The sequence below is a fragment of the Jaculus jaculus genome, chromosome 2, assembly GCF_020740685.1.
Source record: "Jaculus jaculus isolate mJacJac1 chromosome 2, mJacJac1.mat.Y.cur, whole genome shotgun sequence".
In the NCBI taxonomy this organism is placed as follows: Eukaryota; Metazoa; Chordata; class Mammalia; order Rodentia; family Dipodidae; genus Jaculus; species Jaculus jaculus.
The window spans coordinates 5,331,389-5,402,189 of record NC_059103.1 but is presented as its reverse complement, the minus strand read 5'-3'; the positions used below and the strand labels follow the sequence as shown (position 1 = coordinate 5,402,189).

Genomic DNA, 70,801 nt, shown 5'->3' with positions numbered 1-70,801 from the left:
CTAGCCCCAAGATGTAGCTACAGGAGACTTAACCCAGTACGTATAGTAAAATGTGAAACTGAACTAGATAGCCAATAATAGAGAACTGTTGACATTAATTGTAGTCACCCTTTCATACAAGAGAATTAAACCTAGTGATTAATATTGTATAATTGACTATGTATGTGGAAACAGTATTATACTACATAATTATATATAATAGATTTATACTTACTCTCAGGGAAATGTTAACAACATGCTACTTTTAAAAAATCAAGCTATTGGGCCGGGCATGGTGGTGCACACCTTTAATCCCAGCACTTGGGAGGCAGAGGTAGGAGGATCGCCATGAGTTTGAGGCCACCCTGAGACAACAAAGCGAATTCCAGGTCAACCTGGGCGAGACCCTACCTCAAAAATAAATAAATAAATAAATAAATAAAGCTAATAAGATTATGATCCCTTGAGGCTAGAGAGCTAGCTCAGCAGTTGAAGGTGCCTGCTTGCAAAGTTTGAAAGCCTGATAGCCTGCTACCCATGTAAAGTCAGATGCACAAAGTGGTGCATGTGTCTGGAGTTTGCTTGCAATGGCAGAAAGCCCTGATGCACCTATACTCACTCTCTGCATCTTTCTTTCTTTCTCTAATAAAATTTTGTTGGGCTGGAGAGATGGCTTAGCGGTTCTTGCCTATAAAGCCTAAGGACCCCAATTCAAGGCTTGATTCCCCAGGACCCATGTAAGCCAGATGCACAAGGTGGCTCATACATCTGGAGTTCATTTGCAGTGGCCAGAGGCCCTGGCGTGTCCATTCTCTCCTTCTGCCTCTTTCTTTCTCTGTCTGTTGCTTTCAAATAAATAAGTAAAAATAAACAAAAAAAATTTTTGTTGTTGTTTTTGTTTTTTGAGGTAGAGTCTCACTCTAGTCCTGGCTGATGTGGAATTCACTATGGAGTCTCAGGGTGGCCTCAAACTCATGGCGATCCTCCTACCTCTGCCTCCCAAATGCTGGAATTAAAGGTGCATGCCACCACGCCTAGCTAAAATGTATTTTTAAAAATATTTTTTAAGGCTGGCCATAGTGACACACATCTTTAATTTCAGCATTCAGGAGTCTGAAAAATTTATTATTTTCTTTCTTTTGGTTTTTCAAGGTAAGGTCTCATTCTAGCCTAGGCTGACCTAGAATTCACACTGTAGTCTTAGGGTGGCCTCGAACTCACAGTGATCCTCCTACCTCTGCCTCCCAAGTGCTGGGATTAAAGGCGTGTGCCACCACACCCAGCAAATAATAACATTTTTAAAACAAAAGATTATGACCCCACCTCAGTGTTAAACATGGTTTTGTAAAATGAATGTATCTAAAGAGACAGATGCCCAAAATTTAGCCTCACATCAGCCATTCATCATGTATGTTCATTTGATTCTTTTTTCCTGTTTCTGTTTTCTGTCTCCTGTCTCTTGTCTCTTCCTGTCTTAACTTTTTTTCCTTTCTCCTGTTTCTCTTCTGTTTTGTTGGAGACAGGATGAGGATGACCTTCAGCACTTGATCTTCTTACATCCACTTCCCAGGGCTCAGATGGTAGACCAAAGTACAATTGTACAATTACACTTATACCAATGAGTTTACTGGGGAGTCACTTACATAGCATACAGGAACACGGGACCCCCAAAGCAGCCATTTTGATGAAGATTGCTGAGTCAAAATTACTTCTTGGGTGCTCCTCCCTGAGCCTGGGGCGAGGGCCAACTTACAGAGAGCCAGAGACACCACCTCAGTGGAACTCATTCTTCCTAGATCTTTTCCTCAATCTATACACTGTACCTCCCCGCCACACACACCCAGGTCACTAGATCTTGTGCATTACTGTATACAGCAGTCACAGGGGTACCTAAATCTCAGGTGGGGGGGGTCTGATGACTCTCTCCGTGCTTTCTCCTATGAGTTAACACAGCTGCTTTTTTTTTTTTTTTTTTTTTTAAGGTAGGGTCTCACTCTAGCCCAGGCTGACCTGGAATCCACCATGCAGTCTCAGGGTGGCCTCGAACTCACGGTGACCCTCCTACCTCTGCCTCCCAAGTGCTGGGATTAAAGGCGTGCGCCACCACGCCCGGCCGTTTCCAGCTTCTTTCCTCCCCTTCCTCCTCTTCCTCCTGTCAGTATTTTATTTTATTTTATTTTTTTTTTTTTAAATGGATGTCACCATTTCTTTTTTTTTTTTTTTTTAATTTATTTATTTATTTGAGAGCAACAGACAGAGAGAGAAAGACAGACAGATGGAGAGAGAGAGAATGGGAGCGCCAGGGCTTCCAGCCTCTGCAAACGAACTCCAGACGCGTGCGCCCCCTTGTGCATCTGGCTAACGTGGGAACTGGAGAACCGAGCCTCGAACCGGGGTCCTTAGGCTTCACTGGCAAGCGCTTAACCTCTAAGCCATCTCTCCAGCCCTCCTGTCAGTATTTTAAACAATGGCCAGGCACTAACCTTTTGGCAATGCATTCAAAACTATTTGAGAGAGAGAGAGAGTGCACGAGAGAGATATTTTGACTGTGAGTTCCCCACTAGTCCACATGTTGCAGCCCGGTCACCATCCCGGGGTGCTATTGGAAAGTGGTTGAAACCTTAGGTCAGGCCTCGCGGGCGAAGCTAGGTCACTGGAGGTTGTGCCCTTGAAGGAAATATTGGGACCTTTCCTATTCCTATTTCTCTCTCTCCTTCCCATCTACCACAGATTTCCTCCACCAAGCATTCCTGCCCAAAGCAACAGGGGCAAGTGACCAGGGGTTGAAACCTCTGAAACCGTGAGGCAAGCAAACCTTTCTTCCTTAAAAGTTGAATACCTCAGGTACTTTGTAACAGTATCAGAAAGCTCTCTCACTCTCTCTCACAGACACACGCACACACACACACACACACACACACACACACACACACACTGGGTTTGTGTCTTATTTATTCACTTATTGCATCTGCTCTCTCCTGAGCCAGTGTCTTCTCAGAGCAGTCTAGACACATGTTATGCTCACATCCAGCTATCCTATGATTGTCTGTCTTATCATTAACTATGGTGTCCTGTCTCACTCCTAGACATTCTTCCTAAGAGGGCTGGAGAGATGGCTTAGTGGTTAACGTGCTTGCCTGCAAAGCCTAACAACCCTAGTTGCAGTCCCCGGTGCCCACATAAATCCAGATGTGCAAAGTGGCACATGCATGGAGTTCGTTTGCAGTGGCTTGAGGCCCTAGTGTGCTCATTCTCTCTGTATCTCTCTCGCTCTCTGTATATCTCCCTCTCTGCTTGTAAATGAAGAAATGAATAAATAGACAAATATTTTTTAAAATTTTATTTATTTGAGAGCGACAGAGAAAGAGATGGAGGCAGAGAGAGAGAGAATGGGCGCGCCAGGGCCTCCAGTCACTGCAAACGAACTCCAGACACATGTGCTCCCTTGTGCATCTGGCTAACATGGGTCCTGGGGAATTGAGCCTTGAACTGGGGTCCTTAGGCTTCACAGGCAAGCACCTGACCACTAAGCCATCTTTCCAGCCAGATAAATGTTTTTTTAAAAAGAAATTCTTCCTAAGAAAACAAGTCCAGGGCTGGGGAGATGGCTCACTTGGTAAAGGGGTTGCATTGTGAGGACCTGAGTTCAGCTCCCCAGTATCATGTAAATACCTGGCGTGATGGCACATGCCTATATTAGGTCATGAGAAGTGAATCCTTTCCCACAGGTCACAAAAACTTTAAACCCGGGGCTGACGAGCATAAGTTTGATTCCCAGCACCTAGGTAAAAAGGCTAGGAGGGCCATGCATGCCATCCCAGTACCGAAGGTGGGAGGACACAGGAGGATGAGTGGGCATCCCTATTAGCCAGTCCAGTCAAAAACAGGAGCTAGCTGGGTGTGGTGGCGCACGCCTTTAATCCCAGCACTTGGGAGGGAGAGGTAGGCAGACTGCTGTGAGGTCAAGGAATTGCTCTGAGTTCAAGTCTATCCTGAGATTACATAGTGAATTCCAGGTCAGCCTGGGCTACAGTGAAATCCTACCTTGAAAAACAAAACAAAACAAAACAGAAAAAAAACAAAAGCCACAAAACACATAAACAGGAGCTCAGGCTGGGAGATGGTTCGGCAATTAAAGGCACTTGCTTGCAAAGCCTGCTGGCTGAGGTTCAATTCCCTAGTCCCCACATAAAGTGGCGCATGAATCTTGAGTTGTTTGCAGCAGCAAGAGGCCCTGGCACACCCATACATACCCTTTCTCTGTCTTTCTCTCTCCTCTGTTTACTTGCAAATAAATAAAAATATTTTAGCTAGGGGCTGGAGATATTTCTCAGCAGTTATAGCACTTGTCTGTAGAGCTTAAGGACCCGAGTTCAATTCCCCAGTACTCACGTAAAGCCAGATGTACAAGGTGGCACATGTGTCTGGAGTTCCTTCTCAGTGGCTGGAGACTGGTATGCCATTCTCTCTCTCTATATATATATATATCTACCTCTCTCTCTCTCTCTCAAATAAATAATACAAATAAATAAATAAAAATATTTTAGCTGGGCTTGGTGGTACACACTTTTAATCCTAGCACTCTGGAGGCTGAGGAAGGAGTATTTCTGTGAGTGCAAGACCAGTTTGAGACTACATAGTGAATTCCAGGTCAGCTTGGGTAAGAGTGAGACCCTACCTTGAAATTAAAAAACAAAACACAGCCTGAAAAACCGGGTGTGGTGGCACACACCTTTAATCCCAGCACTTGGGTAGCAGAAGTAGGAGGATCGCCATGAGTTTGAGGCCACCCTGAGACTACATAGCGAATTTCACATCAACCTGAGCTAGAGTGAGACCCTACCTCAAAAAACAAACAAACAAACAAAAGCCTGGGCCAAGTCTTTTGCTGGACAAGGTGTTGCTTGTCTATCATCCCAGCATCAATCTGCAGCTACATTGTGAGTTAGAGGCCAGTCCAGTATAAGATCCTGAGATCCTGGCTAAGAAAGAAAAAGAGAAAGAGAGGGAGAGAGAGAGAAAGAAAGAGAGAAAAGAAAATCCAAAATGTCTTGTATAACCCATATGCTATTTTCTTTGAGGGTTTTTGTGCTATTTTCATTTAAATGGGCAGATTGTAAAAATGAATCAACAATTGTAAACACTTCAGTGGAAATTTTTCAGCTGTTTCTATGGCAACAATGCTAGCAAACTAATTCAAAGCTTGCTTTTTTTTTTTGAGACAGGGTCTTGATATTTAGCCCCAGGCTGGCTTCAAACTCAAAGCAATCCTCCTGCTGCAGCCTCCTACAGAGCTGGGATTATAGGCATGAGCCACCACACTCAGTTCTAGTTCAAAGCCCTTGACACTTATTTTCAACTTTTTTGTGGGATTTGGCAAGCTGATGAGAGTTGATAATATGGTTTTAAAGTTCTTCATGCTATTCATACTTCATCAAGTGACTACTGAATGCCACATTGAGGTCACTGTGGCTGGAGAACAAAATATAGGCAAGATGGATGTGGTGCTGGTGTGAGGTTTGGTAGTCTAAGACTGTAGGTGTCCCTAAGACACTGGTGACAGCGAGACACATACAGCGCCTTGGAGTAGGTAGGGAATATATACTTGGGAGAACAGAGTATGGCTGTATTACCCATGGAAGAGTCCGAAGGAATCCCTCTAGATTTATTAAATTATCTTTTTTTAAAAAGATTTTATTTATATTTATTTATTAGAGACAGAGAAAGAGGGAGGGAGAGGGAGTGGGCATGCCAGGGCCTCCAGCCACTGCAAACGAACTCTAGATGCATGTGCCACCTTGTGCATCTGGCTTTCGTGGAACCTGGAGAATTAAACCTGGGTTCTTTGGCTTTGCAGGCAAGTGCCTTAGCCTCTAAGCCATCTCTCCAGCCCTTAAATTATCTTCTTAAAAAAATATATTTTTCAGAGCCAGGCGTGGCGGCGCACACCTTTAATCCCAGCACTTGGGAGGCAGAAGTAGGAGGATTGCTGTGAGTTTGAAGTTACCCTGAGACTACGTAGCAAATTCCAGGTCAGCCTGGACTAGAGAGAAACCCTACCTCAAAAAAAATATTTTTTTTCCCCCAGGGCTGGAGAGATGGCTTAGTGATTAAGACACTTGCCGACAAAGCTTAACAAGCAGAGTGCGGTTCCCCAGTGCCCACATAAAGCTAGATACACATAGTGGCACATGCACCCGGGGTTCGTTTGCAGTGGCTGGAGGTCCTGGTGTGCCTATTCTCCATCTCTGCTTTCAAATAAATAAATAAATAAATATATTTTCAGCGGGTATAGTAGTGCACGCCTTTCATCCCAGCACTTGGGAGGCAGAGGTAAGAGGATCCCCACAAGTTTGAGGCCACCCTAAGACTACTAAATGAATTCCAGATCAGTCTGGGCTAGAGTGAGGTGTCCTACCTCAAAAAAAAATAAAATAAAATTATTATTTCATTTGTGATGAGAGAGGGAGAGAGAGAAAGTATGGGTATGCCAGAGCCTCTTATCACTGCAGGTGAATTCCAGGCTCATGCGTGCTCCACTTTGTGTGGGTAACTGGCGAATCGGACCCGGGCTAGACAGTTGTACGAAACAAAGCCCTGTAACCACTGAGCCATCCTCCCTGTCCCTTCATTGTCTTCTTTTTACAAAACATTTTTATTCATTTATTTGCAAGCAGAGAGAGAAGAAAGATAAACAGAGAGAATGGGCATGCCAGGGCCTCCAGCCACTGCAATCAAACCCCAGATGCAAGCACGTCTTTTGTGCATCTGGCTTTACTTGGGTACTGGGGAACTGAACCCAGGTTGTTAGGCTTTGCAGGCAAGCACCTTAAGTGCTGAACCATCTCTCCAGCTCTTCTTTTTTTAAAAAAATATATATTCTTAAATTTTATTTATTTATTTATTTGCAAGCAGAGGAAGAAGAAAGAGACAATGATGTCAGGGCCTCCAACCACTGTGAGAGTACTCCAGATGCATGCACCAATTTGTGCATCTGGCTTTATGTGGGTACTGGAGAACTGAACCCAGGTCATTAGGCTTTGGATGCAAGTGCCTTATCTGCTGAGTCATTTCTCCATCCCTATTTTTTTAATATTTTATTTTTATTTATTTATTTATTTGACAGAGAAAGAAGGAGAGAGAGCGCGAGTGAGAGAATGGGTGCGCCAGGGCCTCCAGCCACTGCAGACGAACTCCAGACATGTGTACCCCCTTGTGCATCTGGCTAACATGGGCCCTGGGGTATCAAACTTGGGTCCTTTGGTTTTGCAGGCAAATGCCTTAACTGCTAAGCCATCCCTCCAGCTCCCTTCTTCTTTTTTTTTGTTTTTTTGTTTTTTTGTTTTTTTGAGGTAGGGTCTCACTCTGGCTCAGGCTGACCTGGAATTCACTATGTAGTCTCAGGGTGGCCCCGAACTCTTGGCAATCCTACCTCTGCCTCCCGAGTGCTGCGATTAAAGGCATGCACCACCATGCCCAGCTTCTTTTTTTTAAAAACACAAGTATTTAGAGGGCATTATATATCCATGTAGCCAAATAAGAGAAGTAATTCCTGGCTCAGAGCTTAAGACCTCCCCAGCAATAGGCTTTTATTGACTAGGTTTTCAATCTCAGGCATGAATCTCCCTCCCATGGAGTGGGCTTCAAATCCAATTAGCAAGTAGTTGGTTACCCCCATAACAGACATGTCCTTGGTGCATCTTGCCTAGGTGGCCAGTTGTATGGCTTGCAGCGTCCACTGCTGGTTAAGGCTGCCATGGCTTTTCTCCTCCAGCAGGTGGCGTAGCACTGGGCGGCACTATGACTGCTGGTCAACAGGAAGGAGGCTGCCAGCTCAATCCACTGTGAGTCAGGCGTCCTACAACAGATGCATGGGATATCTTCAGCAATAGCTAAGTGATCTTCTTGTAAGGCCACTAGATTTTTCTGATTGCAACAGGGGTTCTATTTTTTGCATTAAAAAATAAAATCAGGAGGCTGGGGAAATGGCTTAGCAGTTAAGGAGTTTGCCTGCGAAGCCTAAGGACCCCAGTTCAAGTCCTCAGGACTCACATAAGTCAGATGCACAAGGGGCACATGTGTCTGGAGTTTGTTTGCAGTAGCTGGAGGACTTGGCGTCCCCATTCTCTCTCTCTCTCTTTCTGCCTCTTTCTCTCTCTCTCAAATAAATAAATTAAATTAAAAATAAATAAATAGAGCTGGAGAGATGGCTTAGCGGTTAAGCTCTTGCCTGTGAAGCCTAAGGACCCCAGATTGAGGCTCAATTCCCCAGGACCCACATTAGCCAGATGCACAAGGGGGCCCACATGTCTGGAGTTTGTTTGTAGTGGCTGGAGGCCCTGGTGCGCCCATTTTATCTCTCTCTTCCTCTCTATCTATGTATATATCTGCCTCTTTCTCTCTGTGTCACTCTCAAATAAATAAGATTGGGCTACCATGAGACCCTACCTTGGAAAAAGACAAAAAATAAATAACTAAAGTTGGGGTCTTATATGGTAGCTCACCTATAATCCTAACACTTGAGAGGTTGAGACAGGAGGATCTTGAGCTTGAGGCCATCCCCTTACACATGAAGCCCTGGGTACCATCCCCAGCACCAGGCTACACTGAGACCCTCCCTCAAAAAAAAAACATGTTTTTACCTACATAAAGCTAAATACAAAGTGGTACTTGTGTCTGGAATTTGTTTGCAGTGGCAAGAGACCCTGGTGTGCCCATACTCTCTCTCCTCCCTCTGCTCATAAATAATTAAATAAATAAATAAATAATAGGGCTGGAGAGATTGCTTGGAGGTTAAGGAACTTGCCTGCAAAGCCAAAGGACCCAGGTTCAATTCCCCAGGACCCACTTAAGTCAGATGTACAAAGTGGCACCTGTGTCTGGAGCTCGTTTGCAGTGGCTGGATGTCCCAGTGCACCCATTCTCTCTGTCTCTCTCTGCCTCTTCCCTCCCTAAAGAAAGAGAATTAAAAAGTAAAACGACAAAAAAAAAAAACAAACCACAGTATTAGACAAAAATAAACTTGGGACTGGGGATATAGCTCAGTTGGTAAAATGCTTGCCTCGTGTTCAAACCTGGGTTCCATCGCCAACACTGTGGAAATATAAAGGTGCATGCTTGTCATTCGAAGCACTTGGGGATGTGGAAGAAAGTGGATCAGGAGTTCAAGGTTGTCTTTGGCTATTTAACAAGTTTGCTGTCAGCCTGGGCTACATAAACCTTCTGTCGAAAGAAAATAGCTGGGTGTGGTGGCCTACGTCTTTAATCCTAGCACTCAGAAGACTGAGGTAGGAGGATCCCTGTGAGTTTAAGGCCATTGTTGCAGTCAGGTTTGCATTGCTGGTGGAAATCACCCAACCAAGAGCAGCTTGTGGGAAAAAGAGGTTTATTTTGGCTTAGAGGCTCAAGGGAATGATGAGAGAGATGATGATGGCAGGGGAAAACAACGTCATGAGCAGGGAGTGAACATCACCCCCTGACCCACATAAGGTAGACAAATTGCAACAGGAGAGTGTGCCAAACACTGGCAAGGGGACACTGGTTATAACACCTATAAGCCCGCCCTCAACAATAGACTGCCTCCAGGAGGATTCAATTCCCAAATCTCCATTAGCTGGGAACCTAGCATTCAGAACACCTAAGTTTATGGGGTCACCTGAATCAAACCACCACAGTCACCCTGAGACTACATAGTGAATTCCAGGTCAGCCTGAGCTGATGTGAGAGACCCTACCTCGGAAAACAAAATCAAAACAAAACAAACAAAAAACAAAAGAGGACTGGAGGGATTGCTTGGTGGTTAAGGCAAAGCCAAAGGACCCAGGTTCAATTTCCTAGGACCCATGTAAGCCAGGTGCACAAGGTGGCACATATGTCTGGAGTTCATTTGCAATGGCTGGAGACCCTGGCGTGCCCATTCTCTCTCTCTCCCCTTTCTCTAAAATAAATGAAAGCTTTAAAAATTAGAAGAAATACATAGTTAACATTGGCACGTCTGTGTCATGTGCCAATTTAAGATTTATCGAGGAAAAAAATCATGTACGCAGTGCTATCTTTGCTAAGACCAGTACTATGTGACAAGTCCACTTGGTGACACTGTCTTTGAGCTTATCAACCCTGGATTAAGGTCAGCCTTGTTCACAGGACGACAGCTTCAAAAGCTGAAAACAGACCTGCTCAGACGGCAGCTGCTAACATCTGGGGAGCGGTTGCAGGTTACAGAGCACCCTTTCAGGTAAGTGTGCCTGACTCATTCCAGCCACCGTCCTCCTCCTCGCGTTGTGGCCCATTTGCGTAACTGAAACCTTAGTTAACGTTTGTTGAGTGTTGTTTTTTTTTAAAGTGGCTATTCCTACTTACATTCCCTTGCGATATAAATAGAGAAAAAGAGGTTTCATTAGTAAGGTGAGACATTTGAGCTATGTCCACTTGATCCAGGAAATCTAAGAGGCCACGGCTATCTCTTTTTCAATCCTATATAAGGCAGGTGAGTAAGATAATCAAAGCCCATCTGGGTTTGTTATTTGCGCCTACCACTCTGTGTCCGTTTGTCTCCCCCAGTTCTTCTTGAGGCAAAAATCTAAAAGGGTAAGTGGCTGGTGGGCCAACCAGACCGCAGGCTCTTCTTCCCTGCATGCATTATGTCGGGCTTGTGCGTGGCTCTGCCCAGATTTCTCCCGCTCTGACAACTGCAAAGGTCTCGTCTCTGCTGGATGGGGTTCTCATGCACCCTTGGGGACATATAGCACATCTTCTACAGAGGGTCTGTGCGCAGCCCAGGCTGGCTTCTTTCCCATGCAGAATTTGTGATATGCCATTCTCTGACTGATGTTCGAGAACGTTACTATATGCGTAACATAGTTTTTAGTAGCGCGCGGTTACCCATTTAAGTGATTGATTAGTTAAGTGTACCTGATAAGAAGATTGGTCCAATGATGCTGATGATGGTTAGATAGGGTCTCAGGTACCCAGATTAATCTTGAACTTGCCCATGTGCAGCCAAGGATGACCCTGCTCTCCTAATCCTCCAGCCTTCACTTCCCAAGCGCTGGGGTCACAGGTGCCACCACATCTGGTTTGGTCTTTTTTTTTTTTTTTTTTTTTTTCTAGGTAGGGTTTCATTCTAGTTCAGGCTGACCTGGAATTCACTATAGAGTCTCAGGGTGGCCTCGAACTCATGGCAATCCTCCTACCTCTGCCTCCCGAGTGCTGGGATTAAAGGCGTGCGTCACCACGCCCGGCTCCTATTTTTTTAAACTTAATCTTCATAGTGTTTTCAAGAGAAGGCATTGTGGGCTGGAGAGATGGCTCAGTGGTTAAGGCACTTGCCTGCCAAGTCTAAGGACCCAGGTTCGATTCTCCAGGTCCTACATGAGCCAGATGCACATGGTGGCATGTGCAGCCGGGGTTCGTTTGCTGTGGCTGGTCTCTTGGGCTCTCTTTCGCCCTCTCTCTCTCTCTCTCTCTCTCTGTCTGTCTCTAATAAATAAATAAATTCAAATAAATATTTTTAAAAAGAGAAGACATTGAGACCAAAGGAGACTAGGTTCTTTTCCGTGTCCAGCTTTTGTTAGATAGTCTGTTTTATCACTTAACAGGTATTTATTACTGTCTTAAAATTCTAGGCAAATAAACAGTTTTGGTGAGCCCGGCGGGGGGGGGGGGCGCTGTGCTCTGCCTGGCTCTGCATGTTCTGGGGTGCCATGTCTCACATCTCATTTATCGTGGTAGGTGGAGAATGAGCATCACAGACGTGCTCAGTGCTGATGACATCGCGGCTGCCCTTCAGGAATGCCAGGGTAAGGGGGACCTGAGTGACCAGCCTGGGCTACATGGTGATTTCAAGGCCAGCCTGGGCTACACAGAGAGCGTCTCAAAATTAAAAAAGAATTAAGTTAAAGGGAAACAGAAGCAACGCACTCACACATACACATGCACACTCTCACACCACATACCACACACACACCACAAAAGAACAGGAGGCAGGCATGGCTGTTTATTTCATATTCCCACCTCCAGTGAAGCTGCAAAAACTAAAATGCTGGGGCAGGGAAAATGGCTCAGCTGTTGAAGGTGCTTTCTTTCTTTCCTTTTTGAAAATGAGACTTATTTTCATTTGTTCATTTCTTGCAATTGAAATACTCTCCAATGACACACTTGGCCTGAGATTCCTTGCCATAGCCTGTAACGACAATTTATTTTAATTTATTATTATTATTTTTTTTTTTTACTCAGGTCCTCATTCTTTTTTATTTATTTATTTATTTGAGAGCGACAGACACAGAGAGAAAGACAGATAGAGGGAGAGAGAGAATGGGCGCGCCAGGGCTTCCAGCCTCTGCAAATGAACTCCAAGACGCGTGCGCCCCCTTGTGCATCTGGCTAACGTGGGACCTGGGGAACCGAGCCTCGAACCGGGGTCCTTAGGCTTCACAGGCAAGCGCTTAACCGCTAAGCCATCTCTCCAGCCCTTAATTTATTATTTTATTAATTAGTTTCGTACTCAATGAATACAGTCAAGTTGGTACCGTTGTTAGGCTCATCCATGTCCTACCCCCTTCCCCGGTAACAATTTTGCAGAGGCCTACCCATTCCCCAGTTTCTTTTCTTTTCTCTTCTCTTCTTTCTTTCATTTTATTTTATTTATTATTAATTTTTTTGGTTTTTCAAGGTAGGGTCTCACTCTGGTCCAGGCTGACCTGGAATTCACTATGTAGTCTCAGGGTGGCCTCGAACTCATGGCGATCCTCCTACCTCTGCCTCCCGAGTGCTGGGATTAAAGGCGTGCGCCACCACACCCGGCTTCCCTAGTTTCTTGTTGTCGCCAACCTGAATTAGGTTGATTTGGTGCCCAGCGCAAAGGCCCTCCATCGACCTGGCATACACGGGCTCATCACAACTGGATGCAGGCACACACGGAGGTGGGCTTCGTGGATTCCACGTGCCAGGCCATGGTGGATGAGGGCACTCCTCAGCACCCCGTGTCCACTACACCTCCAGCAGGCGGCAGGTTACAGGTGAAGAGTGTCTGCCTCTGCCACCCGCCAGCAGCAGGGAAAGAGTGAATGCTTTCTTGCAGAACCTGCTGGCCCAGGGTTCAGTTCCCAAGCCATCCATGTACACTGTATACCAAAAAGATGGTGTAAGTGTCTGGTGTTTGTTTACAGTGGCAAGAGGCCCTGGTACACCCATGCTCACCCACACTCACTCACTCGCTCTCTCTCTCTCTCTCACACACACACACATACACACACGTGCACACGCACACGTGCGCGCACAGCCAAATAAATTAATTAAATTTTAAAATATTAAAATGTAGCCAGGTGTGGTGGCGCACACCTTTAATCCCAGCATTCGGAAGGCAAAGGTAGGAGGATCGCTGTGAGTTCAAGACCACCTGAGACTCCATAGTGAATTCCAGGTCCGCCTGAGCTAGAGTGAAACCCTACCCTGAAAAACGAAATAAATAAATCAAGTCACAGCATCCAGGGCTGGCCTGTATCTCAATTGGTAAAGTGTTTGTCTAGCGTGCACCAAGTCCTGGGTATTATCCCCAGCACTGCATAAGCTCGGCATGGTGACACACATCTGTAATCCCAGCCCTGGGTCTGTGGATGCAGGAGAATTAGAAGTTCAAGGCCATCCTTGGCTTCATCGTGAGTTTCAGGCCAGCATAAGCTACTTGAGACCCTGTCTCAGAAATAAATAAATAAATAGTTTCATGGAGCTGGTGAAAGTACTGTAAGTTATGTCACTAAAATGACAGGATTTATGGGATCTGAATAGGTGATCGTAATTGTGTAATAAAAGAAACTTTCTAAAAATGGTAGAAAAAAAGAACATCAGTGGAAGGGCTGGGGCTACAGTTCAGTGGCCGAGTGCTGGCCTAGCTTATGCAAGGCCCTGGATTCCATCCCCAGGATTGTTTAAAACAAAAAATAGCCAGGCATGGTGGCACACTCCTTTAATCCCAGCACTCGGGAGGCAGGGATAGGAAGATCACCATGGGTTCAAGGCCACCCTGAGACTACATAGTTAATTACAGGTCAGCCTGGGCTAGAGTGAGACCCTACCTCGAAAAACCAAAATAAATAAATAAAAATTTTTTTTTTAAAGTATCAGCTGGGTGTGGCGGCTCACATCTGAAACCCTAGCGCTTGCTGAGGTAGGAGAATTGTTGCAAGTTTGAGGCCAGCCTGGGCTACACAGAAAGTTCCAAGCCAGTCAGGGGTACAGATAGGTGAAACCCTGTAAAACAAAACAAAACAAAAACTGTGGGGCATACACCTTTAACCCCAGCACTCAGAAGACAGAGGTAGGAGGATCATCTTGAGCTTGAGGCCACCCTGACAGTGTATAATGAATTCCATGTCAGCCTGGACTAGAGTGAGACCCTACCTTGAAAAAACAAAACAAAACAAAAAAAGCCATAAAAACAAACAAACAAACAAAGTCTATTTGAATCCAATGATTATCTTCCCCCACCAAGCAGGCCTATGGTGGTGGGAACGTGACTATAGCCTGCCCATGGGGAGAGTTAGGGAAGACATAGAACAGAGGCGGCAGGAGAGACTGGCGAAATCAGAGGACAAGAGGGTGAAGTCAGACAGCCACCTAGCAATCTTGGCTTTCTCAAAGCCTTGGAATAGTCAAGCATCCACGTAGCTCAAGGGATGCTAGGAAAGTATTTTAATAACCTCTGTTTTGGGCACCTACACACAGGTACAGAGCGTGATCCAGCGGGCATCGGAATAACCCGTTCTCTGTTCTTTAGACCCAGATACTTTCGAACCCCAGAAATTCTTCCAGACATCAGGCCTTGCCAAGATGTCGGCCAGTCAGGTGAAGGACGTCTTCCGGTTCTTAGACAATGACCAGAGTGGATACCTCGATGAAGAAGAGCTTAAGTAATCTTTGTCCTGGACACCCCAACATACTGGGTGGGGCTGGGGTGCAGGGGACCAGCGGAGCTACATGAAGGCTGAGGATGTAAATTGGTCGTGTCCCTACCTACACTGAGCACACAGCATGGCGCTGAAGGGAAGATTGTAGAGACAGAGTCATTAGTTTGAGGGATTTCCTTTGGCTAATGAACCTAACAAAACTCTTTTTCTTTTTTTTCCCCAACAGACTGGCCTTTATTTTATTTATTTATTTACTTATTTATTTAAGAGCAACAGACAGAGAAAGAGGCAGAGAGAGAAAGGAGAGAGAATGGGCGCGCCAGGGCCTCCAGCCTCTGCAGACGAACTCCAGACGCGTGCGCCCCCTTGTGCATCTGGCTAACGTGGGACCTGGGGAACCGAGCCTCGAACCGGGGTCCTTAGGCTTCACAGGCAAGCGCTTAACCGCCAAGCCATCTCTCCAGCCCCTTAACAAAACTCTAATCTTTAAGATAAGTTTCCCACCTTGGAGACAAGTGATGGTTGTGATGACTGAATGCAGATGGTGGCTTAAAGGGAGGGAGGGAGGGAGGGAGGGAGGCAAAGGTAGGGATTAAGACAGGAAGGAAGGGAGGGCTGGAGAGATGGCTCAGTGGTTAAGGCACTTGCCTGCAGAACCTAACAAGCCAAGATCGATACCCCAGTACCTATGTAAAATCAAACGTACAAAGTGGTGCATGCATCTGGAGTCTGTTTGCAGCAGCTGGAGGCCCTAGTGCGCCCATTCTCTGTATCTCTCTTCTCTCTCTCTGCTTGCAAATAAACAAAATTATTATTATTATTATTATTGGTTTTTCAAAGTAGGGTCTTGCCTTGTCATACCTGGCAATAAAATTATTTAAAAAAAAAAAAGGAAGGGAGAACCGGGCGTGGCGGCACACGCCTTTAATCCTGGCACTCACAAGGCAGAGGTAGAAGGATCACCATGAGTTCATGGCCACCCTGAGACTCCATAGTGAATTGCAGGTCAGCCTGGGCTAGAGTGAAAGCCAAAAAAAGAAAGGGAAAAGAGAGTGGGAAAGAGACAGAAAGACAGAGACAAGAAGAGAGGGGGAGGAAGGGAAAGAAGGAGAAAGAAGGAAAGAGAAGGAGAGGTAGGGAAAGAGGGAGAAACAAAGAAAACAGGGAGGGAAGGATAAAGGAAGGAAGGAGGGAGGGAGGGAAAGAAGAGGAAAGGAGAGGGAGGGGAAGGAAGACAGACAGGAAGGGATGGAGAAGGGAAGAGAGGGAGAGAGAAGGCGGGCGAGCAGGGGGAGAGGGAGAGAGGAAGGAAAGGGAAGGAGGGAAGCCAGGAAGAGATGAGATGAAGACAGGAAGGTAGGAAAGAGACACATTGTCTTTCGGGAAATTCCCTTCATTCTTTTTTTAAGGATTTTTGTTTTGTTTTGTTTTTGCTTTTGTTTTTCGAGGTAGGATTTCACTCTAGTTCAGGCTGACCTGGAATTCACTCTGTAGTCTCAGGGTGGCCTTGAACTCACGGCGATCCTCCTACCTCTGCCTCCCCAGCGCTGGAATTAAAGGTGTGCGCCACCATGGCCAGCTTTTTAAAGGATTTTTAAAAATTTATTTATTTGCCTGTGTGCATGAGAGAGAGAGAGAGAGAGAGAGAGAGAGAGAGAGCGAGCACCAGGATCTCTTGCTACTGCAAATGAATATCCATCCTGCCTGTCTGGTTTTACACGCGTGTCTGGGGAAATTGAACCCAGGCCAGAAGGCTTTGCAAGCAAGCACCTTTAACCACTGAGCCATCTCTGCAGCCCTGTCCCCTCACTCTTAACTCTGCTATAGGTTCTTCCTCCAGAAGTTTGAGAGTGGTGCACGAGAATTGACCGAATCAGAAACCAAGTCCTTGATGGCCGCGGCCGACAGTGATGGAGACGGGAAGATCGGCGCTGATGGTACGTCCGCTCCTGTTCACAGTGTAAGACGGGCCAGCCCTGCAGAAGCTCTGGGGCTAAAACCCTGCTTGTTGACCTTGCTGAATTCAGCCTGCTCATGTATCAGATAGAACACATGAGGGTGCCGGTGATACCTGAAGGTTCAGGCACCCTGGGGATACAACTGTGTGTGTTTAGTATCTATGAGGCTCTGGGTATGGCTCTCAGAATCTCTCTCTCTCTCTCTCTCTCTTTCTCTCTCTCTCTCACACACACATACACACATGTATTTTAGGACAAAACCAGATGTTTCCTATCAGTAACCTCAGCTCTTGAAAGGCTGAGGCAAGAGGGTCAGTAAAATTTGAGGCTATGTTGTAAGCCCTAGGCCAGCCAGAGCTACAGAGACTGTGGCTTGGGGGGGGGGGGAAGAAGAACAGAGCAATAGCTAGGGAGATGGCTTAGTGGATAAGGGGCTTGCCATGCAACTCTGAATACCCAAGTTCGAATCTCCAGACCCCACGTGAAATGGGCTGGAAGCTGTAATTCCAGGGAGCCTGTGGTGAGAAGGGAGGTGGAGACGGGAGAATTTCCTGGAACTCAGAACTCAGCTGTGAACAATGAGAAACTCTATCTCAAAACAAGGTGGAAAATGAGGACCAAACTGGAAGTTGATCTCTGACCCCCCCCCCACATATATGCCATGCTATACATGCACACACACACACACACACACACACACACATGAATATTCCATGGCAGCTGGCTCCTCTGGTCATTGTCTATAAACTAGAAAACAAACCTCATCTGTGAGGGGCCAGCGGGCCACTTAGCCAACCACTTGCAAAACTCCAGATGCATGCACCACCTTTGTGTATCTGGCTTACATGGGTCCTGGGGAATCAAACCTGGGTCCTTTGGCTTTGCAGGCAAACACCTTAACTGCTAAGCCATCTCTCTGCCCAACTTAATAACTTAATTTTTTTTTTTTTATGTTTTCTGAGATAGGGTCTCACTCTAGTCCAGGCTGACCTGGAAGTCACTATGTAGTCTCAGGATGGCCTCAAACTCAGGGTGATCCTCCTACCTCTGCCTCCAGAATGTTGGGATTAAAGACATGTGCCACCACGCCCAGCTTCCAAGTTTAATTTTTTTAAGAGCATAACAATGGAAGATATCTAAACAGACAAAAGCATACCTTTTGCAAATATAATGCAAATCTCAGTGTTCAATGTTATGATCACACCTTATTATCCACAGCTTATTATTATCAATGTATCTCTTTCAGTAATACAAGCTTTGAGGGAATGGTAAGATGAGAGTTTCATAGAGGAAAGTTTGTTCAAAGCTGTACTCTATGTTTCCTAACTATGCCATACTGATAAATAAGAGAAAGAAAACTTCCTCTTTTTTTTTTTTTTTGTTTTGTTTTGTTTTTTCGAGGTAGGGTTTCACTCCAACTCAGGCTGTCCTGAAATACACTCTGTAGTCTCAGGGTGGCCTCAAACTCACGGCGATTCTCCTACCTCTGCCTCCTGAGTGCTGGGATTAAAGCCGTACACCACCACACTGGCAAAACTTTCCTTTTTTTAAAACACTTTATTATTTTATTTTTATTTATTTATTTGAGAGTGACAGACAGAGAAAGAGGCAGAGAGAGAGAGAGATAGAATGGGTGCATCAGGGCCTCCAGCCACTGCAAACCAACTCCATGTGCCCTCTTGTGCACCTGGCTTACGTGGGTACTGGGGAATTGAGCCTCTCACCAGGATCCTTAGGCTTCACAGGCAAGCGCTTAACCACTACTCTGAGACTCCATAGTGGATTCCAAGTCAGCCTGAGCTACAGTGAGACCCTGCCTTGAAAAATCAAAAGACAAACGACAACAAAAAAAGAGGTGGTTGGCATACAGAGGATGACACCTGAGATTGTCCTTAGCCTATACACACACACACGTGCATCCACACACGTGTGCCTGTACACGTATGAACGTGCACACGCGCGCACACAGTGCTGAAGAGGTGGGGTGCCGCAGACTCTCCATCCACGCCCCTCCAGGGAGCCCTGTGTGTCATCTGAGAACGTTCTTCGTCCTTTCCTTCCCTCCTCAGAACTTTCCGGGGGAAAATAAACCTGCCAAGTACTGATCCACCTCCACTGAGCCTGTTCTTGCCTCTTCTGTTCTAGAATTCCAGGAAATGGTGCATTCTTAAAGCCTAAGTCTGTGGAGAAAAGAGAGGAAAGGCCATTCAGCCGGAAGGTCTTCAAAGCCCTGGGAATGGGAAGCCTCCCTCCCCCCCAAAAAAAACTAATTTATTAACCCCCCTTGAAATGCTTCTGCAAGTGCTCCTTGTTCAAGTGAGAAAAAAAGACAGTTTGTGACTTTTTTTTTTCTTTCTGCCGGTGGGTGCATGCCCTGATGATTTCTGTAAGGCCCCTGGCAGATATGCCCTTAACAGTGAATAAAGATAGTTTCTCATCATTGGCTGATATATGGGAGTTTTTGGGTTGTCTTTTTTTGTTGTTGTTGTTTGGTCTTTTGTTTTGTTTTTTCATGACAAGATAGAGGGACCAAAGCAAGTGCAAGGGGGACCAAGGGCCTGTCCAAAGCTCTCAGGTTTCATGAAGCAAGTAAATCATATTGGACTTGTGCATGAGGCAACAGGGGGATTTGGTTTAAGAAATATGTTGGAGCCAGGCGTGGTGGCGCACACCTTAATCCCAGCACTCAGGAGGCAGAGGTGGGAGGATCACTGTGAGTTTGAGGGCACCCTGAGACTACATAGTGAATTCCAGGTTAGCCTGGGCTAGAGCAGACCCTTCCTCGAAAAACCATAAATAAATAAATAAAATATGTTGGGGCTGGAGAGATGGCTTAGCAGTTAAGGTGTTTGCCTGCAAAGCCAAAGGACCATGGTTCAATTCCCCGGGACCCACGTAAGCCAGGTGCACAATGTGGCACATGTGTCTGGAGTTTGTTTGCATGGTGCACCCCTTCTCCCTCACTGTGCTTCTCTCTCTCAAATAAATAAATAAATAAATAAAAACATTTAAAGCTGGGTGTGGTGGTGGTACACACTTTTAATCCCTGCGCTTGGGAGGCAGAGGTAGGAGGATCGCCGTGAGTTTGAGGCTACCCTGAGACTACATAGTGAATTCCAGGTCAGGCTGAGCTAGAGTGAAATCCTACCTTGATTGGAAATAAAGAGAATTTTAAAATATGTTATAGGGCTGGAGGGATAGGTTAGCAGTTGGGGCGTTTGCCTGAAAAGCTAAAAGGACCCAGGTTTGACTCCTCAGGATCCACGTTAGCCAGATGCACAAGATGACACACGCGTCTGGAGTTCGTTTGCAGTGGCTGGAGGCCCTGGCACACCCATTCCCTCTGTCTGTCTACCTTTCTCTCTCTTTCTCAAATAAGTAAATAAAACTTTAAAAAAATATGTCATAGGAGCTGGAGAGATGTCTTAGTGGTTAAGGTGCTTGCCTGCGAAGCCTAAGGTCCCATGTTCAATCGCTCTCCAGATCACACGTAAGCCAGATGCACAAAGGTGACGTAAGCACAAGGCTGCATATGCCCACCAGGTGGTACAAGCGTCTGGACTTCAATTTCAGTGGCTGAGGCCCTAGTGTGCCAATTCTCTCTCACATGCTTTCTGTTAAAATACATACATACATACATATACATGTAAATAAATGGCATTTTATTTTTTTTTTATTTTTTTTTTTGGGTTTTTCGAGGTAGTGTCTCACTCTGGTCCAGGCTGACCTGGAATTAACTCTGTAGTCTCAGGGTGGCCTTGAACTCACGGTGATCCTCCTACCTCTGCCTCCCGAGTGCTGGGATTAAAGACGTGCGCCACCACGCCCAGCTATAAATGGCATTTTCAAGTAAGGCTTTTTCTCTCAGCCATTCATCTTACTCTGAAATTACATTAAAATTACGGATTTTAGCCAGCATAAAGCACTCACACATGAGTTACAGTGGTGCACACCTGTAATCCTGGAGGTCCAGGCAGGAGGATCAGGAGTTCAAGGTTATCCTAAGCTTCATGGTGAGTTTGAGTCCAGCTTGTAGAAGATCTGGTCTCAAAAAGAAATACAATAAATTACTCTTACGTGTTTGTTTTCTGCCCTGAGTATTAGATTGTTATAAGAGAAATTTAAGTAAAAGCAAACAGAGTCAGGCGGAAGTCAGGTTTGAAGCTAAGAGACCCTCACTATTCCTGCTCAGTGCAGACACTCATTCTGAATGTCTAAAGCTAAGGGACCCTCTCTATTCCTGCTCAGTACAGACACTCATTCTGAATGTCTAAGCTAAGGGACCCTCTCTATTCCTGCTCAGTGCAGACACTCATTCTGAATGTCTAAAGCTAAGGGATCCTCTCTATTCCTGCTCAGTACAGACACTCATTCTGAATCTAAAGCTAAGGGACCCTCACCATTCCTGCTCAGCGCAGACACTCATTCTGAATGTCTAAAGCTAAGGGACCCTCACCATTCCTGCTCAGTGCAGACACTCATTCTGAATGTCTAAAGCTAAGGGACCCTCTCTATTCCTGCTCAGTGCAGACACTCATTCTGAATGTCTAAAGCTAAGGGACCCTCTCTATTCCTGCTCAGTGCAGACACTCATTCTGAATGTCTAAAGCTAAGGGACCCTCACCATTCCTGTTCAGTGCAGACACTCATTCTGAATGTCTAAAGCTAAGGGACCCTCACTATTCCTGCTCAGTGCAGACACTCATTCTGAATGTCTAAAGCTAAGGGACCCTCTCTATTCCTGCTCAGTGCAGACACTCATTCTGAATGTCTAAAGCTAAGGGACCCTCTCTATTCCTGCTCAGTGCAGACACTCATTCTGAATGTCTAAAGCTAAGGGACCCTCACCATTCCTGTTCAGTGCAGACACTCATTCTGAATGTCTAAAGCTAAGGGACCCTCTCTATTCCTGTTCAGTGCAGACACTCATTCTGAATGTCTAAAGCTAAGGGACCCTCTCTATTCCTGCTCAGTGCAGACACTCATTCTGAATGTCTAAAGCTAAGGGACCCTCTCTATTCCTGCTCAGTGCAGACACTCATTCTGAATGTCTAAAGCTAAGGGACCTCTAGTGCAGACACTCATTCTGAATGTCTAAAGCTAAGGGACCCTCACCATTCCTGTTCAGTGCAGACACTCATTCTGAATGTCTAAAGCTAAGGGACCCTCTCTATTCCTGTTCAGTGCAGACACTCATTCTGAATGTCTAAAGCTAAGGGACCCTCACTATTCCTGCTCAGTGCAGACACTCATTCTGAATGTCTAAAGCTAAGGGACCCTCACCATTCCTGCTCAGCGCAGACACTCATTCTGAATGTCTAAAGCTAAGGGACCCTCTCTATTCCTGCTCAGCGCAGACACTCATTCTGAATGTCTAAAGCTAAGGGACCCTCTCTATTCCTGCTCAGCGCAGACACTCATTCTGAATGTCTAAAGCTAAGGGACCCTCACCATTCCTGCTCAGTGCAGACACTCATTCTGAATGTCTAAAGCTAAGGGACCCTCACCATTCCTGCTCAGTGCAGACACTCACTTTGAATGTCTAAAGCTAAGGGACCCTCACCATTCCTGCTCAGCGCAGACACTCATTCTGAATGTCTAAAGCTAAGGGACCCTCTCTATTCCTGCTCAGTGCAGACACTCATTCTGAATGTCTAAAGCTAAGGGACCCTCTCTATTCCTGCTCAGCGCAGACACTCATTCTGAATGTCTAAAGCTAAGGGACCCTCACCATTCCTGCTCAGCGCAGACACTCATTCTGAATGTCTAAAGCTAAGGGACCCTCACCATTCCTGCTCAGCGCAGACACTCATTCTGAATGTCTAAAGCTAAGGGACCCTCACCATTCCTGCTCAGCGCAGACACTCATTCTGAATGTCTTCCATTTCTTAGCAAAACAAGTTCTCAGATTTGCCTGCCCCTGTGCCACCTGCTGCCACCTCCCCCTTCTCTGCAGCCACCATTTTCCTGGCTCATAGGTGACATCACTTGAGCTGATTACACTTCTACTTGAGCTAGCTTCAAAGGTCTTGTTACAGGGTTAGTCTCAAGCCAGGAAGTTCTCATTAGGCTTCCAAGTGGCACCTAAAGCAATTCTTTGGCTGACCTTGAGAGCTAAGGACACCCAAGAGTCCTCAAAGTGTTTCCTGGGAGCTTGTTTAAAAACTGACACTCTTGGGCTGGAGAGATGGCTTAGCAGTTAAGTGCTTGCCTGTGAAGCCTAAGAACCCGGGTCCGAGGCTTGATTCCCCAACCCGCTGTGGATGGGCTTACTTCTTACCCTACCTTCTCCCTCTGCTTGGGCCCCTTCTTCTCCTCCTCCTCCTCCTCACTGTCGGGCCTTGTGTAATTAACAAAATTACACAATTCATTCACCAGCGGCTAGAGGCAATAAAACTCCATCAGGTTGAGATACATTACCACAGGCTGGCAACTCAGGGATTAAGTTCCTCAGATGACCCACTGCCACCTCCTCTGCCCTCCATGTGACCGAGGACGGGTAAGACCTCAGACTGACTGAGACAACCTAAGACAGGCCATGGAGTGGGTTCTCAGCGAGCTAAACACATGGTACCTAGTGACGGGTAAGATCCCCAGAGGGGGACAACCTAAAACAGAGGCCATGGTGACTAATGCTCTTACAAAAACAAAAGGGAGAGATGTTGGGCCTTGAGAGGCCCGGGCGTGTGGTCTAGTGGAACTTCCTGGGTCTAGCTAAAGTTTGGTGATCTGCCTCGGGCTAGCTAAGCCTAATGGCTTCTGGCCTGCTGCTTCCCCATAGGAGTTGGAATTCCCACACGCGCTTGCGACCAATCAGCTCAAAGGTCGCGGTTTACTATTGGCCCTTACCTCTCCCCCGTCCTAGAATCCCCGCCTTCGTTCTCAACATTATATAGGCAACTGCTTGTAACAATAAAGCGAGTTCCTGCTTCAATAAGACTCCCGACTCAGTGTGGTTTTTCTCCGGTGACTGGGAGAGGTTCTGAGTGGTCCGATGTTCATCCTTCTTCCTCAACCCCTTGGGAGGAACCAGCGGGCCTGGTCCCTCCTCAGCACTACCTGCCCACCGGGGAGAAGCCTAGCAGTGGAGTATAAGTATGAATGCAGGCAAGAGAGGGTCATTGAGTTTGCAACATGGCCTTGTGTTTTGGAAATGGCCATGGGCAGTGTGAAACAGGTTTGCTGGATGCCTGCATAGAGACCCCATGGGGCCATGAGGATGAACCATGGGTTGCAGTGGAGACCCAGAGGAGATGCTGGGACCATGAGATGGCTGCTAAGGAAAGCTTCTGGCCCAGATGAAATTTTCCAGGTCTGTGAGTAGCCTAGCTGGGGAAGCCGAATTGGAATGCCAGAGACTTATTGCTGGTTAGAATTATCGGACATGGAAATTTGTCACTGGTTGAGTTGTTGGACTTGAAGCCACAGAGTTTGATGCTTGCCCTGGTTGTTTTAAATGTTGTACTGGTTGAATATTTCTTTACTATGCCCAATGCCATCTTTTGCAGTGTGAATGTTTATTCTGTGCCATTATGTTGCTGTTGTTTTTTTCATTTTTGTTTTTGTTTTTTCAAGGTAGGATCTCACCCTAGCTCAGGCTGACCTGGAACTCACTATGTAGTCTCAGGGTGGCCTCAAACTCATGACGATCCTCCTACCTCTGTTTCCCGAGTGCTGGGATTAAAGGCGTGCGCCACTACACCCGGCACATTATGGTTTTTTTTTTTTGGGGGGGGGGTGGTGTTATGGCTCAGTTTAAAGACCTTGGACTATGAGGATGTATGAACATCATTGGAATTGATAAAAACTATGGGCTTTTAAAGTTGGATGAATGCATTGCATTTTACATCATGTGTGGTTATTAGTTTATGGGGGCCAGGGGCAGAATGTGGTGGTTTGATTCAGGTGTCCTCCATAAACTTAGGTGTTTTGAATGCTAGGTTCCCTGCTGACAGAGATTTGGGAATTAATGTCTCCTGAAGGGAGTGTATTATTGGGAGCAGGCTTATGGGTGTTATAGCCAGTTGCCCCAAGCCAGTGTTTGGCGCACTCTCCTGTTGCTATTGTCCACCTTATGTTGCCAGGGGGTGATGTCCACCCTCTGCTCATGTCGTCATTTTCCCTGCTATCATGGAGCCTTGAGCCTGTAAGCCAAAATAAACCTCTTTTTCCCACAAGCTGTTCTTGGTTGGGTGATTTCTACCAACAATGCAAACCTGACTGAAACACTAACATACATGATTTTAACATCACTGCTTAGAATGAGCCTAAAGGGGCTTCCAGTTTTCAGTGTGTGTACATGTGTGGTGTGCATGAGTCTGTGTGTGTTTGTATGTGTATGAGTGCACACGTGGGCAAGTGGATGTGAAGGCCAGAGGTCAATGTCAGGTGTCTCACGTGACTGCTCTCCACCCTGTCATCTGAGACAGGGTGTCTCACTGAAGCCCTGGAGATCCTCCTGTCTCTACCTCCCCACTACAGGCACATGCTGCCAAAGCCAGAATTTCAAATTATTTATTTATTTATTTAAGAGAGAGAGACAGAATGGGCACGCCAGGGCTCCAGCCAGTGCAAATAAACTCCAGATGCGTGCGCCCCCTTGTGCATCTGACTAACGTGGGTCCTGGGGATTCAAGACTTGAACCAGGGTCCTTAGGCTTCACAGGCAAGTGCTCAACTGCTAAGCCATCTCTCCAGCACTGTTTTTTTGTTTGCTTTGTTTTTTTTGAGGTAGGGTTTCACTCTAGCCCAGGCTGATCTGGAATTCACTATGTAGTCTCAGGGTGGCCTTGAACATAACAGTGATCCTCCTACCTCTGCCTCCTGAGTGCTAGGACTAAAGGCATGCGCCACCATGCCTGGAAGTTTCATGGGTTTTTGTTTATTTGTTTGTTTAAATTATTTATTTACTTGAGAGAGAGAGAAGGAGGCAGATAGAGACAAAGAAAGAATGGGTGTGCCATGGCCTCTAGCCACTGCAAATGAACCCCAGATGCATGTGCCCCTTGTGCATCAGGTCCTGGGGAATTGAACCAGGGTTCTTAGGCTTTACAGGCAAACCCCTTCAACACTAAGCCATTTCCCCAGCCCATTTTATGGTTTTTTAACTGACCAAACATACCTCCATCTCCCATCAGAACAGACTCAACCACTGCACATTATAAAATATTCATAAAACTAGAGCCGGGTGTGATGACACATGCCTTTAATTCTAGCACTCAGGAGGCAGAGGTAGGAGGATCACTGTGAGCTCAAGGCCACCCTAAGACTACATACTAAATTCTAGGTCAGCCTGTGCTAGGGTGAGATCCTACCTATAAAAAAAGAAAGAAAAAAAGAAAAAATTCATGGGCTGAAGGAATGGCTTAGTGGTTAAAGTGTTTGCCTGCAAAGCCAAAGGACAAACGTTATCCAGATACATTAGGGGGCACACGTGTCTGGAGTTCGTTTGCAGTGGCTGAAGGCCCTGGTGCACCCATTCTCTCTCTCTCTCTCCCCCTCTTTCTCTGTGAAATAAATAATTTTTAAAAATATATAAAGCTTTAAAAAACATATAGAATCAAATTTTTTAAAATCTTTTTTTTCTCAATTTTTATTAACATTTTCCATGATTATAAAAAGTATCCCATGGTAATACCCTCCCCCCACACACACTTTCCCCTTTGAAATTCCATTCTCCATCATATCCCCTCCCCATCTCAATCAGTCTCTCTTTTATTTTGATGTCATGATCTTTTCCTTCTCTTATGATGATCTTGTGTAGGTAGTGTCAGGCACTATGAGGTCATGGCTATCCAGGCCATTTTATGTCTGGATGGAGCACGTTGTACGGAGTCCTACCCTTCCTTTGGCTCTTACATTCTTTCCGCCACCTCTTCCACATTAGACCCCGTGCCTTGGAAGATGTGATCGAGATGTTAGTCAGTACTCCAGTCACTTATTTCCAGCACTATGATACCTTCTGAGTTATCCCAAAGTCACTGCCATCTGAAAAGAGAAGATTCTCTACCCAAAGTGAGAGTAGCATTAATATAAGGGTATAAATATTAAGAGAAGTGCTTACTGGGCAGTTTGATAAGCATAGTATATACATTTAGCCAGACATCAGCAAATGTTACACCCCTAGGGCTCATGACTACCCCTGTTTTAAGATTTCAGTATCAGGGATGTGTTTCCCCCCATGGAGCGGGCCTCCAGTCCAATTGGAGAGCAGTTGGTTCCCACCATAACAGACGTACCACTATTGCACCCGTTGGCTCATTTGGCCTGGCTGGCCAATTATAAGGCTTGTACTGTCCACTGTTGAGTATCTTCACTGGCTATTTCTCTTTCTCCCATTGAACTGCATGCAGAATGGCTTCTTCCGGCTCTCTGTCAGCTGGTCTACATGGAGGAGGTTATCAGCTCAGTTCCAGCAAGATTTCTCAGTGGCCTTGCAGCCCAAGTATGTGAACTCTTCAGCAATAGGGTCTTACCATCTATTCCTGGTGGGAAACCAAGGGCCTCGGCAATGGCCTATAATGTTTTGGGGACATCAGGGACCTCCTTTTTTAAATCTTTTGAGACAGGACCTTACTATCCAGCCTAGGCTGTCCTGGAACTCATGATCTTGTTGATTCCATCTCCCAAGTTCTGGGACAACAGATGTGACTATAAAAACACATCCAGATAACCTTAAAAAAATAATTTTGGCTGGGTGTGGTGGCACATGCATTTAATCACAGCACTCAGGAGGCAGAGATAGGAGGATTATGGTGAGTTGAGGCCACCCTGAGACTCCATAGTAAATTCCAGGTCAGCCTAAGCTAAAGTGAGACCCTACCTCGAAAAACCAAAATAATAATAATAATGATAATAATTTTGGTGGGCTGGCGGGAGGTCTTAGGAGCTAAGGTGTTTGCCTGCAAAGCTAAAGGACCCGGGTTCAATTCCCCAGGACCCACATAAGCCAGATGCACAAGGGGGAGCATGCATCTGGAGTTTGTCTGCAGTGGCTGGAGGCCCTGGTGTACCCATTCTCTCTCTCTCTCTCTGTCAAATAAATAAATAAATAAAAATATTTTTAAAATAATAATTTTGGGGTGGGGAAGTTGGTCCAGCCATTAAAGGCACTCACTCGCAAAGCCTGCTGGCTTCAGCTGGCCTGAGGTTCGATTCCCAGTGGCACATGCATCTGGAGTTCATTTGTGGTGATAACAGGACCTGGCTGTCTCCCTCCCCCCTTGCAAATAAGTAATTTTGTTCTGGTTTTTTGAGGCAGGGTCTCCCTCTAGCTCACAGGGATCTAACTCACAGGGATCCTCCTACCTCTGCCTCCCGAGTGCTGGGATTAAAGGCAAGTGCCACCACACTCAGCTTGCAGATAAATATTTTTAAAAATTAAATAAATAAATAAATAAAAATCACATGTGCATGTGTGTATGTGTGTGAGCACATGGGTGTGTGCAATGACCAGAGGTCAATATTGGGGTTTTTCTTAGTAAGTCTCCACCGTGTCCTTTAACACAGGCTCTTCCGCTGAACCTACCACGTTCGACTCAGCTAGTCCAGCTAGCTACAGAGAGCCCTGTGGATTCCACTTTCACATGCGCAGTGTTCAAATTATAGGTGCATGCTGCAACGTCTGGCATTTTATATGGGCCGCACCTCAGGTCCTCAGGTTTGTACAGCAAGCATTTTACCCACTGAGCCATCTTCCCAGCCCTATCTGTAGATTTTCAGAAACAAAATGTAGCGAGGATGGGAAATACTCGTCCATTTGCTCTGGTTTACAAGATAACATAGTTCTGTGTGCCGACTGCAGTTTAACTTCACCAAACTAAGGAACTCTCAGGAATCCAATGTCAAGCAAAAAAAAAAAAAAAGAAAAGAAAAGAAACCTATCTTGTATCTCTTCTGCTAATGTTAAGGTGTGGTGTTACTTTGCAACACTTAAGAAGACAGATGAAATTGGAATCACCGGGATAGCTTCCACCTGGCCTGCTAATTTATTTACTGGAAAGATTACATATTTACATGATGTTTCTGAAAGTTAACTCTTTGAAAGGAGAGGGTTGGTGATGAAGTCGATTTTGTTATGTTGCTTTTTTATATTATATATATATATTTACATATTGTATTTTTTATATTTGTTTATATTGCTTACAAAGCATACAGATGGGGCTGGAGAGATGGCTCAACAGTGAAAGCTCTTGCCTGCAAAGACAAATGACCCAGCTTTTTGTGTTTTGCTTTGTTTTTCGAGGTAGGGTCTCACCCTATTCACGATGTAGTCTCAGGGTGGCCTTGAACTCATGGCAATCTTCCTACCTCTGCCTCCCAAGTGGTGGGATTAAAGGCGTGCACTACCATGCCTGGCCTCCAACTTTTTCTTTTGTTTGTTTGTTTTTGGAGGCAGGGTCTCACGACAGCCCAGGCTAACCTGGAATTCATTGTAGTCTCAGGCTGTCCTCGAACTCACAGCAAACCTCCTACCTCTGCCTCCCAAATGCTGGGGTTAAAGACATGTGCCACCACACCCAGCTGGCTGCATGACCTGGTTTAGAAACCCCAGTACCCACGTAAAGCCAGATGTACAAACTGGCGCAGGCATTTGGAGTTTATCTGCAGCAGTAGGTGCCCTTGGTGCACCCATCCTCTGTCTCTCTTCTCTAAATCTCTCTGCTTGCAAATAAAGAAAAAAATTAAACAAAAATGAATGTAAGGGCTGGAGAGATGGCTTAGCAGTAAAGGCGCTTGCCTGCAAAGCCAAAGGACCCAGGTTCGATTCCCCAGTACTCACATAAGCCAGATGCACAAAGTGGCACATGCATCTGGAGTTCATTTGCAGTGGTTAGCAGCCCTGGCATGCCCATTCTCTCTCTCTCTCTCAAATAAATGTAATATTTAAGAAAAAAGAATATAAACTGGGTGTGGTGGTACATGCCTTTAATCCCAGCACTCAGGAGGCAGAGGTAGGAGGTTTGCTGTGAGTTCGAGGACAGCCTGAGACTACATAGTGAATTCCAGGTCAGCCTGGGCTATACTGAGATACTACCTTGAAAAACAAAACAAAACAAAACAAAAATAAATAAAAACAATGTAAATGCTCTTGCTACATAGGCAAGGATGACCTTGATCTCCTGATCTTCCTGCCTCCATCTCCTACAGGCTGGGATTAGAGGTTCATACCACTATGCCTTATCCTCAATATTAGGAAGACAAAAAAACAAAACAAAACAAAAAAAGTAAAGACTAAGAGCCGGGCATGGTGGTGCATACCTTTAATCCCAGCACTTGGGAGGCAGAGGTAGGAGGATTGCCATAAGTTCAAAGCCACCCTGAGACTACACAGTGAAGTCCAGAGACTCTATTTCAAAAAACAAACAACAACCAAAAAAACCCAAACCAAACCAAACAACAACAACAACAAAAACTAATGACAAAGTAGCCTGGACTACACACCACACATATGGCCCATTTCTAATTTTTGTTTGTTTGTTTGAGATGGGCGCGCCAGGGCCTCCAGTCACTGCAAACAAACTCCAGAGGTGTGCGCCCCCTTGTGTGCATGTGCAACACTGCACACTTGCATCAGTGCATCTGGCTTACGTGGACCTAAAGATTCAAACAGGAGGTTTTAGGCTTCGCAGGCAAGTGCCTTAACCACTAAGCCATCTCTCCAGCCCTTGAATCACATGTTTTAAAAAGCCTTTCCAGAAGCGGGGGGAGTGAGGGTATTACCATGGGAAATATTTTATAATCATGGAAAATGTTAATAAAAATTGAGAAGAAAAAAAAAGCCTTTCCAGGTGATCACAGGAAGAGATAGAGTCAAAAGACATTTTTTATTTATAATATTTTATTTATTTTTGAGTAGAGAGTGTGTACATATGGAAGCACCAAGCCTCTAGCTGTGGAAAAGTCCAAATACACGCACCACATTGTGCATCTGGCTTTATATAAGCATTAGGGAACTGAACCCCAGGCCAACAGGCTTTGTAAACAAGTGCTTTTAACAGCTAGGCCATCTCTCCAGCCCAAAGGACAGCTTTTTAATTTTTTTTTTTTTTTATGGGAGAGAGAGAACTGGCAGGCCAGGGCCCCTAGCCACTGCAAATAAACTCCAGCTGCATGCATCACCTAGTACACATGTGTTACCTTGTGCATCTAGCTTACATGGGTTCTCGGGAGCCAAACCTGGATCCTTAAGACTTTGCAGGCAACCACCATAACTGCTAAACCATCTCTCCAGCCCCCAAGCACAGATTTTTCTGATAGAAGTGTGTGTGTGTTCTGAGATCAAAACAGTGATTCTTCAGTCTGGAGTTGTCAAACTGTTCTCTGGAGTCTCAAGTTCAGTATTTGTGCGTTAGGGTCTCTAAGAGAGATGGAGGTAGATGGTGAACAGCTCTTGGAGAAGGCCAGAGGAAGGTACTCTAGGGCTTTAATCTACAGTCTTCCACCAGGCCCCTCATTCCACCCTGGCATCTATTTTATATATCAGACATCCCCACAAAGCCAGGTGTCCTGGCACAGGCCTGCAACCTCAGCACGTAGGAAGCTGAGGCAGGAGGATTATAAGTATAGACCAATGTGAATTGCATAACAAGACCGACTCAGAAAGCAGAATTATATATAGTCTCAGGGGGCCCTTGAACTCATGGCAATCCTCCTACCTCTGTCTCCCAAGCGCTGGGATTAAAGGTGTGCGCCCACCTGGCCCCCATTTAATTATTTTATTTTATTTTTTTATTTTAGAGAGAGTGAGAGAAAGAAAAAGAGAGAATTGGTGCACCAGGGCCTCAGCCAAGCACCAGGCTGTGTGCACATCTTCCTTAAAAGCTTCTTTTACACTTAAAAAAAAAAAAGCCAGGCATTGCTATGTCCACGGCGACCTTGCCTGTGTAGCAAAGATGCCTCTACACTGGAAGAGAGCTGAGGACAGAGGGCCAGCACTCCTTGGAGGGATGCCCCCGGTGACCCCTTGGCAGTCAGTTACTGTAATGGTTCCTGCTGCCCATAAGAAGTCACGAAGACCCGATTGCTGGCGCCAATGTGCTGTTTTCTGCGCTCTGTTTCTTTCCTGCTTCCTTCTAGCTGTTTGTCTAAGAACAGCTAATTCAACACTTATTAGTAATCATACACGCAATCAGAGTACAAGAAACAATCTAAGCATTGAATGTGCCCCTCCTATGATTAGGGCAATGGAGGGAATGTATAACTCTACTAAGAATAAAAAATTAACTTTAGGACAATTCTTTGATGGTGTAGAGCAAAAACAGCTTATGATGTTTGAGAACGATACTGAGCCTGAGAATATGAAAGTAGAAATGTTGATCGGTAGTGTTCATAAGAAGCATGACAGTTCTGCAGAAAAGGAGTTACAAAACTTAGGCATTCCCACCAGGAAACTTCCTGGGGGATATGTTCAGTACTTGATCAAGGGCAGGTGGTGGACTCCTAGAGCTGGGATCTACTTAGTTCCACTCCCCTATGAGGGAGGATATGATGAATTCGGTAATAGATGGGTGAATTATGAAGGAAAAAGGAGGCTATGGCATTCTCTTCCATTTATGGGAACACTTAGCAAGGAAGTGTAAGCCTTGGTGTTTATACAATAAACAAGTAAGAAGGGAATTTCTGAAAAGTATTACACCAGCCTTAAAATATTGGTGGTCTTTTGGATGGAAACACTTTTATAATGAATATGAGGATTATATAAATGATTTAATAAGTGGAAAAAAGATGGTTTGGGGCATGACAGTCCTTGGGGCATGACAGTCCTTGGGGTATAAGAAATAAGTATCCTGTTATTCACCTTACACCTTTTGCCCTAGTTTCTGTTCGTATAATGTTGTGGTCAATGGTGCCAGACGTGCTTCTCAAAAAATGGGTACATTTCCTGCCTGATAAACACTACATGTATAGAATAGAACAATACTTAAGATTGTTTAGATTAATAATTCTTGAGATCACTTGTTCAATCTGTATAAAACCTTGATGAAAACTTCAGTAAATCGCAGCAGCATATTCAACTTAGAGTGTGTCTGTCTGTCATTTCCTCGCCGAGTTCTCCTTGAGCCTTCGCCCTTGTTCTCCCTCGGTCCTGATCTCCCCGAGAGTCAGTCCGCGGCAAGGCATGGTGGTGCACATCTTTAATCCCAGTCCTTGGGAGGCCGAGGTGCAAGGATCGCTGTGAGTTCAAGGCTAGCCTGGGACTTCAGAGTGAGTTCCAGGTCAGCCTGGGCTATCTTGAGACCCTACTTTGAAAAAACAAAGAAAACAGGGTTGGGAGAGATGTGTCAGCAGTTAAAGGCACTTGCTTTCAAGGCCTGCCGGCTTGGGTTCAATTTCCCAGTGCTGGAAACAGAATATTTCCTTTTTTCTTTATCTTTCTTCAAGGTAGGGTCTCACTGTAGCCCAGGCTGACCTGGAATTCACTCTGTATTCTCAGGGTGGCCTCGAACTCACGATTATCATCCTATTGCTGCCTCTCAGAGTGATGGGATTAAAGGTGTGCGCCACCAGCCCGTCTCTTTTTCTAAACAATATTTATTTATTTATTTATTTTGAGGGGGGGTTGAAACAGGAACAGAGAGAAAGGGGGAGAGAGAGAGCTTGAGATTGAGGGCGCGCCAGGACCTCCAGCGGCTGCAGAGGAGCTCTAAATTCATGCACCACCTTGCGCATCTGGCTTACGTGGGTCCTGGGGAATCGAACCTGGGTCCTTTGGCTTTGCAGACAAACGCCTTAACTGCAAAGCCATCTATCTCTCCAGCCCATGTTTCCATTTTTGAACTCTGACGTTCTACAATTGTCCGTATCCCAGAAGTGAGCGAAACCAACCAATCTTAATTTACAAGCTGTCATTTCCTTAAAATGGCCCAAATTACTAAGTGACCCCAAGGTAGGCCCCACTTCCCCCTCCATAAGAACCCTCTCCTCTGTAAGCGAAGCTGCTTCCTACCTGCCTGGCCAGAGCCCTTCTCAAGCCGTCGAGCCAGTCTGACTTTCTGCTTGCTTCCTAACACCCAGCACCCACGTGAAGCTGGACCGGCAGCGTTCGTTTGCAGCGGAAAAGAGACCCTCGGGCCTGCAAACGAACGCCGCACCGCAAATCAATCGGTCAATAAATATGCAAAATAAAACCAGTGCCTGATGCATTTCTCCTGACATCCACAGGCTCTGCCTTGAGCCAAGACAGAAACTCAAGAGCAAATTAAAACATAAACAAAAACAAAAAAACCACCCAGACTCCCTCCCGGATGCTGTACAAATGACCATAGCGCGGAACACACACAATCGGGAAACGCGCTCCGCCCGGACGCAGCAGAAGGGGGCGCTGCAAGTTCTTCTTCCGGGCCGGCGACGACCGCTTCCGGGGTAGCGGCGAGCGAGGCGGAAGCGCTGTTCCTTCGCAGGCTTGCTGTCTCGGGGTGGGCGGAGGGAGGCACCCGAGGTGGGGGCCGGCCCGTTATGGCGGCGGCGGCCGGGACGGGGACCTGGGCGGCTCAGGAGAAGCAGTTCCCGCCGGCGCTGTTGAGCTTCTTCATCTACAACCCGCGCTTCGGGCCGCGCGAGGGAGAGGTAAAGCGGAGGCGGCTAGGCCGGGCCGGGCGGGCGGGGGAAGCGGCTCCGGCCCCTCTGCCCGCTCGCGCGACGCGGACGGAGCTGCGCTGTGCCGGCTGCAAGCGGCGGGGGACGAGGACGGCGGGCCGGTTGGGTTAATCGCTGCCCACGGGGTGAGAGATCCGCCCGTTGAGAGGTGTGCCAGCCGCAGCGGGGGTACAGCCCGCCCAGAGCTCAGCACATCACAGTCCTTCATATATTTTATTTGTTTTATTTATTTATGAGAGACCGAGGCAGTGAGAGAGAGAGGAGCGAATGGGCGCGCCAGGACCTCCAGCCACTGCATCTGACTTACGTGGGTCCTGGAGAGTCGAACTGGGATCCTTTGGCTTTGCAGGCAAACGCCTTAACCCCTCTTCAGCCCCGGCCCTCCTCCCACCCCCCAGTCCTTTTGAAAGCGCCTGTCAAGTCCAGTTGCCTCAGGACCAGCTGGGCTTCGCTGGCCGCGAGCTGTTTTCTTGTGCACGTGTGAACACCCGCCTATCTTTTTTTTTTTTTTTTGAAATTATTATTTTATTAAACTTAGTTATTTTGCAAATAGAACGGGCGCAGCAGGGCCCTCCAGCCGCTCCAAACGTATATGGCACTTTGCGCATCTGGCTTTATGTGGGTCCTGGGGAGTCGAACTTTTTGGCTTTGCAAACAGGTGCCTTAACCGCTAAACCATCTCTCCAGCCCAACACTCTCTTGCAGCCTATCGCAGCTCACACGGAAAGAAAAGAAAGATCTCTCATTAAAATGGTCTTGTACTGCTTTGGTGGACTGTTATTTAGTGAATATCACAATTGTCTTTCAGAGTGTTGGGCTCCGTCATCGTCGTATTTACACAATGATGACAATTCCTGGTTTTCTGAACAAGGGGATTTTGGTTTTGTGTTTAGTGTATATGATCAAAGAGGTGGACGTTGAACTTAACACTTTGAGATGCAGAAATGCTTATGTTAATATTGTGTCTATGTTTCTTCATACCTTAGGAAGAAAATAAAATTTTGTTTTATCATCCAAATGAAGTAGAAAAGAATGAAAAAATTAGAAATGTTGGCCTCTGCGAAGCTATTGTACAGTTTACGAGGACCTTTAGCCCGTCAAAACCTGCAAAATCCTTACATACACAGAAGAATAGGCAGTTCTTCCATGAACCAGAAGAAAATTTCTGGATGGTCATGGTATTTACATCTTTATACCTTGAGTTGTGTAGTACAGTCCTGGGTGATCTTTACTGTTGGAAATTGTAGGAAAAAAAGACTGCAATTTAACAGCAAATTCCTCCTCAGCTTGGAACTGTTTTGGGGAATTGCGATTCTGGCTGGGGATGTAGCTCAGTGGTAGAGCGCTTACCTAGCTAGCATGCACAAATCTCTGGATTTCGGCTGCAGCACCACAAACACACAAAAGAAATTATGTTCCGGGTGGCATAACATGTTAGATGACCTATTCTAGTTTTGTTACTGGGGATAAAACCCAAAGGCAGACATTCTACCACTGGACTACATCCTCAGCACCAGATTTGTTTTAAAAATATTTTTATTTATTTATTTGCAAGCAGATTGAGAAAAACAGAGAAAGAATAGGCATGCCAGGACTTCTTGTCACTACAAATGAACTCCAGATGCATGTGTCACTTTGTGCATCTGACTTTATGTGGGTACTGGGGAACTGTGGGCCAGCAGGATTTGCTGCTTGAACCACCTGCCCAGCTCCAGCACTGGATTTTTTTTTTTTTTTTTTTTTTTGGTTTATCCAGATTGAGTCTCACTCTAGACCAGGCTGACCTGGAAGTCACTGTGTAGTGTCAGGGTGGCCTCAAACTCACCATGAACCTTCTACCCTAGCCTCCCGAGTGCTGCTACTAAAGGCATGGGCCACCATGCCCAGCTCAGAATTTTGAAATTAAGAGAATATTAAGAGCCACGTGTGGTGACTCACACCTGTAATCTCAGTACTCATGGATGCTGGGGAAGGAGAATTGTGAGTTCCAGGTCAGCCTAGGCAACAGAGTGAGACGCTGCCTCAAAAAAAGAAAAAAAAAGCCAGTTGTGGTGACGCATGCCTTTAACTCCAGCACTGGGGAGGCAGAGATAGAAGGAGCACCATGAGTTCAAGGCCACCTGAGACTACGTAGTGAATTACAGGCCAACCTGGGCTAGAATGAGACCCTACCTCAGAAACCCAAAGAAAAAGCAAATAAAGATATTTGATCAAGCTCATTGTGTAATTTCAGTTTATTAAACCTTGTAGGTTGTTCGGAACCCTATCATTGAGAAGCAAAGTAAAGACGGAAAGCCAGTTGTGGAATATCAGGAGGAAGAACTATTGGTAAGATGTCATTTCTTACCCCAAGTTTTTAGGGGAAAGTATTTCTGAGTATGTTGAGTGTCTTAGACTTAAACTAGGTAGCTTTCACAAAAGTTTCCCAGGGTATGTAGGAATGCCTTATGTCTGTTGTTTACATTAGCAGTCTTTAAAAATGTCCAAGAGGGCTGGAGAGATGGCTTAGTGGTTAAGCGCTTGCCTGTGAAGCCTAACGACCCCGGTTCGAGGCTCGGTTCCCCAGGTCCCACGTTAGCCAGATGCACAAGGGGGCGCATGCGTCTGGAGTTTGTTTGCAGAGGCTGGAAGCTCTGGCGCGCCCATTCTCTCTCTCTCCCTCTGTCTTTCTCTCTGTGTCTGTCACTCTCAAATAAAAATAAAATTAAAAAAAAAATGTCCAAGAACCCTGTCTCACTGATACTTTGCACTGACTGTGCTAAAGTAGGCTTACTGGCTCATTTATGGTCCTTGCATGGCTTTGTCAAAACTCTGTGTACCTTCACTGCACCCTTGAGTCAGGTGAGATCTGTGCTGTTTTCATTTGTAGGACAAGGTCTACAGCTCAGTGCTGCAACAGTGCTACAGCATGTACAAGGTAAGCACAGCTGTGCTTCTTCCCCAAACCCCTCTTAGAGGTTCAGGGATTGTTTTAAAAGTCTTTTTTTTTTTTTTTTTTTTTTGAGACAGGGTCTCCCTGTAAAGTCCAGGCTGGTCTCCCAACGCACTCTCTTTCTATTTTTGTTTTTTGAGGTAGGGTCTCACTCTAGCACAGGCTGACCTGGAATTCACTCTGTATTCTCAGAGTGTCCTCAAACTCATGGTGATTCTCCTACCTCTGTCTCCCAAGTGCTGGGATTAAAGGCATGCACCACCACACCCAGCTCCAGTTTACTCTCTTCCTGCCTTGGGCCCCTGAGTGCTGGGATTATAGTCATGTGCCACCATGTTCTGTACTAATACTGAGGTTTGGCCCTAGGCTAGTATGGTAGGTAGGTGCTCTACCACTGAGCTGTATCCTTATTTTGAGACAGGATCTTACTGGGTTGCCCCAAGTGGACTTGAACTGACTCAGTAGCTCAGACAGTGCTTGAACGTGGAGTCTTCCTGCTTTAGTCTCCCCAAATTCCGGGATTACAGCCATGTGTACCTACCATGTATATCACACCTTTCTTCGGAAAGTCCATCTTAAAGTTTTTATTTACTTATGTGCAATCAGAGGGAGACAGAGAGAATGGGTGCATCAAGGCCTCTGGCTGCTGCAAATGGACTCCAAATGCATGTGCCACTTTGTGCATCTGGCTTTATTTGGGTACTGGGAAATTGAACCCAGGTTGTTAGGTTTGTTAGGCCTTAACCACCGAGCCATTTCTCCATCCCTAAAAGTAAATCTCAAAAGACTGCAAGGTCATCTTGTACTAGGAATATGTCCCCACTGGACAGCAGTGAGCCCATGTTCCCAAGGATCATACAGACTGTAGATATTTTCCTGAGATAAAAAGCCCGGTGGTATTATATAAATTGAAACTTTAGCCTAACCTGAAAAGTTAAAAAGTATACTTGCTGAGCATGGTGGCACATGAATCTCTAGTTGCAGCTGTCTGGGTGACTGGTGCAAAATTATCACTGCCTGGACTACATAGAGACCCTGAAATTAGTAAAGTGTAATTAGGCAGTATGATAAAAAATGACAGCATTAGCTGAGTGTGGTGGCGCACGCCTTTAATCCCAGCCCTTGGGAGGCAGAGGTAGGAGGAGTGCTGTGAGTTCAAGGCCACCCTGAGACCACATAGTGAATTCCAGGTCAGCCTGAGCTAGAGTGAGACCCTACCTTAACCCTCCCACCTCCCCTCCCCCAAATGACAACATCACTGAACAGTGTGATTTTTGTCAAATTATTTTATAATTTGGGCCTTCTCATGTGAATGGTTTCTACATTTAAAAGGAACAGGGACAATATTAATGAATTTAATTAGAAAGAAATAAAGAACTTGTTATGGTGAGACATTGAGTGGCATAGGACATTGACTTTTTTTTTTTTAATCCACAATGTTTCATACCATTAGCTTTTTAATGGGACATTTCTGAAAGCCATGGAAGATGGAGGTGTCAAGCTCTTAAAAGAAAGATTAGAGAAATTCTTCCATCGGGTAAGTGTTGTGAATTTTATGTATAATGTTTGTAGTATTCCACCAGATCTTTATTTTAGTTTTGGTTTTCCGAGGTAGGGTCTCACTCTAGCCCAGGCTGACCTGGAATTCACTTTGTAGTCTCAGGGTGGCCTTGAAGTCATGACAGTCCGCCTACCTCTGCCTCATGAGTGCTGGGATTAAAGATGTATGCCACCACACCCATCTCAAAAAGAATTTTTTTTTTAAGAGAGAGAATTTGCTAGCTGGGATGTCTAGCCACTGCAATTGAATTCTCAGTGAATGCTTCATTTTGTGCACATGTGCAACCTTGTGTACATGTGTCACCTTGTGCATCTGGCCTAATGTTGGGTTCTGGGGAGCCAAACCTGGGTCCTGAGGCTTCACAGGCAAGTGCCTTAACAGATTAGCCATCTATCCAGCCCTAAAAAACATTTCTTTGAGACAGGATCTCGCTATGTAGCCCTGGCTGGGCTCAGACTAACAGTAATCCTTCTGCCTCAGCCTCCCAAGTGCTGAGATTCCCGACATGAGACACTACACCTGGCTGAGTTGCATATTCCTAGGGGCTGGTTCTGTCCTCTAGGCATAATCTATACTGACTCAAGGAAAAAGGTTTTGGCTATGACACAGACTTGGTCACATTAGTATGATTTGTCCCAATGGATAATGTTTTTAAGTAGTTGCTACCCTCTTTCATTATATATTGAGCTTGCATCCTTGCCCCAACCTCTCTCAAATTCAGTTTATGTTAGTGGAATAATTATCAGTTTATTTTCTTTCTATAATAATCTCTCATGTCTAGTTTTTTTAAATATTTATTTATTTATTTACAAGCAAAGTGAAATAAAAGCGAGACAGAGAATGGGTTCACGAGGGCCTCCAGCCACTGCAGATGAACTGTAGATGCATATGCACTTGTTTGGCTTTACTTGGGTACTGGGGAATCAAACCCAGGTCATTAGGCTTTATGGGCAGGCCCCTTAACTGCTGAGCCATCTCTCCCAACTCCTCATGACTATTTTGAACTCACCTTTTCTCTCTAAAACAACTTTGGTATTTAAAATTTTTTTGTTTATTTTTATTTATTTATTTGAGAGTGACTGACAGAGAGAAAGAGGCAGAGAGAGAGAGAGAGAATGGGTACTCCAGGGCCACCAGCCACTGCAAATGAACTCCAGATGCGTGTGCCCTCTTGTGGATCTGGCTAACGTGGATCCTGTGGAATTGAGCCTCGAACCAAGGTCCTTAGGCTTCACAGGCAAGCGTTTAACCACTAAGCCACCTCTCCAGTAAACTTTGGTATTTTACTTCCTGTGGTGGTGCTAGGGATGGAACTCAGGGCCTTGACATGTTAGACAAGTGCTGCTGCATGTAGCTGGCTTTGATTTCTGTTTGTTTTGTCTCTCTCTCTTTTTTTTTTTTTTTGGTTTTTCGAGGTAGGGTCTCACTCTGTTCCAGGCTGACCTGGAATTAACTCTGTCATCTCAGGGTGGCCTTGAACTCATGGCAATCCTCCTACCTGTGCCTCCCGAGTGCTGGGATTAAAGGCGTGCGCCCCCACGCCCGGCACTTGTCTCTTTTTTTTTTTAATTTTTTAAATTTTTATTAGCATTTTCCATGATTATAAAAAAAAAATCCCATGGTAATTCCCTCTTGTCTCTTTTTTCTTGAGGTAGAATATCACTCTAGCCCAGGCTGACCTGTAACTCCCTATGGAGTCTCAGGCTGGCCTTGAATTCATAGCTATCCTCCTACCTCTGCCTTCCGAGTGCCTAGCTTGTTTTTAGTCTTTTAAAAAGCTTATTATTTGGATTGGAGAGATGGCTTAGTGGTTAAGACGCTTGCATATGAAGCCCGAGGGTTCAAGTTTCATTTCCCAGAACTCACATAAGCCAGACACAAGCAAGTGCCTTTAACTACTGAGCAATCTTCCCAGCCCCAACCTTTTTTTAAAAATTACACATGTGTATGTGTGCTTATGTGTATGTGGTGTGTAGACATGAACACACTCCATATAGAAGCCAGTAGAACATCGGGCATCTTCTTTTGCTCTTCCACATTGTTTCCTTGACATGCTGTGTCTCTAGCTGAGCCTGGAGCTGCTGTATTTTTTTTTTAATCAGCAAGCCCCAGTGATTCTCTTATCTCTACCTCCCTCAGGACTGGCATTACAGGCCTGTAACCTGGGTGCTGAGGATTGAACTTCTTTTCCTCGTGCTTGCATTGCAAGCGCTCTTACCCACTGAACCATCTCCTCAGCTTCAGGTTTCAGCCTTTATATTTTGAAATTGGTATTGATTTTGAATCCAATTACCCATGACTTACCTACTTGCTGGACTTATAGTGTTACTGGAGTGTAACTGTACCGTCAATATTAGTTTTACCATGAGACTGATTCTTTTCAGTGTTTAAAAGACTACTAGGTTAAGTGGGGGGGGGGGGGGAGGGAATTACCATGGGATTTTTTTTATAATCATGGAAAATGCTAATAAAAATTTTAAAAAAATTTTAAAAAAGACTACTAGGTTGAATGTACTGTTAAAATTAATAAGTTTTATACTTTATTTTTTCCCACAGTATTTGCAAACACTACATTTACAATCATGTGACCTGCTTGATATATTTGGTGGAATCAGCTTCTTTCCATTGGATAAAATGACATATTTGAAAATCCAGTCCTTTATTAATAAAATGGAAGAAAGCCTAAATATAGTCAAATACACTGCGTTTCTCTACAACGATCAGCTTATCTGGTAGGTACACCCTGAGTCACACTCGGAGGAGGTCAGAGTAATTGAAACACAGGAACTGACAACAGGGGCATTGTCAAAATAAGAGCAAGGATTATGTAGAACAAATCTAGGGTAATAAATGATTAAAATTACCAAACAGGAGAGTTTATAACTAGAGCCATAGCAAATGGAGAAAATGCCCATGTCAGCTAAGACTTAGGAATTGTATTTCTTTTTTTTTTAATTTTTATTAGCATTTTCCATGATTATAAAAAAATATCCCATGGTAATCCCCCCCCCCACTTTCCCCTTTGAAATTCCATTCTCCAGGGAATTGTATTTATTTATTTATTTATTTATTTATTGGCTTTTCAAGTTAGTTTCACTGTAACTTAGGCTGACCTGGAACTCACTATGTAGTCTCAGGGTGGCCTTGAGCTCACTGCAATCCTCCTATGTCTGCCTCCCGAGTGCTGGGATTAAAGGGGTGCACCACCACGCCTGGCTTGGAACTGTATTTTTTATTTTGGTGTCTTCCAATGATCTTGAAGAAATGATAAAGTAAATGTGGACAGCATCATCTTTCATACATTTTTTTTCTAAATGTATGTGTTCCATGTGTGAGTGCAGTTATACGCATGTCTCAGCACATGTGTGGAGGTCAGAGGACAACTGTGGGTGTTGGTCCTCACCCTCCTCCTTGTTTGAGGCGGAGTCTCATTCACCTGTGTGTCTGCTAGGAGGCGTGGCCTGTGGTCTTCCAGGAGATGTCTCCAGTAGCAGTGTAGATGCCTGCACTGCAGCAGTGGGCTTCGTGCGGGTTCTGGGGATGTGAACTCAGGTACACACGGTGCTGTAGCAAAAGATTATCCTGAGCTACCCACTCCACACTCCTTCCTACTCCTTAATTTTATTTATTTAGTTAGTTAGTTATTTATGTGAGAGACAGACAGAAAGACAAGATAGGCAGATAGAAAAAGAGAATGGGCATGCTAAGGCCTTCAACCACTGCAAATGAACTCCAGACACATGCACCACCCTCGGCATCTAGCTTATGTGGTCCTGGGTAATCAAACCTGAGTCTTTTGGCTTCACAGGCAAGCACTTTGACTGCTAAGCCATGTTGCCATGTCCTCAGCCCACCCTCCTCTTTTTTTTTTTTTTTTTTTGGAGAAAGGCTCTTGTATAATTAGGGTGGCCTAAAACTTGCAGTTCTCTTGCTCCAAACTCCCAAGTGCTGAAATCACAGACTTTGCCACTATACCCAGTTTTCATACTTTTTTGTTGTTGTGTTTTGTTTTTCAAGGTAGGGTCTCGCTCTAGCCCAGGCTGATCTGGAATTCACTCTGTAGTCTCAGTGTAGTCTTGAACTCGTGCTGATTCACCTACCTTGGCCTCCCGAGTGCTGGGATTAAAGGTATGAACCACCATGCCCAGCTCATGCTATTTCTTTTAAGAGGCTAAATTGGCTGGAGTGATGGCTCAGCAAGTGAGTGCTGACTGTACAAGCTCGAGGATCTGAGAAGGCCTGAGACACCTGAGTTTGATTTCCCACGCAGACACAGCCATATGTGTCTGTAATCCCAGTGCTGTGGGGGTGGAGCCTGCAGCCCTGCAGAGCTCACTGGTCAGGTTCAGTGGCAAGGCTGTGGCCTCTGGGCTCCTTAGTTGGTTACAATTGTCATCAAACTAAATTTGTGGGAACAAAAGCACACTTCTTTTTAAGAAAGTGGAAGTGTGGGGCTGGAGGGATGCCTTAGTGGTTGAGGTACTTGTCTGCAAAGACAAAGGACCCGGGTTCAATTCCCCAGGACCCACATAGGCCAGATGTACAAGGTGGCACATACATCTGGCATTTGTTTGCAGTGGCTGAAAGCCCTGGCATGCCCATTATCACCCTCTACCTCTCTCTCTCTTAAATAAATAAAAGAAAAAAGAAAAATGGAATTGTGTACAAAGACTGTTTATTTTTATTTTTATTTATTTATTTTTTTTGGTTTTTCGAGGTAGGGTCTCACTCTGGCTCAGGCTGACCTGGAATTCACTATGTAGTCTCAGGGTGGCCTCGAACTCTCAGAGATCCTCCTACCTCTGCCTCCCGAGTGCTGGGATTAAAGGCGTGCGCCACCACGCCCGGCCAAAGACTGTTTAAATGCCATCAGCTATCTGAGATTAACCTCTGAATGAGCAGATAGCACAGAGCCCATGTGATCCCAGAGTCATTGGTAGGTAGCTCAGCCTGTCAGTTGTAGCCCAGACCTCATTGAGACAGTGGCTGTCTAGTAGCTTTTCTGGACCCACCTTCTTTTTTAAAATATTTATTTTAAGATTTATTTTTATTTTTTTGAGACAGAGAGAGTGAGTGAGTGAGAATAAGCATGCCAGGGTGTCCAGCCACTGCAAAGCAACTCCAGACACATGCACCACCATGTGCATCTGGCTTACATGGGTCCTGGGAAAATGAACTGCAGTCCCTTGGCTTTACAGGCAAGAGCCTTAACCGCTAAGCCATCTCTCCAGCCCTGGAACTACCTTCTTAAATTCAGGTGTGTGGCATATTTTAGCAGGAAAAAATTAATTACCCTGAAACCTGTCCCTCCCTTGCCAAAATACTGTACCTCTGTTTTTTTGTTTGTTTTTTCCAGGTAGGGTCTCACTCTAGCCCAGGCTGATCTGGAACTCACTATGTAGTCTCAGGGTGGCCAGAAACTCACAGCGATCCTCCTACCGCTGCCTCCTGAGTTCTGGGATTAAAGGTGTGCACCACCATTCCCAGCTTTATAGCTCTTGTTTTAGGAAGCGAAACTGGATAATGTGAAGAAACATGAACGAATTACTAAACAACATAAACTCCATGTTTCCATATGGACTTTGTCTCCCATGAAGACAGCAAAACAAATTCCAAATGCAAATTTACCTACTTTTCAATTTAACAATGCAAGTGTATGCCATGTCAACCTTCCTCGAGTTTCTTTCTGTGACAGTCACCCCATGTTACCAACATAAGACGATGCTGCTGTGAAGGGTAGGAGGTGAAGAGTAGCCGTGCTTCTACAGGACGGCTGTGGAGGGTGTAGCCCCTCCAAAGATGAAGTTAGCATGGGCACTGCAGAGTTCTGGCTGGAGGCGATGAACCGCCATGGCCCATGGTCTCATCCCCACTCAGAGAGGGGGCGCTCAGAGGCTCATCTTCAAGATGGTTCACAGCCCCTGGTGTCGGTACAGACTCTGAGAGTGATGAAGGAAAGGCCCAGAGCCAGAGGGTCCTCCCTGACCTCAGCAGCATGTGCTAGCCTGGTTGGACTGTGGAAGCCTACATTTCAGTGGCTACCTGGTGTCCAGTTCAAGGACGATCCTGTTCACGTTACCAGATTTGCAGATGGCATCCCCTGGAGTAGAGCAGTGCGTCACTCGGGTAGATCCAGGGTGCATATGAGGAGTGGGTGGTCCAGGAAATAGCAACAAGAAGCCTTAAGAAAAACAGCACATTTTCTCGCTCTTTAAAATTTTTTTAGCAAGTGCTGTATGTATGCATGTTTATATGTGTGCGGGTGCGTGTGTATGTGCAGGTATGCATGCACATGTGCAGGTGGTGTAGAGGCCCGAGATTGACTTGGAGTGTTTCCCTCAGTTGCTTCCTACTTTATTTTGAGACAGGGTCTTGTGCACTGCTTTGGCTAGACTAGCTGGCCAGCAAACTCAGGATCCTTTTGTTTCCACCTGCCCAGCAATGGGGTTACAGGTGTGCCGTGCCTGGCTCTTTACATGGGTGCTAGGGATCCAAACTGGTCCTCATTCTTGAATTGCAAGCACCTCACCCAGCCCCAGAACAGCACATTCTAAGAGGCAGTGGCTTACTCCAGAGTTGGTCTGTTTAAGCCAGAAGGAATTGTGCTTGACGAGTGGAGTGCATTTACCACTTCACAGATGTTTTGATGTCGTGACTGAGTAGAAGCATCTGTGCCGGCACACTGCCAGGGTGTAGCCGAAATCAGCACTCGCTCATTGCTGGTGCTCAGCTCACAGCAAGCAATGAGTAGGGATATCTTAGGATTCTGTTGATGATCTGCTTACCAGAGGACTTGGTTTTGCATCCACCATTGCTGGGGGTAGGTCGTTACTGTGTGGAGGCGCCAGTGACTTCCTCACTTGGTTCTTGCTCTGCAGTGCTGGACGCTGAGTCCAGGGCCTCAGCTCAGGTGAGGCGGGTTCTCAACTGTCAAGCTGTAGCCAGGCCCCACAGTTCACCGAGCCAGTGTTCTGGCCAGTGTTTTGTTTTGTTTTGTTTTGTTTTTTTGGTTTTTCGAGGTAGGGTCTCACTCTGGTCCAGGCTGACCTAGAATTAACTCTGTAGTCTCAAAAGTGGCCTTGAACTCATGGGGATCCTCCTATCTCTGCCTCCCGAGTGCTGGGATTAAAGGCGTGCGCCACCACACCCAGCTCTGGCCTGTTTTTGAGGAGGTGTTTTCCTTATAGTGAATTGATTTACTTTTTCAAGACTTGAGACTTCTGTGAATAAACATCCTAGCTATTTCTCCAGTTACTCAGAATTGATCATACTGTTTGCTGCTAGGAGATGGTTTTATATTTAATATCATGACAGTAACAGTCTACACTGATTGTAACAGGAAAGAGCCTGCACTGAATAATAGCTACATTTGTCATGTAGTGCTTCTCTAGAAGCAGATCTCACTTGGGGCTGGAGCTGGGGCTAGGGTCCTGCTTGCATGACATCTTGGGTCCGGGTCCCAGCTCCAAAGGAAAGGAATGGAGCAACCCCCAGAGACAGAGCTGGGATAACAGAGAAAAGTTCATTTAGCACTGATGTAAAGATGGCAGAAAGTCACATGCAAATTAAAGAAAAATCACTTTAGACAAAGAGTGTCGTGCACTCAATCTATTGAGATTTAAGCTGAAGAAAAGTTGTGGGAGGATTTGTTTGCTTTTGTTTCTGGTTTTTATCTTTGTTGTATGCGTATGAGTGTGTGTGTCTGTGTGTGTGTGTAAGTACAGGCATACAAATGCCAGTGTGTCTGTGTAGAGGTCAGAGGACAACTTTGGTTATTGGTACTCACCCTTCACTATGGTTTTATGTATTTAATCATTTATTTACAGCTGTGTGTGAGTGTGCCAGGGCCTCATGCCATTGCAAACAAACTCTAGATACTTGTCACCCCTCCCTTTTTAAAAATATTTATTTATTAATTTTAGAGTGAGTGAGAGAACTAGAATTGGTGTGCCAGGGCCTCAGCCACTGCAGTTGAACTCCAAACACTTGTGCCGCCTAGTGTGTATGTGCAACCTTGCACTTGCCTCACCTTTGTATGTCTGGCTTACATGGCATCTGGAAAGAGAGCGGATATAGGTCCTTAGGTTTTGCAGGCAATTGCCTTAACCGCTAAGCCATCTCTCCAGCACCCCTCCCCTTTTTATCTGGCTTATGTGGATAGTTTGAGAATTGAACCTGGGTCTCAGGTTTTGTAAACCAGTGTCTTTAACCACTAAGCTATCTTCCTAGTCCCTCCACTTTGTTTTGGGACAGGGTCTCTTGACATTCTCCACTGCATTCATCAGGCTAGCTGCCCTGTGAGCTTCCAGGCAATTTTCCTATCTGTCTCCCTTATCATAGATACACTTGGATTACAGGCACAGCTATCATATCCAGCTCTCTATGAGTTCTGGAGACCCAAACTCAGGTACTCATGCTTGAATGGTAAGTGCTTTATCCAGTTTGTCTTTCTGAGATAAGGACATGCTATGTAGCTCAGACAAGCTTGGACCTTGTGATCCTTCTGAGTACCATCATTCCTACTCCCCAAGACTTGTTTTTATATCCAAAGGAAAGTAATATCCAGGCTGGTTTGGGTTTTCCTTCAACCCTTCCTTGTCCTTCTCTCAAAGATTTCTGCAAATAATTCAAGATAGCTCAGTTGGTAAAGTGAGGATGAGGACCTGAGTGAACTTTCCAGAACCCATGTAACAATGCTGGGCATCTTAACAGTGCTTGAAATCCAAGCACTGGGGGGGGGGGGTGGCTGAGTCAGGTGCATCCCCAGGGCTCCTTGGCCAGCCAGCACAGTCTACGTGGTGAGCTCCAGGCCAGTGAGAACGCCTGTCTCCAGAAAAGGTGGACAGTACCTAAGGAGCAACACCTGAGGTTGTCCTCATGCACCTTCACACACACGCACCCGCGCACATTAACAACCAAAAAAAGAAAGAGTTGGTAACTCTATATGTTCGAGTTTGAAATTCAGCCTGCCTTGTAGACTTAGACTTGGTACTGTCATAAACATCACCTTTTCTCTTTTTCCTTTGCACCCAGAATGTCCCTCCCTGCTTAGAGCACAAAAGAAGGTTGCCATAGGGCATGGGGCTCCCATAACATCTGAAGTGTGGTCAGGACTCATGAGTATTGACCCTTGAAAGCAGAGCTGTGGTGTGGAAGAGGGCAAGGCACTGCATCCAAGGCAAGGGGTCTAGAGAAGGCAGCACTTAACTGCAGGATAGGCAGAACTCGTTCTCATGTGTGATGGAATAGAAGAGCACTGGAAATGCGAAGGCCACGTTCAGTTACGGTGAATAGAAAAACTCCATATGCAGCCTCATTGTCTACTTACCTCCTTTCCTTAAAAAAAATTTTAGGCCAGATGTGATATATGCCTTTAATCCTAGCACTCAGGAGGCCAAGATAGGAGGATTGCTGTGAGTTTGAGGCTAGCATGGGCTATGGAGTAAGTTCCAGGTGAGCCTGGGCTACAGTGAGAGCTACCTCAAAAGAACAAGAAAAACAAATTTTCAGGGCTAGGGAGGTGGCCCAGTAGTTCAAAGCACTTGCTTGCAGACCCTGCCTGCCCACATTTGGTTCCCCAGTAGCCACATAAAGGCAGATGCATAAAGTGGTACATGTATCTAGAGTTCGTTTGCAATGGCAATAGGCTCCAGTATGCCTCCCCCCCACTTTCCTCAATTTTTTTTTTGGTGGGGGGGGTTGAGGTACACTGTAGCCCAGGCTGACCTGAAATTCACTCCAGTTTCAGGGTAGCCCAGAACTCATAACGATCCTCCTATCTCTGCTTCCCGAGTGCTGGGATTAAAGGCGTGAGGCACCATGCCTAGCTAAAACTATTTTTAAAACCAGTTAATAAAATAAAATGTAGAACTGTGAAGCAGTAGCCCTTTTAGCAGGTTGAGGTGGAGTGCTTGCTCCAGCACTGGAGTGGACCTGGTTCCCTCCTGAGCTTCCCAGTCAGGGTGGGGTCTTCATGTAAGGTAAAGGAAGAGAAGCTAAGCTTAGCTGTAGAGCAAAGGGAAGACCAAACACCAATTGCAAACCTTAACCCAGTGCTTTTCTGATGTTTCAGGAGTGGGTTAGAACAAGATGACATGAGAATATTATACAAATACCTCACCACCTCTCTGTTCCCCAGGCACATCGAACCTGAGGTATGATTGCACTCTCTCTAGATGCACACAGTGGACAGGGAGGCGGGTGGGGCACAGCTACCTCTGAGCTGTTTTATGTCAGTGTGATATTTGGTAGTATCCAGTTGTGTATAGACACTGTGCATGTCAGCTTTTCTGTAGTCTGTTATGTTCAGATGCAATGCAGAAGTATGCTCTGAAGAGAGCAGTTCATGAGGTCGAGGGAAAACAGGTTTCAGAGAACTCAGAATGCCAGAGGTCTGTGACTGGCTAATCATACAGTCTGTCTACAGTGTGTCATTTTTTTATGAGAAGATGGCATGTTACCTGTGTAAAGCCAGATGCACAAAGTGGTGCATGCATCTGATGTTCATTTGCAGTGGCTAGAGGCCCTGGTGTACCAACTCTCTCTTTCTCTGTGTCTCTCCCCTTGCAAATAAATAAATAAAATAAATAAATGAAGAATAATAATAATAAACCTGAAAGAGGGCTGGAGAGATGGCTTAGCAGTTAAGATGTTTGCTGGCAAAACCTAAGGATTCAGGCTCGATTTTCCAGATCCTATATAAATTAGATGCACATGGTGGCACATATGTCAGGAGTTTGTTTGCAGTGGTTAGAGGCCCTGGCGTGTCCATTTTCTCTTTCTCTAATGAAAAATATATTTTTTAGCAACAAACTGAAGGAGGGACTAGGGTGTAACCCAGTGGTATAGACTTGCCTTGCATGCACAAGAGCCTGGGATCACTTCCCAGCACCACAAGAAAACAGAAAGTGGTTTTGAGAAGGAGCTCATTCAGAGCTTAGCCCTTTTCCAGTCACTTTGAACACGGTGGCTGACAGTGTGGGCTACTTCCTCTGTACCATCCACTGTTGGTAGTGTCATGTATACCCTATGACCTGATCTTCTGTAGCAGTCCCAAGACTTGATCACACTATTTTTTTTTTCAAGGTAGGGTCTTGCTCCAGCCCAGGCTGACCTGGGATCTGGAATTCACTGTGTGTCTCAGGGTGGCCTCAAACTCACTGCAATCCTCCTACCTCTGCCTCCCAAGTACTGGGATTAAAGGTGTGCGCCACCACGCCCAACTTCGGTCACACTCCGTAATACTACAGATATTACTGCTTGGACTTAGGGGATATCCCAGCCCTGCTGAGGTGTTAGCTCCTCACCACTGTGGTAAAATACCTGAAGAAGACAAGTTAATGCAGGAAAGATTTGTTTGGCTCACAGTTTCAGAGGTTTCAGTCCATGGCTGGCTGGGTCTAAGTCAGAGTAGAATGTCATGAGAACATGTGACTGAGGAGGCTGTTGACCTCGGGGTGCTGGAAAAGCAGAGAGAAGAGAGCAAGCAATCAGGAGTGTACTTCATGGGTATACCTGGTAAACTACTTTTCTTCATAGTCCACTCAATTGTGAATTTATTAATGAACCACTCCCTTGATGAGGTTAGTACCCTCATAGTCCAGTCACCCTTCAGCACCACCAGCCAGGGCTCATGCCTTCAGTATACAAGTGTTTGGGGGACATTCTAAATCAAAAACATCCAGCACTCGGGAGGCAGCCCTGGGAGGATTGCCGTGAGTTCAAGGTCAGCCCAAGACTGCACAGTGAACTCCAGGTCAGCCTGGGCTAGAGTAAGACCCTACCTCAAAAGAAAAATTTCCAAACCATAGCATAAGGTCACCAGTGAGGATGTCTTGGCAAAGCTATGACTTGACTTCAGAATCTGCCAAATCTCAAATCTGCAGCTTGTAAGCTGCTCAAAGACTGCTTCAGAGGCCTGTCAACCCACGACAGTCGGGCATCACCCCAGGAGACTCGGGTACTGTCTTGTTTGCCTAAAGGGCAACATGTATCGGAGTACGAAGGATGTGTGGTCTCTGGTGGTGAGAGCTCACTGTGGGCGTATGAGGAGTTGTTGAGTGCGAATGTGGGTGTGTGGTCTCTTGTGGGAGCTCACTGCGGGGTTATTAGGGGCTGTAGAGCTTTTGAGGTTATGTGCTAGCTGTATAGAAGGACAACCAAGCCTTTTGAAGGATTAACAAGTTATAGCCAACAGGACTGTTGGGTTTGCATTTTTCCTTCCTGTGAATGTTGAAATGGTATATCTTCAGCAAAATCAACTAGGAATGTGTGACATGTATAAACCTTGGAGGAAGCTAGCTGCTGTGGCTGGAGATACAATGAGGCCTGATGTTACTGTTGGGCCTTCCTCTTTAGCTGTGTGTGGTGCCATTATGTGAACCTCAGTCTCCACAAGTGGGAAACGGGAAGAGGATGTTTCTCATGGGGTGGTGCAAAATGACATTAAGTAACTTGAGCATGTGGAGAAATCTGTATTCCTTTTTCATTTTTGAGGTAGGGTCTCACTCTAGCCCGGGCTGACCTGGATTTCACTATGTGGTCTCAAACTCACAGCAATCCTCCTGCCTCTGCCTCCCGAGTACTGGGATTAAAGACGTGTGCCACCACGCCCAATTGAGAATTTGTATACTTAGGAAAGTAACTAAATTGCCTTGTGGGAAATAGGCTAGGATGGAGTTACTGTTCTGACAGTCCTGGTTAAAATGGGTTCGTCATACACTTCTGTTATTCACCCCAACTCTTTTCTTGTTGGAGGGGGATATGGGAAATTGATGTAGCCAAACGGCATGTAACCAACTAGGAGCAAGGGCGCCGTTTGTCTGAGCGGTGCAAGTAGAAGTGATCACTGTCCACGTTGCGTTTGCAGCTGGCTGGACGGGACTCCCCGGGGAGGGCAGAGATGCCAGGAAATCTTCAGCACTATGGAAGGTAGGAGCTCTGTCCTTGGAGTCACTGGGGTTCATCTTGTTTGCTGGTAAAGATAAATCCTGAACATTGAATTGCCTTTGTGCTATCTTACTGGCAGTAACCAACAAAGTTCTGTTGTTTCCCGCAGATACAAGCTGTTACTTTATTGTATTCTGACTAGTGTTTACCATGTAGCTTCAAAACACACTGCTGTACATTGAATGGGAATGTATTCTGTTTATGTATCCTGTTTACATTTTACCTTATTGAGTTGAGTCATTTCTGTGCTTACTTTTAAGATTTCTTACTGGACCTTTGAACCTTAATGATCCAGAAGCAAAATGCAGATTCCCCAAAATTTTTGTAAATACAGATGACACTTATGAAGCGCTCCATTTAATTGTTTATAAGGTAACAACTGCTTTTCCCTCCGGTGTCCCAGATTGATACTAAAGTAAACCTCTTGCCCTTGCATGTGTACACCAGTACCTGTGCAGACCGCATGTGTACACCAGTACCTGTGCAGACCTCTTACGTGTTGCTTGGAAAAAGGTTGCAAGTTCTATTACTGTGAAACTCGAGGTGGGTGTTGTGCTGCAGGAGGCCATTTGTTTTCAGCCCTTGTAAACAGTCTTGCTCTAGCGCGAGGGGAACTGGCCGCAGCAGCAGACTCGGGGCTCACAGACCGCAGGCTCTCAGAGGACGCTGCCGCCAGTGCTTCAGCTCCTCTGCTGTGGGCTGTGCTCACACTTAAGTGAATTCTGCTTTAGCTCTGACTTCTAAAGTTGTGGACTTGCTGGTTCTGTATAGTGTCTAGATTCTGCCAAGATACTTTCTTGCATGTGTATGTTTGTTGGGTTTAGTTTCTTGAATTTTGGCATGAGGTCTCACTATGCTGCCTAGACTGGTTTTCAATTCCTAGGCTTCAGGCCTTCAAGCAATCCACCCACCTCTGTCTCTTTTCTTCTTTCTTTTTATTTATTTCTTTTTTATTTTTTGAGGGGGGGTCAGATAGAGTGAGAAAGGTGCAGGTAGTGATAGAGAATGGGTGCCCCAGGACCTCTAGCCACTCCAAACAAACTCCAGGCGCATGTGGCACCATGTGCATCTGGCTTATGTGGGTTCTGGGGAATCAAACTTGAGTCCTTTGGCTTTTTAGGCAAGTACCTTAACCGCTAAGCCATCTCTCCAGCCTTTATTTTTTTAAAGGCATGTGTGATTTAAGAAAGGAAACGTTACATGTTCATCTCCTTCTACACCTGAAACTGCAGATTTTTTGTTTGTTTGTTTGTTTTTGTTTTTCGAGGTAGGGTCTTACTCTAGCTCAGGCTGACCTGGAATTCACTCTGTAGTCTCAGGGTGGCCTCAAACTCATGGCAATCCTCCTACCTCTGCCTCCCGAGTGCTGGGATTAAAGGCATGCGCCACCACACCCGGCTTTTTTTTTTTTTTTTTTTTTTTTTTTTTTTTTTTTTAATGTGTGGAGAGCAGAGGACAACCTCAGGTGTCATTCTTCAGGGACCACTCACCTGCTTGAGATAGGGTCTCTCATTGGCCTGGAGCTCACCAAGTGGGCTAGACTGACTGGCCAGTAGCTAGCTATCTGTCTTTGCCTTCCCAGTGCTGGGATTATAGGTTGGGATTCCATGGGTTCTTGGGATTGAACTTGGGTCCTCATGCTTGGAAGGCCAGCTCTTCACTGCCTGAGCTCTCTCTCCAGCCCCCACACAAGTTTTAATACATAAATACTTAAAAATTATGTCCCAGAAAAACAGAAAGAGGGGATGGTGAAGAAATACTACCCCTACCTGGAAGATATAAAAGAGACTAGGAGAAAAGTCAAGAAGGCTCCAGTCAGGATGCTGAGCCAGGAGCTCACTTGCTCTTCTGAACCTCCAGAAACTCCTGGCTTAGGAGTGGTCACCTGAGGGGTAGAGGTGGGAAGTGTCCTTGGAAAGAGGAGAATAAGGAAGGTATTATCTGTAAATCAGTCAGTTCCGCCTCTTATTCTTGCACACAGACTGGTCTGCAGCTGAACACCTGCCCCAGGGTGAAGGTGATCTGTTTAAAAAGACAGTTACCAAGTCAGAGAAACTGAGAGTGGCTGATGTGAGCATCTTCACCTGAGAATTAGACCACCTCCCCTGGTGTTCCCATGTGCCCGGTGGGACTGCTTTTCTCATCCTGCATGCCACTGGAGCCTCCATTCCTCGACAGCTTTTTGGTTTTCTTATTCTCTCTGCCTCTTGTTTTACTTTTTCAAGGTAGGGTCTCTCTCTAGCTCAGGTTGACCTGGAATTCACTATGTAGTCTCAGGGTGGCCTCGAACTCACGGTGATCCTCCTACCTCTGCCTCATGAGTGTTGGGATTAAAGGCATGTACCACCTCGCCTGGCTTCTCTCTCTCTTTTAAATGAGAGCAAGAGAGAGAATTGGTGCACCAGTACCTCAGCCATTGCAGTCGAACTCCAGTTGCTTGCACCACCTAGTGGGGACCTTGTGCTTGCCTCACCTTTGTGTGTCTGGCTTGCATGGGATCTGGAGAGTCAAACGTGGGTTCTTGGGTTACACAGGCAAGCGCCGTAACTGCCTTGTTCTCTTATTCTTAAATGTGATAAAAAAAAAAAAAAACCTACAGGTTGCCAGGCGTGATGGCACACACCTTTAATATCAGCACTTGTGAGGCAGAGGTAGAATTCACCATGAATTCGAGGCCACCCTGAGACTACATAGTGAATTCCAGATCAGCCTGAGCTAGACTGAGACCCTACCTTAAAACGACAACAACAACAAAAAAACCCTACAGGTGCTTAAAATGTTGATTCTGGCCAGATATGGTTGTGCATGCCTTTAATCCCAGCACTTGGGAGGCAGAAGTATGAGGATTGCTGTGAGTTTGAGGCCAGCCTGCGACGACATAATGAGTTCCAGGTCAGCCTGGGTTAGAAGTGAGACCCTACCTTGGAAAAAAACAACAACAATGACAACAAAAATTGAGCCGGGCATGGTGTTTACTCCTTCAATCCCAGCGCTCCAGGCTGAGGTCGGAGAATGGATGTGAGTTTGGGGCCAGCCTGACACTATATACTGAGTTCCTGGTCAGCTTGGGCTAGAGAGAGACTCTACCTCAAACTTCCCCCACCCCCAAAAAAAGGTTGATTCTGGGAACAAACAAGAACTTATTTAAAAGCAAAATTTTAAGGACTGGAGAAATTGCTTAGTGGTTAAGGCACTTGCCTGCACAGCCAGGATTGATTCCCCAGGACCCCTGTAAGCCAGATGCACATAGTAGCACATGCACGCTTGGAGTTCCTTTGAGGTGGCTAGAGGCCCCTGGTGTACCCATTCTCCCTCCCTCCCTCCCTGCCCCTCTGTGTGTCATAAATAAAAAAAGATAAATGTCCTTAAAAAAGGGAAATGGAAACATTTTTTAAAACCCAAATTTTCATTTATTTATTTATTTAAGAGAAAGAGTATGTGGAGTGCTACCCTCCAGGGGGCTGCCTGTAGCTGCCCTGGCCAAGTCTACCAGAGATTGGCCGTGGCGACCCAGCTGCACTTTGTATAGCTGACTTTTTGTGCTCAGAGACTGAGCTGATGCTCATGGGCTGTGGCCTTGGATCTTCCTTGCAGTATCAGTGTCTGAGTATTGAATGTTGGAAAGTGTTCCCTCTTCTATTTTTGGGAAGACTTTGTCAAGGATTGGTTTTGATTCTTTAAACATTTGGTGGGATTCTCAGTAGAGACATCAGCCTGTGGGCTTTTCTTTGTGTTTTAAAATTACTAGTCCTTGTTATAGCTTATCCTGATTTTCTGTTTCTTCTTGAGACACTTGCAGTAGTTTGTGTTTCTTTGCAGGAATTTGTGGCCTCCATTAAGCCGGTTTGTTAGTGTGCAAGCTTTGATCATATTTACATACTGTGTTCCTTTTCCTGTACAGTCTCGGCAGTGGAGACTCCTCTCTATTCCTAGCTGTGCTCACTGAAATCACCTCTAGTCCTGGAGGAAGAGCTTTTCAGTTTTGCTGGTCTTTCCTGAGAACCATCTTTTGTTTCATTTATTGTCTCTGTTCTTTATTTCTCCTTTCTCCTTGATCAATATTTTCTTCCTTCTGTTGCCTCAGGGTTCTGTTCGTTCTTTGTGCCCTAAGATGGAAGGTTAACCTTAAGATGGAAGGTTAGGTTATTGTTTGCTTGCTTGTTTGTTTTTTCAAGGAAGGTCTTGCTCTAGCCCAGGTTGACCTGGAATTCACTTTGTAGTCTGAGGGTAGCCTTGAACTCACAGCAATCCTCCTACCTCTCCCTCTTGAGTACTGGAATTAAAGGCATGTGTCACTACGCCCGGCTTTAGGTTATTGATTGGAGAGATGTAATTTCTTCTTTGAGACCCCCTTTTTGTTGTTGTTGCTGTTTGTTTTTTAGTCAGGGCCTGACTCTAGCCCAGGTTGAACTAGAACTCATCCTGTAGCCCAGGCTGGCTATCCTTGAACTCATTGCAATCCTCATACTTGCCTACTTGAGCCTCCCAAGTGCTGGGATTATAGGCATGAACTACCATGCCCTGCACTGCCCCCCCCTTTTTTTTTAGGCAGGGTCTCATTTTAGCCCAGGCTGACCTAGAACTCACTCTATAGCTTGAAGCTGGCCTCGAACTCAGAATGATCCTCCTACCTCTTCTTCCTAAGTGCTGGGATTAAAGGTATGCACCATCACACCCAGCTTACCTTTTTTTCAAATTTTATTTTTCTGTTTTTATTGACAATTTCCATAATTACAGACAATGAAACATGGTAATTCTCTCCCCCTCCACTACTCTCCATCACATCCCCTCCTCCTCAATCAGTCTTTTATTTTGAACATAACATATATTTATTCAGACAGCACCAGACATTACACCCCTAGGGCTCATGACTTCCCCTGTTTTCAGTATCAGGCATGTATTGAACTCCTGTGAAGTGGGCCTTCAGTCAAATTAGAGAGTGGTTGGTTTCCCTCATAACAGACATGCCAGTATTGCACCTGTTGGCTCATTTGGCCTGGCTGGCCAAATATAGGCTTGCAGTGTTCACTGTTGTTTATCTCCACTGGTGATTTCTCTCTACCATGGAGAGTAAAAGCGTAGCTTTTTCCAGCTTTCTGTCAGCTGGTCTACACAAAGGAGGTTGTTTTCAGTTCAGCTCCAGCAGGATTTCTCAGTGACCTTCCAGCCTAAGCATGTGGAGTCTTCAGCAGTAGGGTCTTACAATCTATTTACCTATTTGGGGAGGAAAGTAGGTAGATAGAGAGAATGGGCATGTCAGGGCCTCCAGCCACTGTAAACAAACTCCAGACACATGAGCCACCTTGTGCATCTGGTTTACATGGTTTCTGGGGAATCAAACCTGGGTCCTTAGGCTTTGCATCTCTTCAGCCCCTAGCTTACTTTTTATTTATTTGGATTTTTGAGGTAGGGTCTTGCAGTAGCCCAGGCTGACCTGGAATTCACTATGTAGTCTCAGAGTGGCCTCAAACTCACAGTGATCTGCCTATCTCTGCCTCCCAAGTGCTGAGATTAAAGTATGTGCCACCACATCTGGCTTGGTTGTTTCTTTTTTAAATGCATATGTTGTGTGTGCATATGTGCAGATGGGCATACTCATGTACTTGTGGAGGCTAGAGGACAGCGCCAAGCATCCTCCTCAGGAACACTGTCCTCCTCCTTTGAGACAGGGTCTTTCCTTGGCCTGGAGCTCACCAATTAGACTAGGCTGACTGGACAGCAAGCCCCAGAAATCCTGTCTCTGCATCCCCAGTGCTGAGATTATAGGCCTGTGCCACCATGCCCAGCATATTTACATGGGTACCGGGGATTGAATTCAGGTTTTCATGATTCTGAGGCAAGCATGTCGCCTGCTGAGCTATCTGCTGAGCCCTGTAGTTTTGGTGTTACATATGATCCTGGTTGCCGGTTACTCGTTAATGATGTAAATGCATCATTTGCTAGTGTAAAGGGGATTGGGTGAGAGTAGCTTCCGGTCTTTGGAAAATTGTGTTAATAGACATTGTCGGGTGCATACAGAGAGACCAGAGCCATAAAGGCCCAGGTATTTGTTTCTTCTGCCCCCTAGCTGCATTGGTGTATTTGTAGATCACTTTAAGTTATCATGTCCCTTTCCTCATAGTGCTTCCATTTGCACCCCTGGCTGATGAGGACATGCCCTGTACATGACACCATGCCACCGTCACAGCAGGAGACTCATGGCCCTCCTCACAGCAGTACTGCCCAGGCTGCCTCCAGATTGGTGGTCTGTGAGAAGGAACTCTGCAGTTGCTTTGTGGAAATCGAGACTTAGATCACTGCATTTGCTTCAACAGTTAAGCCTCCTTCTGCACTTTTACACATTTGTAATCTCTGTTTTGTTTCCCCCCAGGCCATGAGTGCAGCTGTGTGCTTTATGATTGATGGTAGGTGCCTGCTTGTGTCTGCTTTCGGCCTGACGGCTCAGCTTTCTGCAGCTTGCTGGGCCCTTTTCTGGAGCAATGGAGAGGCTCCTTTAAGTATCTCGCCCCATCTGGCATCTCTGCCATTTTAACTGACCCCTGCTCATATTTTAAAGACTGGGCCTTCTCTGTTTGGCAGCAGGACTCAGTGCCCCTCTGTTCCTCTGACCAGTGGGCAGCAGTGGGGCCTGCCTTAGCAGGACTCGGGATTCAGTGACGTGTTTGTGAAGTATCAAACAGCCCATGGCTCTGAGTGCTTTGTCACATGTGTTAAATAAATGTTTGATCTTAGATCTGCCTGGGACAGGCAGCCATTTTCCACCCCTCAGCAATGCATAGTGACTTCTCACTGAGTAGACTTTCTTTTTCATCTTAAATATTACAAACTTTATCTTGCCTAGTTCTATTTGGGGAAGGAGGGAATTTGATCATTGAATTGTTTCATTTCCTGGGTTTTTTTTTCCCCAAAAAAGTTTTATTTATTTATTGGGGGGGCAGATGAAGAATGGGTGCACCAGGGCCTTTAGTCACTGCAAACGAACTCCAGATGCATGTGCCACCTTGTGCATCTGGTTTATGTGGGTCCTGAAGAATTGAACCTGGGTCCTTTGGCTTTGCACGCAAGTGCCTTAACTGCTAAGTCATCTCTTCAGCCCAATTTCCTTACTTTTAACCATTTGACTAGTAAAAGTTTTCATTGGAATACTTTTAAGTATTGGCCAATAAGATGAATACTGACCAGTTTGACACAAAGTATTATAACACTAAATGTTGTTTCTTAAATTCCCTGCTAGCCTCCATACAGTTGACGTTGGATTTTTGCCGGAGACTGGACAGCATTGTTGGGCCCCAGCTCACAGTGCTGGCTTCTGACATCTGTGAGCAGTTTAACATCAACAAGAGAATATCTGGGTTTGTACTTTGCTTCATGTGTACTTTCTAGCACCTGACCGGTAGTGGACGAGTATAGCTTTACTTAAGAGTGTGGACAGTGTTAACATCCTTTTTTCTCGGAATCTACAATGCAGTGATGGGCTGTTGAATCCTGGGTGGTTCCCAGGGACTGCACTTCGAGTGATGGTGGGCTTGGGTTCTTCTGTCAGTATCTCCTCAGCTCTACCTGGCCTGGCATCATGAAGCCCTGAGTAAGGAGGTGTGCTGTCCAAGCCTGTGGCCTTCGCTTCATGAGTGTCACTTAAGCCTTTGATGGTTGTGCTCACAGGGATGGCGTTGGTTAACATGGTTCTCATCACACTACCGAAGAGCACGTGGCCTGAAGTGTGAGCTGGACGGGAAGGGCCACGCCTCATGGTGTTGGGTGCTAGTGCCGGTTCTGACAGCCTCAGGAGACTGAGGCTTAAGTGTCTTGCTCCATAGAACACTGCAGAGCCATCGAACCCCTGCTCCTCTTCTCAGTGTTGAATAGAATTATTGTAGATAAAGTGAGCAGATAGAAAACACTAGACTTTCAAGCCTGTTTACAGAGACTTCCTGTCCACTTGAGTACTTACTCAAGCTGTGAGCTTCTGTGTGACCCTGTTGGCAGTCTTTGTATTGTGCGCCTGTGGTTTCAAGTAAGCATTGTCCCCTAGAAGCTTAACACAAGTCCAGATGGAAGTTCTCTTTGATCTGTGCCTGGTATGGCTTGTTGCTGTTGACAGCACCCCTGGTTTGGGGAAAAGAAGATAGCAAAAGTAAGGGCAAGAGAGCCAGGTGTAGTGGCACATGCTTGTAATTCAGCTTTCTTGAAGCTGAGGTAGGAGTACCCAGCCTGGTTTACAAGGGGAGTCTGAGGCCAGCCTGGGCTAGATAATGAGGACCTAACTCAAACTCAGACACAAGCAGAACAGAAGAGAGAAAAAGCCCAGAAAGGAAAGTGCTGAGCAGCTCACATCTGGTAGCACGGCTTCGTTGTTTGAGTTTTGACTTGGAAATGGCCTGGCTTTCTTTCTTGAAAGAGGCATGAGTATGTTAGATCTGCCTTGTATGAATCATGTAAGCTGTAAACTCATGGGGCAGTTTACATTTGAACTACCTTCCCCCGAGCCCAGAGGAGGTGACCTGGCTTGAAGTCATCTTGCCTGCGCTTCCTGTGCGTGTCATGGCACGCATCCCAGGGATTTCAAGAACGGGTAGCCATTGAGCACTGTTGGGTCGGGTTACTTTCTTTACAGTTTCTGGGAGAGGATATTGGATATCTGTTATCCTCTCCTAGAAACCAGTTTTATTATGAACATTGTAGCAAACACCCATCCACTCCCAATAAGAGCCTTCAGTGTTCCTGGATGTTTTCTCATCTCTCTCCCTCTGTCCTAGAGATCAGAACCCACTGTACGGTATCACTAGCCCCTGAAAACTCGGATGCCTGGAAAGCAAAATGGCAAAACAAATGGTAGACAGCTGAGGAGCATGCGCTAGGTCAAGAATGAATACTCACCATTGAAAGTTGACCTTAGCATAGTTTTTACAGATAATTTATTTGAGGTGAGGTGTGATGGCACACAATTTTAATCCCAGCACTTGGGAAGCAGAGTTAAGGAGAATCACTGTGAGTTTGAGGCCACCCTGAGACGACAGAGTGAATTCCTGGGCTACAGCGAGACTCAACCTGAAAAACCAAATATAAATATATAATTTTAATATATTTTAATATATTTTTATAATACATATATTTTATATTATATATATACATATATATATATATTTATTTATTTATTTATTATATGAGAGAGAATAAGCATGAGCATGCCAGGGTCTCCTGCTGCTGTAAACGAACCCCAAACACATGTACCCCTTTGTGCATCTGGCTATGTGTGGGTGTAGGGAATTGGACCCAGGCTTTGCAGGCAAGCATCCTTAACTGCTGAGCCATCTCTCCAGCTCAAGACATGTTGGTTTGTATGTTTATTGGGTCAGGACCTCACTGTGTACTCAGACTGGTCTGGGACCTGTGGCCCTTCAGCTTCTCAAGTGCTCGGGTTGCAGGCATGCATTCAGGTGGTCCTTGAAGGCTGGGGAGATGGCTCACTGGGCAAGGTCACCTGCTGCATGAGCATAACAGCCTAATTGGCCCTGAAGGATTCCATAGCACCCACATATACAACTGGATCTGTAACCCCAGCCCCATGGGGAATCTCTAGGACTTTGCTACTAAGCCAATCTGACTGAAAAAAAATGATAGCTCCCAGTTCACAGAGAGACTCTCAAGGAAATGCAGATGAGTGGTGGAGGAAGTACCACACACAACCCCACCCCATTCTGATACATCTGAGGTTTTAAATATCCAGATAGCAAATCCTATTTGTCCAAAGATAGAAGCTGAGGTCTAGAAGGTATAAATATGCTTGTCTTCTGTAACCCCTCACGGAAATCACACTGTCTTGCACTCCAGTTGAAGTCTTGCAGTCTCCAGAACTCCACATTCCACAGAAGTAAGGTTGGTGTGGACAGGCAGCCCTGGAGGAGAGAGTCCCGGCCGCATCTCCAGGGCATTATTTATTCCATGACCTCTGCCTCCCACTCTTGTCAGCTGCGGCCCTCCCTAGAGCCTCAACTTTTTACCAGGGTTGGTAGTAAACACTGCTAATCCCAGCATTGGGAGGTTGAGACGGGAGGGTCACAAGCTTGAGGCTAGTCTGGTCTGTATTAAAAATATATAGTTAGGTGGCGCACGCCTTTAATCCCAGCACTCGGGAGGCAGAGGTAGGAGGATTGCCATGAGTTCAAGGCCACCCTGAGATGACAGAGTTAATTCCAGGTCAGCCTGGACCAGAGTGAGACCCTACCTCGAAAAACCAAAAAAAAAAAAAAAAAAAAGGTAAAAAATATATAGTTACTTGTTGTGGTATATGAGAAAGCCTAGTGCTTTCTGGTGTTTGTTTAAGGATTTGTTGTTTTGTTTTCACTTTTTGGTTTTTTGAGGTAAGGTCTCACTGTGGCTCAGGCTGACCTGAATTCACTATATTCTCTGGGTGGCCTTGAACTCACAGTGATCCTCCTACCAAGTGCTGGGATTAAAGGCATGTGCCATCACGCCTGACTTTGTTTTTTGGTTTTGTTGTTGTTGTTTTTGAAACAGGGATGCCTTATGTAGCCCTGGCTGTCCTGGGACTTAGCATGTAGACCTAACTTTGAACTTGAAATGATCTTTCCATCTCTGCCTCTTGAATGCTGGGGTTATAGGCATAGGTTACTATGCCCAGTGTAATGTCCTTGTTTTTAAACAAAATTAAGAAGTCAACACAGAGCCAGGCGTGGTGGCGCATGCCTTTAATCCCAGCACTCGGGAGGCAGAGGTAGGAGGATCGCCGTGAGTTCGAGGTCAGCCTGAGACTACAGAGTGAGTTCCAGATCAGCCTGGACTAGAGTGAGACCCTACCTCAAAAAACAAAATAAATAAATAAACAAACAAACAAACAAACACAGGACTGGAGAGATGACTTCGTGGTTAAGGTGCTTGCCTACGAAGCCTAAGGGCCCATATTCAACTCTTCAGGTTCCACATAAGCCAGACATCCAAGGTAACATAAGCACACAAGGTGGCATGTGCATCTGGAGTTCAATTACAGTAGCTGGCGGCCCTGGCATGCCAATTCTCTCTTTTAAAAAAAAAAAGTAAACAAAGGGACATACACTAACTTTTTTTTCTAGGTAGAGTCTCACTGTAGCCCAGGCTGACCTGGAATTCACTATGTAGTCTCAGGGTGGCCTCATGCTTATCAGTCCTCCTACCTCTGCCTCTCAAGTGCTGGGATTAAAGGTGTGTACCACCACCTGTGACCACTATGGTTTTTTAGGGGTGTTTTGTTTTGTTTGTTTTCTGAGGTAGGGTCTCCCTGTAGCTCAGCTGACCTGGAGTTCACTGTGTAGTCTCAGGGTGGCCTTGAACTCATGAAACCTCCCAAGTGCTGAGATTAAAGGTATGTGTCATCACACCTGGCACTATGGCTTTTTAAATAGATTTCCTCACATAAATCTGCACAAATGTCAGCTTTAGACAGTGGGTATGGACATGCCTCCCTGTTGTCATTGGTGTTTAAGTATTCTCGTTTGCTAAGTCATCTTTCCCAGTTGATGGGTAGTTTGATGTTGTTCATTCATCCTCCCTGCTTCCCTCTCTGTCTTTAGACACCGTGTGTGTGTGTGTGTGTGTGTGTGTGTGTGTGTGTGTGTGTTTTCTTGGCCAGAAGTCAATATTGAGTATCCTCCTTACTCAGCTTCCTTATTTGGCTGGTCTGTCTGGCCAGCTTGCTCCTGGAATCTGCTGTCTCTACCTCCTAAGCACTAGGATTACTGGTAGGCCACCGTGCCCAGCCAGCATTAACATGGATGTTACTGTGAGAGTATTTTCGGTACTGAATTTTATATAAGTCATCCTGAAGAACTCTGTACTGTTTAGTCTATATTGACATGGTTAACCATCTATTTATTCATTTATTTATTTATTATGAGAGAGAGTGAATTGGCACACCAGGGCCTCCAGCCACTGCAGTTAAACCCCAAATGCATGCACCATCTTGTGCACATGTGCAGTATTTGTTCACTTGCATCACCTTGTGCATCTGGCTTATGTGGGACTTGGAGAGTTGAAAATGGGTCCTTAGACTTTGCAGGCAAGCACCTTAACTGCTAAGCCATCTCTCCAACCCAGTTTATTCTTTTTTATAGAAGGCAGAACTCTTGTATGATACTGTGTTTGGAAAAAAAAAAAAAATCTTCGTTTGTTAAGAGAGTTACTTTTAGCTCTTTGGGCAAGATGCTGGTAAGTGCATGTGCCCCAGCTCAGAAGTAATTTGTGTTCCATCTTTGTTGTAGGTTGATAATCACCCTTGCTGTGTATGTGAACAAGCATTTTTCTTTTAAAAGCACTTTGAAAATAGTCTTTTTTTTCTGTATTTGTTTGTGGCTGGTAGAGTAGGAAGAGTCTACAGTTATCTATACCTGTCTTAACTACTTAAAACTTTTATCCTGTAAATTCCAACTTGGCTATAGAAAAGACTAGAACGCTATGTATTAAAAGTGGAGAAAAGAGAGAAGCCATTGAGTGCTTTGAGATAAACCAATCAAAACTTTAATTTGTTACTTATCTATCCAGACAATTGAACTGCAACTCTTTCTAGGCATTTAAATTTTTTTTTCATCTTTCCAACCCGCTTGTTTTATAGGCATACAAAAAAGAAAAATCCCTGGTTTTATAAGCATTTTATTTTCATTTTCCTGGAAGCCAAACTACCCACAATCTTGCTTTGCCTAGATGTCAGGTATTGCAGTAGTAACTCACTGGTCCGGAGGTCAGGTCTCAGGCACCCTCAGCCCTCCTGATAGTGGCTGCTAACCCCAAGGTAAGCAGATAGGGCCTCCGAGCCTTTAGGCTGTGCTTCAACAGACTCCCCAGACTCAGAGGGAGCTGGGAGAAGGTGGGGAGGGCTGTGTGCCGCAGCTTTCCATGCGGCTCCCGAGAAAGTTGCAGGCTCTGCCCAGGAAGGAGCATAGTAGTCCTGCCTTTAGGAAAGAGATGCAAGTCCCAGTCCAAGTGTTCATTTTACTTCACTGGAAAAGGACAGTGTTCCTTAACATGGTGACAGACTGGGTTACTACACAGTGAGCTTTAGTCATGTGGCTAGTTAATTCACATGGAAAGCCCATTCATTCCCCAGCATGGGGATAAATGGCATGTTAATCTGAAAGCAGACAGGGGTCAGCAGACTTTAAAATTTGTTTAACTATTTATTTATTTATTTGCAAGGGGAGAGAGAATGGGCACACCAGGGCCTCCAGCTTCTACAAACAAACTCCAGATACATGCACCACTTTGTACATCTGGATATATGTGGGTACTGGGGTATCAAACCTGGGTTGTTAGGCTTTGCAGGCAAGTGCATAAACCTCTGAGCCATCTTTCCAGTCCAGCAAACTTTCTGCAGAGGGACAAGTAAATACTTTAGACTTTGTGAGCAATAAAATCCACATAGTGATGGATTTTTGAACCCAACAGACTGACCTTTTTTTTGAGAGAGAGAATTGGCATGCCAGAGCCTTCAGCCACTGTAATTGAACTCCAGGTGCATGCATCCCCTTGTATGCATGTGTTGACCTTGTGCGCTTGAGTCACCTTGTGTGTCTGGTTTACGTGGAGAGTTGAACATGAGTCCTTAGGCTTCACGGGCAAGTGCCTTAACTGCTAAGCCATTTCTCTAGCACTATTTTTGGTATTTAGAACATAGGCTTCAGGTCTCTGGGGAACTTTGTCGTCATGAACCACCACACACGTTATGAATGAAGACTTGGTTGCAGTGCATTAAGACTCTGGTCTGAAGGCCTAGCCAGTGGAAACAAAGACCTTTGCCATGATGTGTTCCTGATGTAGCTTTATAGTTTGGAATTCTTCCTCCAGAATGTTACCCATCTCAACATGTTTTTACAGGTCTGAAAAAGAGCCCCAGTTTAAGTTCATCTACTTCAATCATATGAATTTAGCAGAGAAAAGTACAATTCACATGAGGAAAACACCCAGTGTGTCACTGACATCCGTCCATCCAGATTTAATGAAGATTTTAGGTGACATCAACAGTGATTTTACTAGGTAATTTTAGCAACTTCTCAAAGTAGGTGTTGCTGTTATGAAAAGAGATTTTAAAGGAACCTTATTACTTACTTACTTAGACAGGGTCTCACTATGTAGCCCAAATGGTCCTTGAAGCTTCTGCCTCAGCCCCTTGAGTTCCGGCATGGCAGACATGATCAACCACATACAGCAAAATAGTTTTCTATAAAACTACGTGACCCTGGGAGCCAGGGGACTAGACACTTGCAAAGCCTGCTGGCCCAGGTTCAATGGTCCAGTTTCCCAGTCAAATACAAAAGTGGTGAGTGCATCTGGAGTATGTTTACAGTGGCAAGAGGTCCACCATGCACATGTAAGTAAATAAATATTTTTTAGCTGGGTATGGTGGTGCACGCCTTTAATTCCAGCACTCAGGAGGCAGAGGTAAGAGGATTTTCCCTGAGTTCTAGGCCACCCTGAGACTACATAGTGAATTCCAGGTCAGCCTGGGCTAGAGACCCTACCTTGAAAACCAAACAAAAAAAACTTTGATCCCAGCACTTGGGAGGCAGAGGTAAGAGGACCACTTTGAGTTTGAGGCCAGCCTGGCTAGAGTGAGACCTTAATTTGAGGGGGGGGAAAAAGGCAATTGTCTGGGAGCTCTTCATGGATATTACATATTAGCAGGTCCTTAAGCTTTGAGTTGCTTTTTACTCACTCCTGGAATCAATGACCAGTCAGTGCCCTATTTTGATTTGGATGTTTTTTCCACTTTCACAGTCTAGCTATGTATAGAATAAACTGTTGTATTCTGAAACTTTTGTCTTACAGAGCAGATGAAGATGAAGAAATCATTGTGAAAGCCATGAGCGATTATTGGGTTGTTGGGAAAAAATCTGATCAGCGGGAGCTGTATGTGATTCTAAATCAAAAAAATGCAAACCTGATCGAAGTCAATGGTAACTGGATTTGGTATTTCAGCAGAATTGTAATGTCACTGCTTTGATTTTGATTCATGGGTGTGCTGTATGTGTGAAGGCCAGAGAACAACCTCCATGTTATCCCTAAGGAATGCCTTTCACTCTTGATACAGGGTCTCTCTGTATCAAGGCCTGGAGCTCACCAGTTAGGCTAGGCTACACTGATTAGCCAACGAGCTCGTCAGAGATCAGAGAGAGATCACCTGTCTGTCTCTCCAGGATTATAGGCACACACACGTCACTGTGCTCAGCATTTGTATGTAGGCACTGGGGATCTACTCAGGTCCTCATGCTTAGAAGACAACAACTTTACTAACTGAGCTATCTCTACCTCTATTACTGATATTTCAGAGCTTTCTTTTCAGTGGGTCATAGTAGAACCAGATTTGGTGGTACATGCCCATAGTCCCAGCACTTAGGAGGCCTAAGCAAGAGAAGATCACAAATTCAAGACCAGCCTTAGCTTCATAGTGGGGATTTGTTTGAAAAAGTAATTAAATAAATAAAATGAAAATAAATATGGTAGGTAGAACAAATCATGACTGGTAGATGCTTTTTAATGTTTTTCTCCTTATAGCGTAAGAAACTTGTCAGTTGCTAAAATTTTATATAATGCTTAACCCTATGGCTCCACATACTATATATAAAAATGACATTTTGGGCTAGAAGGGTGGCTCTGCAATTAAGGCACTTGCCTGCAAAGCTAAAGGACCTAGGTTTGATTCCCCAGGATCCACATATACCAGATGCACAAGGTGGCACATGCATCTGCAGTTCATTTGTAGCAGCTGTAGGCCCTGCTGTGTCCATTTTCTCTCTCTTTGCCTCTTTCTTTTTGTCAAATAAATAAAAATAAAATATTAAAAATGACCTTTTATCTATCTCATGATGAGAACATGTTTCTATGTTCAGAGCTGCTGGATTCATGTAACAGTCCAGCCATCACCACCTGCACATTAGCAGAAGAACCCAGGCATCTTCCCACTTTCCAGCCAAAGTGGCTGATCTGATCAGTGGTTGCTCTGCACCGTGTGACCCACTGGCTGTCCTGTGGAGGCTTGCTGACCATTGTCCTGGAGAAAGGCAGCATCCCTTCACTGAGTCAGGCCTCTCTGCTGCTCTGCTTAGACCAGAGGCAAGCAACAGCACAGGCTGGGGAGACACCCACATGCTCACTGTAAGGGAAGTCAGAGGCCAGGCTTATAGGGCTTCTTAAATGTTTTTATGTTAGGACTTGTATAAGTCCATTAAAGAGTACCAGGCTGGGCACAGTGGCACACACCTTTTAACCCTATCACTCAGGAGGCAGAAGTAGGAGGGTCACTGAGTTTGGGACAAGCCTAGGACTACAGAAGGAGCTCATGTCAGCCTGGGCTAGAGTGAGATCCTACCTTGGGGAAAAAAAAAAGAATGGCAGTTACTACATGCCTGAAATGAAATTGAAATTTAAAGCGTTTGGGTCATAGCTTAGCATTGGCACACCTCCCTAGAATCCCCCAGTGAAGGGCTGGGGTCATGGCTCAGTGGTTAGGCCTGACTTAGCATGTAAAGTCTAAGCCACCAGACCTCCAAGATGTTTTTGTTTTTTGTTTATTTATTTGAGAGTGACAGGCAGAGAGAGAGAGAATGGGTGCACCAGGGCCTCTAGCCACTGCAAAGGAACTCCAGATATGCGCGCCCCCTAGCGCATCTGACTTACATAGGTCCTGGGGAATTGAGCCTCGAACCAGGGTCCTTAGGCTTCACAGGTAAGCGCTTAACCTCTAAGCCATCTCTCCAGCCCTTGCATTGTGTTTTGATCAAAGTTCTCAAGATATGGGTGTCTCAGGAACTCTTCACACTGGGTTATAGCTCTCTCAGGCCCGAAGAAGTGCTGTTCTGGTGTGTTGGGAAGCATTGAGGTCTTGTGAGCTTGTTAGGTACTCCCCACACTGTCAGTTTTGTTATCCTTATGCAGTTTAAGGTCAAAATTAATGTGTAAATTAAAATGTGGACATTCCCTTATTTCTGGTATTGACACATCATGTAACCTTTTTAAAATTTTTTTTATTTGAGAGAGAGAGATACAGAAACAGGCAGGTAAGAGAGAGAATAGGCATACCAGGGCTTCCAGCCACTGAAAACGAACTCCAGATGTGCGCCCCCTTGTGCATCTGGCTTACATGCTAAGCCGTATCTCCAGCCCTGTCATGTAATCTTTTTAACTAAGAACCCATACTCATTATGCTGTTTCCTGGTCTTTTTGCAGAAGAGGTCAAGAAGCTCTGTGCCACACAGTTCAGTAACATCTTCTTCCTGGACTGACTGACAGTGACTCACCAGAACAGCTTTGAAAGGACTCTGCAAACGCTTTGTTTACCAGTGCCCGTTATTGTCATGTTACTGACGGGGTTAATGACAACAGTAAAGCAATACCTGCTTTGAAGAATCAAATTTCTACTTGGCCTGATGATCCTCTGAGATTTTTAGATTTTAAATATTTATGTGGGATTAATTAAAGGTAGCCAGCTGTATCTTTATCATTCCATTCTTTTGACATTATGTGAATATTTTACTGGAAAACAAGACTAATAAATTGTTAAAGTTTTTACAACTCTGGTTTCTCAGTGAGTCATCTGTGGGATTTTAAGCCTCAAAGTTAGTGTTCTCAAGCCTAGAGCTGCTCAGAGGTGGGGGTGAGGGGCTCTGGCCATTCATGAGACCAGGATGGGGAGGCAGTGGTTTGATTTGGCTTTTAGAGCACACCTAATAGAGCTTAAAGCTGTCTAAGCAGAAAGCATTCCTCAGTGTCACGAGGCGCCCCTAGGGAGCCAAGGCTCCAGGTATCTCTTCACAGCTGAGGTGAAGTCTGGCCGAATCTTATTTAACCAAACATCTGTAAAAGCTGAGTGACCTAAAACGCATGCTTATTTCCCCGGCTGCAGAAGTGGCTCTCCCCATCCTCTTCTCATGACCTCTGTGAGCCTGGTTGTTAGGGAAGAGAAAACAGCTTTGCTGCTGAGGTGGTTTGATTCAGGCGTTCCCCATAAACTCAGGTGTTCTGAATGCTAGGTTCCCAGCTGATGGAGATTTGGGAATTAACGCCTCCTGGAGGCAGTGTATTGTTGGGAGTGGGCTTATGGGTGTTATAGCCAGTGTCCCCTTGCCAGTGTTGGGCACACTCTCCTGTTGCTGTTGTCCACCTGATGTTGGCCAGGGGGTGATGCCCACCCTCTGCTCATGGCATCATTTTCCCCTGCCATCATGGAGCTTCCCCTTGAGTCTGTAAACCAAAATAAACCTTTTTTCCTACAAGCTGCTCTTGGGTGATTTCTGCCAGCAATGTGAACCTGACTGCAACCATTGGTGTATAGCATTTTGATTTTCCCTGAATCTTAAATTCCATTTCTATTATGATGTCCTGCCTTCCCATACATTAAGATAGTGGTTTTGGCTTCCAACCATATTGGACTTCATGGTATGTGTTCCTTGCAGATGTTGTGATTGCATCACAAGTAAGATCATGGTTCATGATGAAGCAACCTAAATTGCACTCAGTGTGTTTGTTGTTTTGGTGTGTTTTGTTTTGTGTGTTCCTGTACGCATGCATGTGCAGCTGCGTACCTACCATAGAACAGGTATGGAGGTTAGAGGCCAATTTTTGTGTCATCCTCATTACCTCCTTTGTTTTGGGGCAGGCTCTCTTGCTCACCACTTGGTAAGCTTCTGGGAAATCCTCTGCCTCCCTTCTCACCATAGGTACTGGGATTATAAAAGCCCACCACAGCCTCTGGCTTTGCATGGCATCTGGGAGTCTGACCTTAGACTCAGAGTTGCATGGCAAATGCTTTTCCCGTGGCTCCATCTCCCAGCGCCAAGGTAAGTCATTCTCCTGTCACATTTTTCTCTCTCATGTTCTGGTTCCTAAACCTATGTTGGTTCAGACTTTCCGTTTTCAGTTGCTTCTATTGTTTTTATTC

The 70,801-nt window shown here is 45.4% G+C and overlaps 2 protein-coding genes across 5 annotated transcripts in view; both read left to right on the top strand.

Moving 5' to 3' along the window:
- The window catches only part of Ocm (oncomodulin), a 31,937-nt gene extending 12,774 nt beyond the window's left edge, over window positions 1-19,163 (top strand). The window contains exons 2-7 of one of the 4 annotated variants that reach the window (XM_045144321.1): window positions 7,754-7,823; window positions 10,123-10,213; window positions 11,710-11,777; window positions 14,753-14,885; window positions 16,710-16,819; window positions 18,986-19,163. In XM_045144321.1, the coding sequence (XP_045000256.1) occupies window positions 11,717-11,777; window positions 14,753-14,885; window positions 16,710-16,819; window positions 18,986-19,011 (330 nt within the window). In that variant the 5' untranslated portion in view covers window positions 7,754-7,823; window positions 10,123-10,213; window positions 11,710-11,716 and the 3' untranslated portion in view covers window positions 19,012-19,163. Of the gene's footprint in view, window positions 1-7,753; window positions 7,824-7,846; window positions 7,887-9,659; window positions 9,683-10,122; window positions 10,214-11,709; window positions 11,778-14,752; window positions 14,886-16,709; window positions 16,820-18,985 lie in introns of those variants that run through there. The other 3 variants (XM_045144322.1, XM_045144320.1, XM_045144319.1) reach the window with 3 other exon arrangements.
- Window positions 19,164-34,270: 15,107 nt separating this feature from the next.
- Window positions 34,271-69,435, top strand: Ccz1 (CCZ1 homolog, vacuolar protein trafficking and biogenesis associated). Its single transcript, XM_004666353.3, has 14 exons — window positions 34,271-34,408; window positions 35,425-35,616; window positions 36,689-36,766; window positions 37,308-37,355; window positions 38,824-38,907; window positions 41,488-41,663; window positions 49,004-49,085; window positions 51,800-51,861; window positions 52,140-52,251; window positions 58,250-58,283; window positions 59,114-59,231; window positions 65,743-65,901; window positions 66,694-66,821; window positions 69,091-69,435. Exons 1-14 carry the CDS (start codon window positions 34,298-34,300, stop codon window positions 69,144-69,146), a joined length of 1,440 nt encoding a protein of 479 aa, XP_004666410.1. The 5' UTR covers window positions 34,271-34,297; the 3' UTR covers window positions 69,147-69,435.
- The last annotated feature ends 1,366 nt before the right edge of the window (window positions 69,436-70,801 follow it).

Coding starts and splice junctions, on each gene's coding strand:
- Ccz1 (XM_004666353.3), top strand. CDS start 34,298: ATGGCGGCGGCGGCCGGGACGGGGACCTGGGCGGCTCAGGAGAAGCAG. Junction 35,617..36,688: donor AAAATTTCTGGATGGTCATG/GTATTTACATCT, acceptor TAAACCTTGTAG/GTTGTTCGGAACCCTATCAT. Junction 58,284..59,113: donor TGTGTGCTTTATGATTGATG/GTAGGTGCCTGC, acceptor ATTCCCTGCTAG/CCTCCATACAGTTGACGTTG.